At 37.4% G+C, this 60,948-nt stretch overlaps 6 protein-coding genes and 2 long non-coding RNA genes across 9 annotated transcripts; 4 read left to right on the forward strand and 4 right to left on the reverse strand.

Moving 5' to 3' along the window:
• Positions 1 to 1,648: 1,648 nt before the first annotated feature.
• LOC129752189 (uncharacterized) lies at positions 1,649 to 8,068 on the reverse strand. The gene has a single exon (XM_055747980.1). The coding sequence runs from the start codon at positions 8,066 to 8,068 to the stop codon at positions 1,649 to 1,651; it is 6,420 nt and encodes a 2,139-aa protein (XP_055603955.1).
• Positions 8,069 to 31,187: 23,119 nt separating this feature from the next.
• LOC129753954 (probable 3-hydroxyisobutyrate dehydrogenase, mitochondrial) lies at positions 31,188 to 36,358 on the forward strand. The gene is made up of 3 exons (XM_055749806.1): positions 31,188 to 31,542; positions 35,257 to 35,762; positions 35,834 to 36,358. The coding sequence occupies exons 1-3, from the start codon at positions 31,381 to 31,383 to the stop codon at positions 36,150 to 36,152; spliced, it is 987 nt and encodes a 328-aa protein (XP_055605781.1). The 5' UTR covers positions 31,188 to 31,380; the 3' UTR covers positions 36,153 to 36,358.
• On the reverse strand, positions 36,244 to 38,060 carry LOC129753953 (programmed cell death protein 2). The gene is made up of 6 exons (XM_055749805.1): positions 37,827 to 38,060; positions 37,676 to 37,773; positions 37,298 to 37,613; positions 37,044 to 37,235; positions 36,860 to 36,967; positions 36,244 to 36,532 (listed from the first exon to the last, which is right to left on the reverse strand). The coding sequence occupies exons 1-6, from the start codon at positions 38,004 to 38,006 to the stop codon at positions 36,347 to 36,349; spliced, it is 1,080 nt and encodes a 359-aa protein (XP_055605780.1). The 5' UTR covers positions 38,007 to 38,060; the 3' UTR covers positions 36,244 to 36,346.
• A 441-nt stretch (positions 38,061 to 38,501) lies between these two features.
• LOC129754455 (zinc finger protein 19-like) lies at positions 38,502 to 41,506 on the reverse strand. The gene is made up of 4 exons (XM_055750544.1): positions 41,133 to 41,506; positions 40,103 to 41,073; positions 39,834 to 40,041; positions 38,502 to 39,765 (listed from the first exon to the last, which is right to left on the reverse strand). Exons 1-4 carry the CDS (start codon positions 41,289 to 41,291, stop codon positions 39,253 to 39,255), a joined length of 1,851 nt encoding a protein of 616 aa, XP_055606519.1. The 5' UTR covers positions 41,292 to 41,506; the 3' UTR covers positions 38,502 to 39,252.
• A 533-nt stretch (positions 41,507 to 42,039) lies between these two features.
• LOC129751635 (uncharacterized) lies at positions 42,040 to 42,564 on the reverse strand. The gene is made up of 3 exons (XR_008738762.1): positions 42,430 to 42,564; positions 42,239 to 42,372; positions 42,040 to 42,140 (listed from the first exon to the last, which is right to left on the reverse strand). It is a non-coding gene; the product is annotated as an uncharacterized LOC129751635 (long non-coding RNA).
• Positions 42,565 to 43,260: 696 nt separating this feature from the next.
• On the forward strand, positions 43,261 to 52,217 carry LOC129755728 (uncharacterized). 2 transcript variants are annotated; one of them, XR_008739315.1, is made up of 5 exons: positions 43,261 to 43,418; positions 43,473 to 43,700; positions 43,771 to 43,911; positions 43,970 to 44,063; positions 52,094 to 52,217. It is a non-coding gene; the product is annotated as an uncharacterized LOC129755728 (long non-coding RNA). The 2 variants fall into 2 exon arrangements; XR_008739314.1 differs by lacking the exon at positions 52,094 to 52,217 and having other exon boundaries at positions 43,970 to 44,829.
• Positions 52,218 to 53,307: 1,090 nt separating this feature from the next.
• Positions 53,308 to 56,096, forward strand: LOC129754860 (zinc finger protein 816-like). The gene is made up of 6 exons (XM_055751098.1): positions 53,308 to 53,585; positions 53,988 to 55,000; positions 55,063 to 55,270; positions 55,327 to 55,496; positions 55,566 to 55,707; positions 55,771 to 56,096. The coding sequence occupies exons 1-6, from the start codon at positions 53,424 to 53,426 to the stop codon at positions 55,888 to 55,890; spliced, it is 1,815 nt and encodes a 604-aa protein (XP_055607073.1). The 5' UTR covers positions 53,308 to 53,423; the 3' UTR covers positions 55,891 to 56,096.
• Positions 56,097 to 57,324: 1,228 nt separating this feature from the next.
• LOC129757472 (gastrula zinc finger protein XlCGF26.1-like) lies at positions 57,325 to 59,571 on the forward strand. Its single transcript, XM_055754703.1, has 6 exons — positions 57,325 to 57,539; positions 57,614 to 58,521; positions 58,582 to 58,789; positions 58,862 to 59,031; positions 59,101 to 59,242; positions 59,308 to 59,571. Exons 1-6 carry the CDS (start codon positions 57,396 to 57,398, stop codon positions 59,398 to 59,400), a joined length of 1,665 nt encoding a protein of 554 aa, XP_055610678.1. The 5' UTR covers positions 57,325 to 57,395; the 3' UTR covers positions 59,401 to 59,571.
• The last annotated feature ends 1,377 nt before the right edge of the window (positions 59,572 to 60,948 follow it).

Genomic DNA, 60,948 nt, shown 5'->3' on the forward strand with positions numbered 1-60,948 from the left:
CCTTGGGCTTGGGCTTTGGGTCGCTTTGGTTTATTGTTTCTCCTCCGGCGAGACTTTGGTTTGAAACAGGCACCATATCCTTATTTATGCCCAATCTGTTTGCAAGTTTTGCACTCATGTGTTTGATATGGGCAAAACATGGAATAGTGCATTTCACCGCATCTCCAGCAAGGCGTGTTGGGCGTTTCAGATATCTGATTGCAGTTGGCTCGAAGATTTCCGGTAGCGGGTTTGCTTCACAGCGTGTACGGACGGCTTGTTTCCGGTGCTTCTGATCAACGCAGTGTCCCGTTTCAAATTCAGAAGTCTCTGGCATTCCTCAGCCAACGAACGCAGCATCATCGGCATTGTAAGATTGGAGCTTTCGATTTTTGAAAGTAAAGACGTTCGAATGTCGGCATCTTTGCTGGAACTAAGGCCACACACGAAGAGCAAACATTTGAACTGATCGACATCAATTTCGGACAGCTTGATTCCTCACATCTTTCGTTGACGATACCTGCATACGTGTAGAAGTCGTCGAACTGGTTTTTCTGGAGCTAGAGGCACTGGTATCGCAGATTGAAAAGTGATGTATGACGGCCAAAGATGGAATTAAGTGTGTTGACCGTCTCAGCAAACGTCACTTCTTTTGATTTCTTCGGAAGTATGTAGTTCACATATTTCTTAGGAGCTACAGTGATAAGGTTCCGGAGAAGCAGTCTAACTTTAGCAGGATCGTCCAGGTTTCGTGCGTCTTCTTCAAAAAGGTCCTCATATTTCGCAAACCATGCTTCAAATGTAACTCCGGCTTCCGGATCGTAGTTGAATTCGTGGATTCCGCTTGACAGGGATTCGATCACAAATTCGCTCTGGTTCTGCCGGCGTGGATCTTCCGGATTCTGATGACCGTTTTGTTGACTGGATCCTTCGCCTGTGGTTTGAGCTGGAACGTTTCGTTGCCCGGTGAATTCTTCGAGCATTCGGGTTTGGTTCTCGAGTATCCACAAAAGACAAGCTTCGAACTCGGGAGACATCTGTACTGCTTGAGTGGATTCTTGAATTCTCGTCGCCAAAAACTATTGTTGGGGAGGTCGAAGGGGTGAATGAAACACAAATTTTAATAGCTGATGCTTCAAACTAAAACATATAAAGAAAGTTAGTTTAATTCTAATTTTAAACCTGCAGTTTACCGTACATTATTGGTGTTCCAGTGTTTCTAAACTACGACCCTTTTCCAACTCACGATTGTAGGCAGACAGAAACTTTAAACTGTAGTTTTGGCTACTCAGTCGCTTTTAGTATCTTCTGTAGTACAATATTCGAAATTAGTAACATATTAATAAATTTTATATGATGATTGAGGTTACCGTTAGAACTGTGTGAATAACTGTTTTTTATAATATGGATGTCCGAAGTTCAATGCTTATATCTCTACCTTAAATAATAACTATAAATGAATTCAATTAAGCCAAACAGAATAAAGTGAAACTTACTACAGAGCACTCGCTCGTAATATAACTTTTATCGTAGAAATGGTAAGATTTAATTTCGGCACTACTTTCCTCTAAACACGTTTCTAACGAACTCGAATCTAATGTTGTTTATATGCATGTTATCAATTGTATGTCACTGTTCTAAGATGTCACAGGATCTCACTTCTCATCAACTACTGATCAGTCACAGTGGGCTCCACAACATCCTCCTCCCCGTGTAGATCCGTCGACATCTGCTCCTGACATAACTCCTTGCTACGAACATCCAGAAGTGCTACTTTAGTGGCTGGTCTGCGACAAACTCCGGTGGCAGTTCGAATAACGACCTGTCGGACTTGTCCATCAGCTGCTTTGACAACCTCCAAAATGCGTCCACGTTCCCATCCATTCCGACGACCTTCATTTATTACTATAACTACGTCACCTTCTTCTAGTGGTTTCACAGGATCAAACCATTTGGTACGTCGTGCAATGGAAGGCAAATACTCCTTAATCCATCTTGCCCAAAAAATATCAACCAATGTTTGCGCAAGACGCCAACTGTCGCGTAATATGTGTGTGTCAACTTGTGTCAAGCGGGCTGGTTGCGTAATTCCTTGTTCACTGTACATCAGAAAGTGGTTAGGAGTAAGAGCTTCTGCATCGAAATTATCCAGAGGAACGTACGTTAAGGGGCGCGAATTTACTATTGCTTCGGCTTCTAAACCTACCGTTTCCAATACCTCGTCACTTGGATGTTGCGTATGATCACCAACGGCCTGCATTGCCTCCTTGATCGACCGCACCATTCTCTCCCAGCAGCCTCCCATATGCGGCGTTAGTGGAGGGTTGAAATGCCATTGTGTATAGGCATTTGTGAAGCTAGTAGCACATTCTTCATTTATGTTTTGTATCTGCTGCCGTAGGATGTTGAACGCACCTTTAAAATTCGTCCCGTTGTCGGTATAGAAGGAAGATGGTGATCCACGACGCGCAATGAACCTCCGAATAGCTAGTATGCAAGAGCTAGCCGACAAACTGTGCACAATTTCTATATGGACTGCCCGAATTGTTAAACAGGTAAAAAGCGACACCCATCGCTTAACGAGGCTTCGACCTTGTTTAACCATGAGTGGTCCAAAGTAATCCACTCCAGTGTGAGTGAAAGGTTTAATGTAGGGCGTAGTCCGAACGGTTGGCAGAGGAGCCATTCTCGGAGGCCGTGGTCGAGCATTCCTGATTTGACATAACTTACAAGACTTTGCTACTCTTCGCACAGAGACACGTAAGTTTTGGATCCTGAAACGTTGATGAATTTCGTTGCAGACTGTTTCGTTGTTACGATGAAGAAATCGTTGGTGATAGTGGTAAATGAGAAGATCGGTGAAATGATGATTCTTCGGTAGGATGATGGGGTTTTTGGTTTCAATTAATGGATGGGAAGCCGCTCCAATTCGACTATCCATTCGTATTACACCGAGATCGTCCATAAACGGAGACAGTTGATACAAAACACTGGATTTGGATACCAAGCAGATTTCCGTATTTTTGAGATTTTTTTTCAGGAGACGATATTCTGCTGGGTACACTTCAGTCTGAACTTGAGTGATCAAAAAGATCTCCGCTCGCTGCATCTCTTCCGATGTGTAAGGACCAGTTTTAATTTCCTTTTTGAATCTTTGCGCCGCACGAAGAAAACAGGATGTTGCGCGAATCAATCTGTCCCATCGAGAAAAGCGTGTTATTTCGATGAGAGCACTGGGCAGTTCGTTATGGTGTAGAAACGCAGCTCTAAGTTCTTCTTCCGGTTGCGAGTTTGTTTTTCGGTCTGCTGGCCACAAGTTCTCCGACTGTTGAAGAAACTCGGGACCAGTGAACCAACGATTAGATGGGCAAAAGCTAGGTCCGTTTCCCCATTTGGTTGCGTCATCAGCAACATTTTGTTTAGAGGGTACATATCTCCACTCCGAAAGTGTTGTTTTTGTTAAAATTTCTCCCACGCGGTAGGCAACAAATTGGTGATAACGACGACTGTCGGATCGAAGCCATGAAAGAACCGTGAGGGAATCAGTCCACAAATATCTACGACCAATTGGAAGTTTCAGTGTTTCGGATACATTCTCAATCAGACGTGCTCCCATCAACGCTGCTTGTAGCTCTGAGCGGGGCATAGATATTGGTTTGAGGGGAGCTACCTTCGTCTTCGCCGAAACCAAAGCACAACTGGGAGTATTATTTTCCACTATACGCAAGTATGCTACACATGCGAATGCGGACTCGCTAGCATCAACAAGCACATGTAATTGAAGCCCATCGAGCGCCGAACTACTTAATCCAGGGAAAAAACAACGTGGTACGCTAACTTCCTTCAGCCTTGGCAGTAAATCTTTCCATCTGTTCCAGGATTCCGTCAACTCATCAGGAAGGACATCATCCCATTCAGCTCCAAATTTCCACAATTCTTGCATCAGTATTTTACCATGCACTATATAGTGTGCGACAAGGCCCAGAGGGTCAAATAAACTCATAACTAGGCTTAAAATTTGGCGCTTTGTTGGCACTTTACTGCCATTTAAAACTCGTTCAAACGCTGGTTGCATGAGAGTACTGAAAGTGAAGGTGTCGGAATGAGGTTTCCACATCATTCCTAGAATACGCTCAACTTGTTTGGATTCTTCTAGACCTGGTTCAAATTTCAGAGAAATGTCTTTTTGTACAGATGCGGCACCGATTTTATCCAGAACTTCAGTCGAGTTTGAGACGAAATTGCGAATCTCAAACCCTCCCAACGAATGCACATATCTTACTTCATTAATCCGAGCAACTGCTTCCTCTGGAGTATCCACGCAGTCTAGGTAGTCATCGACATAAGTTCGCTCAATTATTGCAGCAGAGGCTTGTGGGAATTGTGTAGCATGTTCCTGGGCGTTCAAATTTTTAATATATTGAGCTACACATGGTGAGCAAGACGCACCAAATGTAGCTACATCCATGACATAAATTTGAGGTTGCTGATCTGGCTGTTCACGGAAAAGGAAACGTTGCGCCTGCCTGTCTTCAGTTCTGATATTTACCTGATGAAACATCTCTTTAACGTCGCCGCAGATAGCAATGTTTTTTTCTCGAAATCGTAGTAAAATGGCGGTGAGAGAAGTTAGCATATCAGGTCCCTTATTCAACATATCGTTCAGCGAAACGCCATTAGACTTCGCAGCTGCGTCCCATACTAAACGAATCTTTTCCGGTTTTTTGGGGTTACGCACTACACCAAGCGGTAAATACCAAACCTGATCGGGGCGAGTTTCAGTCAGTTCTTGGTTGGTTATTTTATGGGCATATCCTTGGTCCAGATAGTTTTTAATTTGATCTTTTACAATTTTATATAACTGGGGATCCTTCTCCATTTTTTTATGCAAACTTATTTCTCTGCGTACTGCAGTAGCAAAGGAATTGGGAAAACTACGATATTGGTATTTCCACAATAAACCTGTTTCAAACCGGTTGCCTATGCGCCTCGTTGTTTCCTTCAGCGTTTTCAAAGCCCCATTTTCTACGCTATTATCCGATCGTTTTACAATCAGAGATTCTTCTATCCCGAAAAACTGACCAATCATTCCGTGCAGTTCTTGGTTCGATGTATGCTGGTCAATATGAACATGCAGACGCTCTACCTGGTCCGGGGTACTCAACTGTTTGCCATAAACGCTCCAGCCCAAACGAGTTTTTACAGCGACTAACTCGTTGTTACGACCTTCTCTGGTGGCCAAGGGTGCCAACAGTCGAACTTGATCAATTCCAACAATAATCCCAGGAGAAGCACTGGAATAGCTGCGCAAAGGAAGTCCTTTGAGATGAGAATACGATTTCTGTACGGTTTGATAATCGAACGATTGTTCCGGAAGTTTCAATTCTGGTACTGTCCTCACGTTGTCCATTTTAAACATTTTGTCTGATCCCTGGGCGGAAATCCACAAGGAAATTCGCTCCGACTTCTTTTCTTCGCGAGATATATCTCCAGTCCACGATAACCAAAGCGGATCTACTTTCCCGGTGACACCAAGTTTATCAGGAATCCAAGATTCAATCATGGTGGCTGACGATCCATCGTCCAGGAAGGCGTATGTTTCTATTTTCTCCTCACCATAGTGTATCTCAACCGGCAGATATCGGAAGAGAGCACACGAAGTTATAGAATGATGGTTGTGATATGCAGTTTCTCTTTGAACCTGGGTTTCTGGGGCATTAGGATTACTGGGGCTACTAGGGGTTCCTGGGTGCAGTAAACTATGGTGTCGTACTCTACAACCCTCAATGCCACACTCTCTGGTAGAACGACAAGGCCATCTTCTGTGGGGTATGAGACAAATTCTGCACATTCCCTTCTGCTTGACAACTGTAAACCTCCCATTCAGATCGAGAGCTTTAAATTGACTGCAGTTTGCCACCTCGTGATTAGGATTGGAACAATAAACGCAAAGCTTGTTTATTGCTGGTCTGGAGTCTGACACATCCTCGGATTCTCGATCTTCCACATGTACATTAATTCTTTGTTTCTCACGAACAGATTTTCCAGATTTTTCGGAGTTAAGAGCAGCTTTTTTCGGTAGAACCACGTCCGCTGTGACGACAACTAGTTCAGTCATAAAGGTGCTGAAGGTTTCTAGGTTGACCACCGTATTCTGTCGCTTGAAACGTGACCATTCTATTTGCAGCTGTGTTGGGAGTTTTTCAACGAGTTCTATCAGCAACGTTGAATCAAATAAATGTTCTCTCAATTGAGCAGTTGTCAAGTAATCTACCGCATTTTTCACCGCCAGGCCAAATGTTATAATCGATTGTAAGTTTTCATGTTTGGGTGGCGGTAAAGCGCGAAGTTGTTGTAGCATTGTGTACAGCAAAATCTCCGGTTGCCCAAAAAGCATTTTTAGAGTTTGTATAATTTCGGGAACTGCTGCTGGGAATTGTAGTTTACTCTTGACCGCGTCCAAGGCCTGACCTTTCAGGCAGCGTTGAAGTCTTGCTAAATTTTCCTCATGTGTAAATCCACATGAGTCGGAGCTGTTCTTGAAAGACCAATAAAATAAGGGCCAATCCTGCGGATGTCCCGAGAAATTGGGAAGCTCTCGTTGTATTACTTGACGTGCTGCCAGTTGTTTATTTGACGGACCGGTAAAATCTTCCCTTGTTATCACCGGTGAATGGGGAAGTGGACCTTGATTATTCAACCTTGTCTGTGTCGGAACTTTCTGTGGCTCAACAGGTAACGCCCAGTTATTTTGCAACGGTGGAGAAATTGTATATGGAGGGAGCGAACCTTGTACTTCTTGCCCCGTTGGCAGTAAACTTGAGGCAATTGTTGTAATTGGCACGGAAGATAAGGGGTCCACAACCCAAGTAACTTTGGGGGGATTGCGCATGGCAGCGGCATAAGGATTAGCCACTCCTTCGGATATTGTAATAGGACCCTGCATAAAGGTCATATCGGTACAGTTTGGGATTACCGAGTATGCCACAGATGATCCATAGCTTTGGCAGGTTGGATTGTCTCCTGATTCATACGATGACATAGGACCAATTGTTTGTTGCTGGAAGTTTGGCGGTGGAATACTTATATTATGTCCGAATGTTTCTTCCGAGATTGTAGAAAGTGGTCTTCTGTCACTTAGCGAGTTAGCAAAGCATCGCATTGCTGAACTGTCAGACGATATACAGAACGATGATGGTACTAAAAGTCGATCACTAAGGTCCTCTCGGCGATCCACAGCTGTCCTAGTGGGCGCTGCCCAAGGTGGTTTTTGGGAAAATGTTTCTGGTACGCTAACTCGCGGTACTAAACGTGATCCTGTTGGACTTACAACCGTTAACTGTGGTATTCGAATATCCGGAAGAACTACGGGATTTAGCAACGGCAGACCTTGTCCAGCATACGGCGTGGATGCAGATTTCGGAACTAAAGGCACATTCGGGGGACTACTAAGGGAGATCGAAGAGATTGCTCTAGCTACTGACACGGATGGCTCTGTGTTTGATAATTGCGGCGGAAACTCCCATGCAGCGACCCTTTCCGGTTGTGCACCTACCGGTTCCTTCGCCAACCAATTTTCTACAATATGCCTACTATTCCTGCTGCTAGCTTTGCTTCGTTCACTCCTGTTACCTTTCGAACCCTCTCGCTGGACATCGTATTTCTGTTTTAGAAATTCCTTTTCTATTTCCAATCGCTTCTTACGGAATTCCTGCCGGTCTTCCTCTTCTTTCTCTAGTGCTTTCAATTCTATATCCTTTTCCTCTTCTAGCATTTGTAGATTTTCTTGGATTCGTGACGATCGTCTACTGGATCTTGATACAGCCTTTGATGTTGTGGACAAAGCAGCTTCAACCGTATTTGCACGGCATGCTGCACATTCCCACGATACCTCAGTGGCCTCTACTGAAGATGAGACCCCCGCGCAATCATAATGAGCCCAATTTTCACATTTGCCGCAGCCTACCAGATTGGCAACATCGTCCGACCGACTACACATGAAGCAGTTATGTTCCAATGGGGTATCAGGAATAACAGCTCTCTTGGAGCGAGCTTCTTTCGACTGCATGATTTTGTTGTTTTGATCCATGGTATCCAAGCAATAATTTTGAAGTATGTTGGGGAGGTCGAAGGGGTGAATGAAACACAAATTTTAATAGCTGATGCTTCAAACTAAAACATATAAAGAAAGTTAGTTTAATTCTAATTTTAAACCTGCAGTTTACCGTACATTATTGGTGTTCCAGTGTTTCTAAACTACGACCCTTTTCCAACTCACGATTGTAGGCAGACAGAAACTTTAAACTGTAGTTTTGGCTACTCAGTCGCTTTTAGTATCTTCTGTAGTACAATATTCGAAATTAGTAACATATTAATAAATTTTATATGATGATTGAGGTTACCGTTAGAACTGTGTGAATAACTGTTTTTTATAATATGGATGTCCGAAGTTCAATGCTTATATCTCTACCTTAAATAATAACTATAAATGAATTCAATTAAGCCAAACAGAATAAAGTGAAACTTACTACAGAGCACTCGCTCGTAATATAACTTTTATCGTAGAAATGGTAAGATTTAATTTCGGCACTACTTTCCTCTAAACACGTTTCTAACGAACTCGAATCTAATGTTGTTTATATGCATGTTATCAATTGTATGTCACTGTTCTAAGATGTCACAGGATCTCACTTCTCATCAACTACTGATCAGTCACAGTGGGCTCCACAACAACTATTGTGTCTTGTAAATGAAAGACTGTACTGTTCAATAGCTTTAAAAAGAATGAATTTATTTCACATGACATTGTAGAAAGTGAAAACCATGGATTGCCTAGATTTCCACAAACTCATCTTGGATTGCTTGATCTCTAACACTAAGAGCAAGTTCACTGGTGTTGGGAAAAAGTGGTAGAAATTTTGACATTTTGAAAATTTTACCATGCAAAAATGTTTTCAAGATCTTGGGGCGTTGTATTTTTTTACAACACTGTTTCTATTTCAGCCGTATGTGATAGAAATATTGCTATTTTTGCATCACAGCATGCGAAAATACAACACGTGTTGTAAAAAAACTAGAAGTCCACAGATCTTGAGAATGTTTTTACATGGCAAAATTTTCAAAATGTGCCGTAAGTGTCAAAATTTCTACCACTTTTTCCCAACACCAGTGAATTTGCACTAAAGTATGACAAATATCTCATCCGAAGACTGCATTTCAATTCGACTTATGATAAAAAAAGTTATTAGACTTCAAAAATGGGGTAACTTTTTTCAGGGTGATATTCATCACTGTTAATGCTGCGTCAAAATGTTCAAAGCAGTTTCTTTCATTAAAGGGTGATACGGTCAAAATTTGGTCAAGGGAAAACGCGTGTAAATCGGTGAAATCGTTTATTTAAAAAATCAAATTAAATTTCTTTTTCAAGTTTAATTAGTAAAAAATTCAGAAAAAATATTCAGTTAGGCATCCGCTTTTCCAAATCCGAATTGCCGGGCCTTACGCTTAACCCCTGCCATCAGATTTTGTACAGCTACCTTGTCCACCTTCTTCGCTGCAGAAAGCCAGTTTGCCTTGAACTGCTGCTTGTCCTTAGCAGTTTTTCTGGTCTTCTTTAGGTTTCGCTTGACAATAGCCCAGTATTTCTCAATTGGGCGGAGCTCTGGCGTGTTGGGAGGGTTCTTGTCCTTGGGAACCACCTGCACGTTGTTGTTGCCATTACGGTAAAAGGCCATGGCCACGGTAATGACAAGATGCCAAATCCGGCCAAAACAGTACGGAACAACCGTGTTTCTTCAGGAAACGCAGCAGACGTTTATTCAAACACTCTTTCACGTAAATTTCTTGGTTGACAGTCCCGGAAGCTATTAAAATGCTGCTTTTCAAGCCACAGGTACAGATGGCTTGCCAAACCAGATATTTCGTCGCGAACTTTGACAGTTTCATGTGCTTGAAAATATCTGCTAACTTTCCCCTTCCTTTTGCCGTATGAAACTCCTGTCCCGGAAGCTGCTTGTAGTCGGCTTTGACGTAGGTTTCGTCGTCCATCACCACGCAGTCAAACTTCGTCAGCATCGTCGTGTACAGCCTTTGGGATCGCGCTTTGGCCGTCGTATTTTATTTATCATCGCGATTTGGAGTCACTACCTTCTTGTAAGTCGATAGTCTGGCTCGTTTTGTGGCTCGATGCACGGTTGTAGACGATACACCCAGCTTATTTGCGGCATCTCGGAGAGAGAGGTTAGGGTTTCGCTTGAAACTACCGGCAACTCTCTTTGTCGTCTCAGCGGCATCCGGTTTTCGATTTCCCCCCGATCCAGACTTCCTGGCTGTCGACAAACGTTCCCCAAACACTTTAATTACATTTGTAACGGTTGATTTGGCAACTTTTAGCGATTTTGCCAGCTTTGCGTGCGAGTAGCTTGGATTTTCGCGATGCGCGAGCAAAATTTCGATACGCTGCTCTTCTTCCTTGGACGGCATTTTGACAACTGAAGAGTGAATTCCAAAATCAAAATAGGAGCAACATTCTACACACACACACACACTTTCAAAATGAGTGGTGTTCAGGTTTTTTAAATGCAAAATTGAAAGAAATACGTCAAGTTAATATGGACGAAATTTGGACCGTATCACCCTTTATATTTTCCCGTCTCATGTCCAATCATTATTTCTTAGATGCGTTGTTCTATCGTTGTAATATTGCTGACATGTGAGGCCCATCTTGTCGCCAGAACGAATTTCATAGACTCCCATCGGGCCCAAGAAAAACCACCTTATGTTCCAGTGAGAGATGCGCTGGCTGTGACTTGAACTACATGTTCATACTTTTTCCTAAAAGCTATTGATCTTCGTTTATAATTCTTTTTATTTTCATATTTCGCCATCTATTTTCATTTGACTTCAAATAGTAAACCAGATACAAGCACACAATGGTTATCAAACAAAAGGAGTTTCGTTTCTTAAAGCCTAAATGTATGAGTCGTTTCAAATTAAAAAAAATAGAAAGAAACATCTGTTGAATTAATTATTATAAAACTTAGTACCCGAGCAGAATTTTATGGCAAAATTATAGCAAATTTTGCTATCACGCCCTGAGAGCCAAACTTGCTCTCATTTTGCTTGACATAAGGTGGTACACAGCAAAACTGAGAGCAAAAATTTTCATACTTGGTTAGCAAAGTGATACCTAATTTTGCTAAAATTGAGACCTTGACTACACCTCGTTTTCCAAGAGCTTGGAGAGCAAAATGATACTAACACAGGGCATCAAATATTTTTCTTCCACAGCAAAATTTGACATCAATATGCTTTCAAATCTTTCCCAAAACGAGGTATCGTTTACGACTTAAAATTATCAAAATATGGCGTGACTTTGTTAACCTTGTATGAACATTGTTGTTTTAATTTTTGCTGTGTTCCACGTCATGTCTAGAAAAAAAAGAACATATTTGAAACTAATGGCGTGATAGCAAAATTTTCTTTAATTTTGCATTTATAGTATGCTCAAGAAAACTAATAATCCACAGATTTAAAAAAAAAATTGATTACATAACTTGTTCAGTAGGGGCTAAACTAAATATTTTCAATTTTCAACAAGGTTTGCCTCCAAAAATCTTCCATCTGACTAAACGCCTGGAATTATATTTAGAAAGCAGTTTTCATCAAGAACCAAATTTGATAAACTTAAACGCCTTAGTACAGACTAAGTGTGAATGATATATACTGCCACTATTCGCAAAACTGTCCCATATGCATTTTCATCATTTATCAGTTTATCTATGAAAAAAAGTTCTAATACAGTTAGTTCTTCAATGTAGATTAAACACTTTCATAACTTTCATATATATGTTGAAGATATATAAAAAATACCAAGTCTTGTCAGTCCCGTGTGAAATATACCCGCAAAGCTGTCCCATATGTTATTTTCAAAAGCATGCTTTAAAATTGCTCCTCTAATTTACGTAAATTTTACAAATATTCATACAATGTGTGCGACAAAATAAGTATAATTGAAATTACTAAAGTTAGACTAGATAAAACTGTACAGTAAAGTCAAAAATAACACTTTCCTTTAAATTATTTTTGTAGCCTAAATGCTTTGCTGTTTCTCATTCAGCATTAATTCATCTTTTATTTATAGTCTTTTTTAAAACATCATTGACCGTTAAACTTTCGAAAAGATGAAGGTATAGTTTGTAAAATTCATGAAACGTTATTTATTTTATTTTAGACCTACTCAATTCTTATTCAAATTCCAAAACAAAAATACAATGGACGATATTTTACAACAATTATCGTAATATCTGTGAAGAAAGAAATAGAAAAGGTCAAGTTTTAACCGAGAAATCCACGCAAGTTTATAAAAACCTTTAAAGCGGTTTTTCTCGATTTGTTGTTTTTCTCGTTCTGTCCGCATGGGACAGCTTTGCCGGCAGCGGCAGTATAGATGTTACAAAAGAACAAACAAAAATTAAGTGCGTTGTCTACACAAAGGCGTTAAAAATCTGAATAACAAAATTTGTTCTTATGGTAGGTATACTTGGATGTACATATACTGTTTAACGGAATCCTATTTACCGGAAAACTATAGCAAGCGACAACTAAGTGTTTCAAAGTTCAAGTAACTGGTGAAATGCAACTTCTTTCGGCAATAACCCGTTTGAGCAGAAAAAATAAATGCAAATACTGAAAAAGTAGATACAAGTAAAATCGTATTATTCAAAATGGTTGATATGAACGTGATGAATATAAATCATCCTATTAGAGCTTTTGAGAAAGTTTAGTTCAGGTCAATATACGATAGATTGGAATAAGAATGACAAATAATTCGAATTAATTTAGAATTGTTTTTACACAGCATTGAGCTTTCATTTTAAAAACGATTCAATTTTGAATAAATCCTAAACCGCTTTCCCCTTCCCCAACTCCCCCCCTCAACATTCGATTCGGCTAATCGATTTAATTTTTAATCAACAAACTTCGAATAAAGAACAGTAACCGAAAAATCTAACGCCCATAACCAGACAACGAATTGTTCGTCATTGAGAAGAACACAATTTGTTGACTCATATACATAAATCATAAGCATTGCCTGCACAAAGGCGTTTCAAATGTGTCATTGAAAAAATGCAGAACATGATCTTAAGATTGAGAGCAATGAATGCATCAGTAGGACTTTTAAAAACTTGATGTACATAAAATTGTTGATTATGGTTCAAAATATTATGGTTTCTATGTGAATCTGCAGTTTTTAGTTGTACTGTCTCGACTCTGAAGCTCATTTGATACTGTGCTTATAGTTAGCCTGTTTAAATCGTTTGTAGGAAAAAGTGCTACCGTTGCGGGAAATCTCGTGAAACCGATCATAATCAGCCTACCGAAAATAATTTCAGCTAAGACCTAAGGACCTAATCTTTACCTGTATGATAGGTTTACCTCATGTCAAACTAAAGGCATGTTCATTTATCTTAAGTTAATTCTGAATGTTAGTAATAGTAAAAATATGAACAATTACCTGCAGAACAACCTTCTGACAAAGCATGAATGAGCGATTTTACCCCCAGGTCCAAAGGAACAGTCGATCTGAACAAATCTTGTAGATGCTGAGAAAATTGTCCTCTTCGCCCATTCGCCCGGAAGCTGCAACATGCTGCAGAAGATGATGTTGGTAAACGGGTAGTTTACTGGATGCGAAATTTGGACGAATCGTTCCGTGCAAAAAGAGTTGGCCTTTGCAATCGTACCGTCAGGCAAGACACATCGATAGCTGGACAGGGAACAGTACATTTCAATAGTTCAACTTGGCAATACGCGGAGGGATTATCTAAACCTCTTTATCGTCGGTCACCTTTACGCCTTGATTCATTACGATGGGCTCCTGTCGGGAATTTATTGTGGCTTCAAAGCTCTGATGAAAGTCAGCTGTGAGTATAATAAAAAATGTTCTCAACGTGTCCATCCCATTCCTGCAGCTTCTACAGCCACTGACGAAGAACTGTTTCGCACTGTTGCAAGGAGATCTAAAAATATATTCTAAATTAAATACAATGACAAGGCTAAACTGAAAAACTTACCACTTCTTGAGATCTTGCACATTCCGGATTTTCTCTAAATCGATAAGATTGGTATTTATTGCCGACGGAATAACGGAACTCGATTTCTCCATTAGTTGTTTACGCAGCATTTTGAATGTTTTGATTTTTGAACAGGGGTGCCAGGTGTACCAATTTTTCAGTATTTGTATTGATAATTTAGATGTTCTAGTGATTTTTTTCAACTGCATACACTGTTTTGCGATGAATATCAGTACTATATTTTATTTTTCCTTAAATGTAAGCTTTTACTGATCAATAGTTCCAGGCACACTGTAAACATTTCTCATCTTTTTCCACTTTGTATAGATTTTTTACTAAAACTTTCTGGCATCTCGGATTGTAACTAGCTCAACATGACAAAACGGCGAAATTACAATTTGAACGAAATTCTTGACCACTTAAACCCAAACCATTTTTCGAAGGACACTGCTGTTGCTTGGATTTATGATGTAAAACAATTAAAAAAAAACAAATGAATAAGGAAAATTTCGTTTATCAAATAAAATAAAAACCTCGTCTAATGCTGTGGTTGGGCACCTGGGTCAATATCCTTCCATTTTCTTTTCTAAAAATAAATCAAACTATGTTTTCTGAGACTACAAAAATAAAGTTTTTTAAGTCTATTTTCAAGTTTTTACTGTAGCATAGAAGCCTCTTACTGCTGTAGCATGCTCCACCTGTATGTCAAAAACCCGTCATTGTTTTGGATTATAATATTAACATCCATCCAATTTTTTGCCCAAAGTATTGTAAAAATTGTTTTTTCACATTTATGCCATTTTGAAATCTTGTCTTAAACGCAGTTGGGTTTTTGAGGGTTAAGACACGTTTGTTCTGAAGTTATGTAGGGATGAATCATCATTCATCATAGAGGATGAAAAACCCGTACAAAAGAAAAAAAACGTTCTGAAGTTAAGGATTTTGTTTTTTGGAATATGAAAATAAATACAATATCTATTCAGATTCTTGATAATTTATTGGTTAGAAAACGGTTGGCAAATCTCATATTTTTTTAAAACAAATATTTCAGTTTGGTTCCTATAGTTTTGCTATATAGGTTTAATTTTTTTTTACCAAAAATGCTGTATTTTGTTCCCTGCTTTGAATTTGATAAAATTGAGGCTACCTCACTGATGCTTGGTTTTGCTATCAGATTAAATTCTACATTACAGTCTTCATAATAATTTACTAAATTCTTCGATAAAAATCTACATAAGATTGTGTTAACAGCTTGCTGTTGATAGTTTTTTGTGGTTTCAGCATGCTATTCAATTAAAACTATTGACGCCTTAATAATGCCTAATGTTGCTTTCACAAAAAGTTAACAGCAAATATTGCTTTCATTTTGCTGTCGACAGCTCATTTTGGTCTCAGCATGCCATTAAATAAAAATTTCTGACGCCTTATTGATGCCTAATTTAGCTATCACACAACAGTCAACAGCAAATGCTGCTCTCATATTGCTGTTGATAGCTCATTTTGATCTCAGTTTGCTATCGTTTTGGGCATCAAAGTCTGCTCGGGTACTACATATCGAAAACGGTACTCTGTTCTCGTAGTTTCATTTCCTTTCTTTTTTATTGAAATTTAACCCATTACGGTCATTCTTCACACACCTTATATAATTCCTTTATTTTATCAATCTTTCATACTAGGTTTCTTTCTTATTTACTTCAATGTATTCTAACAAAGTTCCACATCGGATGAATAAAGGTTTTTAAAAGAAATTTATATTCAGTTTTCTTAAATACTCCAATTTTTATTTTCCCTTTAAGAGTAGGAATCGCCCATCTAGGATTGCACAATATCGTCAGTCCGCAAACACATCAACTGAACGAGCCTTTTCGCTCTCAATGATGAAATAGTTGGTGTATCTAGTCACTTCAGGTCATTCATGGCATTTATTCTAGAAAAGCGGTTTCCTACCATTTAGAATAGTCCTTAGGAACATTCATGGTGTTTTCCATTGAAAAGGACCAATCTCGTTATTGTTAATAATTGCAGCTTCAGCTTACTTGGCATAATGATACTTCATATACTCAGGTTATAATAAAGTTAAAGAAAACATACATATTTAAAACCGGAGAGCACATTCCAAACAATTGATAAAGCCATCAAGTGATTTGTTAAAAGTACAACACGACGACGACGGCGACGATGATGATGTTGATGGCCTGGAAAAGCTAAGTAATAACCATACAGACGTCAACTGTCCTGATTTGTAAAGTAAATCCATCATGACAACAGCCTGTTTGTTGACCTGCACACCGTATACTTTACTGGTACACGAATGGCTTCTTTTATATTGTGATTTATTATCACACACCTGATGAGGGATTGCAGGCATGCAGGAACCGAAACGTGGTCAAATAATCGCCGACATCCAAGACAAGGCGAGGCAAAGCGAGGGTGACATGTGATAACGAAGTGTTTTCGACGACAGTTCCCTCCTGTGAGACAAGATAATGCTGATGCTGATAGCTAGGTAAATTAATTTACGAAATATTAAAGCTCTTCGTCTATTTTAACTACAAAATCATAGGCGGAGGGACCTGTTGAATCGGTTAATTGTTTGAAAAGTGACATCTAGAGTGCAAGCAAGCAATTCCACTGCGGCGGCGAGCAAACATTTCCCAATCCCGATTTTCCCGTCTTTGGCAGCCACAAGCAGCGGCAGCAAAATTTGATGGAAGTTCTTCATCACCCAACACAATAATAGGTTGATATCTTCCTAAGTCTGCGCTGATGAACATTCCAAGTGACTTATACCTTACCTACTTGTTGTAGCGCAATTGCACAGCGATAAGATAAGACTGATTCCTCGAATAGCCTTATTTCTCCTATCAAGACGAGACATTGTTTTTTTTTATGTGACACGAAAGTAAACCTTTCATCAATCCAACCATCCACCATGATGGAACCTGGGCGCTTTATACGATGAGTGGCAGAAATATGATTTCAGGTGGATTTTTCTAGTTGTTTTCTAATGGCGCCAAAGCGGTTAATCTGAATTATTTTATACAACCCTTTCTCGATTTTTTTTTTATTTAATTTCTACATTGTAAAGTAAAATGTAAATGTAACAACAAATCGGATAAGTACCTAGAATTGGATATCCGAATCAAATTCAGGCTCAGATTTACGGAAACTACAATCAGAATGCTGAATTTTAAACAGAAATTTCTAAAATTTATTACTGGAAAATATCCATAACACAGGTCTACAAAATTTGTCATTGCGTGAGATGCCAAGCACTGATTGCAATTAGTTTTTTCTCTGGCAGCCTTAGTTTTTAAATTCCAAGGGTTGATTTTTTAAAATTCCAACCTAGTTACCCACGAGTTTCGCCCTAACTGCTGTTATTATGTTCGTTTATTAATTCAGAAGTCCACTAGTTTTGCCCGAGATTTGAACCTCAAGCAGGCGGTTGCACCCCGTAAAAGTTGTCAGTGTTGGGGGTAAGCATAAGGGTGAGTATAAGGGTATATACGGACGATAGTATTGGCGAAAAATTGGCCTCAGCCATAACCTCAAACTTTGATTTGCTGGCGGCCTCACCAGTGATGCTAGGTGCGTTACTAAAATCAGTATTTGTTTGATTTCAACTAATTATAATATTTCTGAATTGATTAAATTGATTATTTTTTAAATGTCAACAGCTAAACGTTTGAATTCATTATGATGCGTCCCAAAATCGATGAAGATAAGCCATATTTTTCTAATGAATTTTCAAGGTGAATTTAAAACATCTGAAATATGTTTTCATATACTGCATGATAGATTCAAAATTTGTTTCTATCTTCTAAACGAATGCCAAATCATTAACTGTTACAAAAAAAGTAATTTAATGAAAGCCCGTCTATGTTGACTTTGAAAATAATCTCTTGCATGCTCTGACTATTATAAACAAATCCACATAATTCGCTACATCGTTTTAGTGTGCGATACAGGCAGTTGTTATTCCGTTCAGACAAATGTTGCAATCAATTTCTACGCATTTAATTGCATTTCATTTTTTCTAGAAATCTACGGGAATATTGCCAATTCTCAGTACTTATGAAAAGGTTTTTCAATAACAATGCAATAACAATGCAATTAAAAAATATAATCATTTTCCAAATATCAATGCACTTGGCAACCCTGAACGCCAAAAAAAATCAAAACACCAACACCGTGTATCGTTTTTCACACAGGGCGAATTTGTCGATATGAGTGCCGGAAAAACGCGTTTATCGTGCGCCCTTCTCAAAAATCGATTCTGTTCTCCCATGGTTTGAGGTTATGGCTGAGGCCTCCTGCTAAGGTGGTGTTCCGGTGTTCGTGTAAAACTGTCAATATATCCTAATAACAACCATATATTTGCATCGTCCCGGGTAACGATTCTGTTTGATAAACGAGATAAACGAAAACGGCATAAGTAGGGTTTGCCCTACTAAATCGCAGATTTTCTTCCAATCGCAGCACTCCGAACATTTTCCACACACGCTCACATTCGTCACAAAGAAGTCAAAAGATAAAAAAAAACATTAGCCACCAGAAATAGAAATAAACTTTTAAAACACTTAAATGTCCCACTAATTGTTACTTACGTCAAGTATTTATGAAAACAATTCAAAATAGATTAATAGAAGAGGTTACGTTTTGGAAGAAAAAAATCGCTGAGCCAGATAACACTGGAAAGTACTTACAATCTTTTTTCTGCTATCTATTCTAGGAAATCTGAGACACTTAAATTTATTTGATGTCTGAAAATTCCATGAGAAAATTTCAGAAGACATTCATTTATTAAATTAACGTACCGAATAATTATTATGGAACAAACTCGTCAAATAATCTTTGGGCCCTGCCTGATAGTCGTTGATCAATTCAACTTTCCAGAAAACTCTTGATGGATTCCAGCTCTGCACATCGTCCAAGGAAAGCGATGTTGAAATTCTCTACTTCGCCGAAGGATACTGTTACTTTACTCATCTGAATCCATAGTTAAACGCGGGATAATACACTTATTCAAAACCAGATTTTGAAACATAAGCTCTTGATCATTGATTAATAATAACTCGAACAAGATTTACAGTGGAAAAGATTTAAAGCATGGATCACTACAAATCTGGACGCGTTGAAACGGGTCTATCTCGGAGCTATGTGAACGAAATAAAAATATTTTGTAATCAAAATGTAGGGTTTTTATTTCACTTTAAAGGAAAAATAATAAAAAAATTATTCCGATGTCGTTTTGATGAAATTTCGAACTTTTGTCGAGAACCACTCATCATAGTTTGGACACCCTATTCACTGCCCTCGCGGCCATTTTGTTCTACAATCTCTTCATCTCTGTTGCATCCCGAATCGTCCTACCATTCTTCTTCATCTTCTGCTTGACAATTACCCAAAATTTTTCGATAGGGCGGAATTGGGGGCGTTGGGTGGGTTGATGTTCTTTTCGACAAAATCCACCCGTTGGCCCGATACCACTGTAGTACCTCTTAGCTGTAGTGGCAGCATGCCAAATCTGGCGAAAACCTTACTGGTCCTTTGTGAGATCTAATGTACGAAAAAAAGTTTTTTAAGGCACTCCTCCTTGAACATTTCGGAGTCCATTGTCTTGTTTTTCACAAAAACCGGGGTTTTCGTCCGCAGCTGCAAATACCTTGCCAGATCAAACACTTTCTTGCAAACTTATCAACAAAAACGAATTCGAACTTGCCGGGGACATCACCCCGACCAGTGGATTTGTAAAATTTTTGGCCAGGAAGCCGCCCAAAATCAGATTTCACGATTTTCGAACCAGACCACATCGGGTTTTTGACGTGGGTGTCCAAAATTAATTTTCGCCTCGCGGCTTCCATTACGTGTAACTTTATTGGAACAGAACGAATAGTTATGAAATTTTCAGCACTGATAGAGGAAACATTTCCGAACAAAGTACTGTCAAAACATTCCAGATCCGACAAGTAGGAGCGCTATGGTATAATAAACAGTGCGTCCAGATTTCGGATGATCCATGCTTTAGAAACGTCCAGGTTCCAGAGCTTTGGTGAGAGCATCCACAAGTTGATTTGCTGTTCCTATTGCTACGATCTGCAACCTTCCGTGAGCCAAATGAACTCGTAGGAAATGGTGTTTACATCAATATGCTTTACACGCTTGTTTTCGGTGTTTGTGGCCATCGCAATGCAGCCACGATTGTCTTCAAAAATCTTGAACGGTTTTCCAGGGGAAACTTGCTGCAGTTTTTCTAGAATTCTTGGTAGCCACAGTCCTTCGGAAGCAGCTACGCTTAAGGCTGCATACTATGCCTCGAAGGATGACAATGCAATGGTTTGTTGCTTCCTACTGGCCCAAGACACCATGTTCCCGAATACTTTGAAGACATAACCGCTCACGGATTTACTATCTTCAGTATTTATCCGATGCCTAATCCGCATCAGCTTACCCGATCAGTGCTTCAGTCATTTCGTTTCGGTTGACTGGAGCTTGAGGTTCTTCGTGCCTTTCAAGTATTGGACCAGCGCTTGTCAGTGTGCTACGCCAGGTTGACTTTGGGAACGTCATAAGTATGCAACCGCAGAGGAAATATCGGGACGGACACACAGCATTGTGTACATGAGACTTCCAAGTGAGTGAACCGTAGCCGGGATTTTTAAGGGATTTGTTAAATATTATCAAAAATTTTGGTTTCGGCACTAAAGGTTCTCGGCACTGCTTTCCAAGAACACGTACATCACAAAATATCCAATTTACCTGGTTCCTCGGAAATATCTGAACACAGTGTTTCACGTTCACGAGGTGGTCCGTGGTCCCAGAGTCCAATTTGAAGGACACGACACCCGTCTCTAGTTCGGAAAAACTCCTTCCAGTCATGAGGGCTATCGCTTTACCTTCACTTGCAGGATTAGCTTCAGCTCGTCCGTCCGACGTAAGCTTAACACGACAATCTTTGGCAATATGTCCCTTTTTTGGCAGCGTCTGTACTTTCCCGTGAACTTAACGAATGCCGTCCCCTGTTTCGATCCTTGGAAAGCAGCTGTTTTTTCTTGGTTGGAATCTGCAACTCGATTCGTTTTCTTTATTCCTCTGCAAGAAGGCGCTCTCGAATAACGTCGAATTTCAGATTTTCTTCTCCAAGATTCTCCAAGGCGGTAAAACTAAGGGATCATACGATTCGGGAAGAGTGGCGAAGATCTGAGCAACAACGTCGTTCTCTTCGAGCTTCGCTTCGGCCAACTTCAGCTGACGAATAAGGTCTTCGAAGATCTTCAAATGGTCCTTCACTGACGATTCTTCAACCATTTTCAGCTTTCGCAATGAAGTTGCTTTCGAATGAAGGTCTGCGACAAAACGGATTTCTTGGCATAAACGTTATCCGGGCTTGCCCAAATTTCCTTGAACGTCTCCTCCGGTCATCGTGAATAAACGAAATCAGCAAATACGTCGCCATTCTGTCCATCTCCAGGAACTTAGCACGTTCAGCCGGAACCGCTGGGGGATCGTGCTTGACTACGTCCAAAAGATTCACCGATTTCAAATAAGGTTCCACTCTGAAGCGCCAACTGTCAAAGCCGGTGCCCGAGAACTGCAGCATCCCGTGGACTGGATCTTTGCCTGAGTCGCCCCTTACCTCTTGATAATTGATTAATAATAGCTCGAACAAGATTTACAGTGGAAAAGATTCATCAGCAGCTTGGTGGAGAGCTTAATGTAGACAGAGAAAATTTTCACGGTTGTTTATTTATTAGCAAAACTTCCGTTTTCATCGAGGTGACCAGTAACCTTCGATTGCCGATTATTCCAACGTAAGAGCAAGTTCACTGGTGTTGAGAAAAAGTGGAAGAAATTTTAACACTTACGGCACATTTTGAAAATTTTCCCATGCAAAAACAGATCTGTGGACTTCTAGTTTTTTTTTTCAACACGCGTTCTATATTCGCATGCTGTGATGTAAAAATAGCAATTTTTCTATCACATACGGCTGAAATAGAAACAGTGTTGTAAAAAAATCCATCGCCTCAAGATCTTGAAAACATTTTTGCATGGTAAAATTTTCAAAATGTCAAAATTTCTACAACTTTTTCCCAACACCAGTAAACTTGCTCTAAGCTAAGGCATCCAAAATGCTGTATGCAATTCAGTACTGACAACTGACAAGTGAACTTTTGACAATGTAACACAGTATCGAAAAGCGTTTTTCCCACGACCTACTTGATAAAATAATTTCAGAACATTGCACAGTGGTCCAGAACAGGAACTTTACCGTGACAAAATTAATTACAAAGATACTATAAGAAATAGAGAAATGGTGTTTTTAGCAGAAATGCTCACCAAACCATGCGCTTTAATAATCTTTGATTGTATATGAGGACGTTTCATTTTTCCATGATTTACACTTATAAACTTTTTTCAATGAACGGATAGAGCCAAATTGTCTTCTACAAAGTTTTAGCTAACGGTTTTTGAAGACACCACTTACATATGACGATTATGAGTATTTGAATGTAAAATAGTTGGGATGGGTCGAAATTAACAGTATTCTGGGTCTAACTTTTGTGAATTAATTGAAACGGCCCATGAACTTCTAGTTAGACATGCCAGGGAATCTGTCACTATAAATCGATAATCATACCATTTTCTTTCATTTGTATTTGAAAATTTAAGTCATTTTTGTGTGAGATTGAATAATTTTATGTTGTGTATTTCAACGAGTTATTGAGTAACAAAAATTCAGAACGAGCAAAACGAGCAGCAGAAAATTTCTTGAGTAACAGCTTAGATGATCAGTGTGTTTGTAAACATTGAACAATTTCGCTACAAGAAATTCATTTGAACGGTATAGATACTACTACAATTTTTCTGAAAGATCCTAAACAATTTAATTATTTCAAATGCGTAAAAAACGAAAAACCGACGACAGTTGCGGCGACGTTCGAGGCGATAAATCTCGGATGGCGCAAGTAATTAAATTGATTCAATTTACATAGCTGTTATCTTATCTCGCAAGTGGTGGTGGACTAGCCAGCATCCAATTTAATTGTACTGCAAGGCGGAGTATGAAACAGAGCAATCCGTTGAAGCTTTACGACCTTAAGCTATGGAACCACAAAGAGAAGAATGTTCCACGTGTTACTTTCATTTCAATTTTATTTAGGAGACTGTTTTGAGTAAATAGTCAATTAACAAACTATTCGTTAGCTTGTTGGTATTTTATCAACAAAAAAATTTCGTTCCAATCCACTAAGAATATTGTTTTTTTTTTCGATTGGCATTATCTTCTGTTAATCAAAATGTAATTCTTCCCTTTTTAAGAAAAGGCTTTTTAAAAAACATGAAAGTTTAGTTTATATCTAAAATCAAGCCTCATTGAAACCGTTCAAACTTCATTATATCAACTGAGTTCAATTTTTAAGTTTATCGAGATACCTTTAACCACCCTTCTTCCGAAAAAAGGTATTCCAGATATGTAGGTAAAGTACACCGGGGTAAGTGTGGACGATGACTATTAAAACAATAGGGGAGAGTGAGGATACTTGATCCCTGGGGATACTTGATTCCTAAGCTAGATCTCGAAACTGGAATGTCTTACAAAGATCAAATGTTCTAGAAAAATGTGCCAAAATGAGCAAAATAACAATGCTTGTAGTTTAAAATTTTTTAACAAAATAATTGTTTGAGTAATTGAACTTTGTTTGAAAAATTTCACAAAATGTAACTTGAAGATCTTTTTTCATCACTTTAAAATGTTCCTTACATGGGAAAATTATGAAAAAAATATTTGTTTCAATGTATCAATCGTTCGAGCGTAAAATGAGCTTCATAATGCCGTATTTTCAAAGTAATGGAAAACTATCAACTTTTTTCAGAAAAAGTTTTCTAAAATGTTGATTATGGGTACAATTGATCCCCTAGAATTGGGTACAATTGATCCCCCCTTCCAAACGGCATATTCTTCTTCTGAATGGATCGTTATGATTGCTGATTACGAAATTACTAATATTTATCCAAAAACTAATATTTATCAAACAATTGTCTGAAGAAAAGAGCAAAAATAATTAATTTTCTCTTAATTATAAAAAATAGCGCCTTTAAGTATGCAATGTTATTAGCGTTGAGACAAAGTTATAGAATTTTCTTCTTATGTCTGCTATAAATTGTGAAATGAGAACAAACATGACCAAAATAGTCAATCAACATTCTATCTTGGGGTTTTGTTTGATTTTTATACAAGGATTAGGGCTTCCTGAATAAAATATCAAGTCTCCTTCAATAGGGGATCAAGTCTCCCCTAACTTCAGAATAATCGCCATTTTTTTACTCCCACGAAAATGCTTCTAGTTCATCAACGGCTTCAAGTATCGTTCTAATTTTTGGAGCATAAAAACTTGAAGTTACAAGCTGTTAGAAAATGTCAAAGACGGCGAGTTGCTAAATTTTTCCAAAAAGATATGGTGAAAATAAGAAAAGGGGATCAAGTATCCCCACTCTCCCCTACTGTGCTCTATTTTTTCGAACTTTTGATGCAAAATGTTCAATTTACTTGTAAACTATTCAATAACTGTGAAAAAGATACGTTTGCGACAATAACGGATGTTTACAACGACTTTTTGCGAATTTTCTATTTTCACCTACGATGTCGAGGTGATGTGCATCTTTTTCAATTGTAAATTTCTCGTAAACTAGCTGGCTCTTGACGAAAAACTTTTACATTGAAACAATCCTTACATTGGAAACAACCAGTTAGAAAAAGAAAAGGTGATTAAAAATGAAGAAAAAAGAGATTATTCACAAAAAACTAAAATTTTGTCTCCAAAGGCTACCTGGGGAAAGTGTGGACGGCTTTATTCAGGTTTGATATTTACATATTTTTTCAATTTTCTCTCCTTCATCCTATACAATTTAGCTATATTTAGCTATATTTAGCATTCGGATCATAAAAAGTTGGGTTGCTCTGGATTAAGTATATATTTTCGATAAAATCGGATCTCGTGTGTTGCAACAGAAATTATTCACAATAATCATTGAAAGATTCATTACTAATAGCACCATGAACTGTTTTCAAAGTTTTGGACGGTTCGAGCAATAAAGTAACGTATTCAACCAAGAAAACATAAATTTGTTGAAAATCTCCTGAATAATCATAGGGAAAATCTACCGTCCACACCTACCCCATAAAGCGGGGTAAGTAAAGTCACCAGCAGTCCATAAAAATTTACGTGATAACTCTTTTCTCGCTTTGCTTCTCTCAAGCTCATCTCTTCAGCGTTTTGTAAAAACATGTTCTGCATCGCATTGAACGTAATTTTATCAAAATTGACCCACTGCTGATTTTTAATGATTTTTTCAAGTTGAACTACACGAAAAACCGTCCACACTTACCCCGGTGTACCTTACATTATTTAGCTTGGACAGATTGGATTATTGAATTGAGGTACGCATATTTTTTAACTCGTATAAAAAGGATTGTGAGATTATCCGTCACTCGAAATTCGAGTTCTGCTATACTCAAACCTCAGAGGCTATTTGTTTAAGGAGATTAATTAAAGTTTCAGAAAGAATAAGTTGTCCAAAAATTATGAAGCTACATTTTGCTGTTTCAGCCCACTGTTTAATCACGAGAGCTTTGCGCTTCTCGAAAACATTTTCAAAATGGTTGCATACCTGTCGGGCGTTTTCCAGTAGGTAGGTATGCTTCTTCGTTGGCTGGCAGTTAGGTGGAAGCTTCTCGTAATTATACTGAAAACCTGTGCTGTACAAGAGGAACGATGTTACGAATTTTTGTTTAATTTTAAGCTCTTAAAATGTTACAATAATTTTCAGTTCATTGCATATAGGATACGTAAGTTTAGATAATCTAAATTTGAACGCATTTAGTTAAGACGAAACATTTTATGGAAAGAATTACTTAGACGACATTTTCTTGTCATTTTTGTTATTTTTGTAATAATTGTCAATTTTGAAATTTTTGTAATTTTTGTGGCATAACGTTGATCTGTATAACCCTCAAAGTACTGTGCAAAATGATTCTGAACAGGTTCCATAACAAATTCTACAATAAGAATTTGAAAATTTCAAACCGATGTCAATAGAAGGCTCAGTTGAATCAGTTTGTGCACTAAAATTCTGAATTCATAAACTAATTTTAAGAATCTAATTTCCTTTTCAAATTTTTTAAATTGGAATTCATTATTTGTCATTTTTTGTTATTTTTGTTATTTTTGCCATTTTTGCCATTTTTGTCATTTTTGTAATTTATGTAATTTTTGTAATTTTTGTAGTTTTTGTAATTTTTGTAATTTTTGTAATTTTTGTAATTTTTGTAATTTTTGTAATTTTTGTAATTTTTGTAATTTTTGTAATTTTTGTAATTTTTGTAATTTTTGTAATTTTTGTAATTTTTGTAATTTTTGTAATTTTTGTAATTTTTGTAATTTTTGTAATTTTTGTAATTTTTGTAATTTTTGTAATTTTTGTAATTTTTGTAATTTTTGTAATTTTTGAATTTTTTTGTAATTTTTTAAATTTTTGTCATTTTTGTCATTTTTGTCATTTTTGTCATTTTTGCCTTTTTTGTCATTTTTTTAATTTTTGTCATTTTTGTCATTTATGTCATTTTTGTCATTTTTGTTATTTTTGTCATTATTGTCATTTTTGTCATTTTTGTCATTTTTGTCATTTTTGTCATTTTTGTCATTTTTGTCATTTTTGTCATTTTTGTCATTTTTGTCATTTTTGTCATTTTTGTCATTTTTGTCATTTTTGTCATTTTTGTCATTTTTGTCATTTTTGTCATTTTTGTCATTTTTGTCATTTTTGTCATTTTTGTCATTTTTGTCATTTTTGTCATTTTTGTCATTTTTGTCATTTTTGTCATTTTTGTCATTTTTGTCATTTTTGTCATTTTTGTCATTTTTGTCATTTTTGTCATTTTTGTCATTTTTGTCATTTTTGTCATTTTTGTCATTTTTGTAGTTTTTGTAATTTTTGGAATTTTTGCCATTTTTGTAATTTTTGTAATTTTTGTAATTTTTGTAATTTTTGTAATTTTTGTAATTTTTGTAATTTTTGTAATTTTTGTCATTTTTGTCATTTTTATCATTTTTGTAATTTTTATCATTTTTGTAATTTTATCATTTTTGTCATTTTTGTCATTTTGGCATTTTTGGCATTTTTGTCATTTTTATCACTTTTGTAATTTTTGTCATTTTTGTAAATTTTATCATTTTTGTCATTTTTGTCATTTTTATCATTTTTGTCATTTTTGTCATTTTTGTCATTTTTGTCATTTTTGTCATTTTTGTCATTTTTGTCATTTTTGTCATTTTTGTCATTTTTGTCATTTTAGTCATTTTTGTCATTTTTGTCATTTTTGTCATTTTTGTCATTTTTGTCATTTTTGTCATTTTTGTCATTTTTGTCATTTTTGTCATTTTTGTCATTTTTGTCATTTTTGTCATTTTTGTCATTTTTGTCATTTTTGTCATTTTTGTCATTTTTGTCATTTTTGTCATTTTTGTCATTTTTGTCATTTTTGTCATTTTTGTCATTTTTGTCATTTTTGTCATTTTTATCATTTTTGTCTTTTTGTCATTTTTGTCATTTTTGTCATTTTTGTCATTTTTGTCATTTTTATCATTTTTGTCATTTTTGTCATTTTTGTCATTTTTGTCATTTTTGTCATTTTTGTCATTTTTGTCATTTTTGTCATTTTTGTCATTTTTGTCATTTTTGTCATTTTTGTCATTTTTGTCATTTTAGTCATTTTTGTCATTTTTGTCATTTTTGTCATTTTTGTCATTTTTGTCATTTTTGTCATTTTTGTCATTTTTGTCATTTTTGTCATTTTTGTCATTTTTGTCATTTTTGTCATTTTTGTCATTTTTGTCATTTTTGTCATTTTTGTCATTTTTGTCATTTTTGTCATTTTTGTCATTTTTGTCATTTTTGTCATTTTTGTCATTTTTGTCATTTTTGTCATTTTTGTCATTTTTGTCATTTTTGTCATTTTTGTCATTTTTGTCATTTTTGTCATTTTTGTCATTTTTGTCATTTTTGTCATTTTTTGTCATTTTTGTCATTTTTGTCATTTTTGTCATTTTTGTCATTTTTGTCATTTTTGTCATTTTTGTCATTTTTGTCATTTTTGTCATTTTTGTCATTTTTGTCATTTTTGTCATTTTTGTCATTTTTGTCATTTTTGTCATTTTTGTCATTTTTGTCATTTTTGTCATTTTTGTCATTTTTGTCATTTTTGTCATTTTTGTCATTTTTGTCATTTTTGTCATTTTTGTCATTTTTGTCATTTTTGTCATTTTTGTCATTTTTGTCATTTTTGTCATTTTTGTCATTTTTGTCATTTTTGTCATTTTTGTCATTTTTGTCATTTTTGTCATTTTTGTCATTTTTGTCATTTTTTGTCATTTTTGTCATTTTTGTCATTTTTGTCATTTTTGTCATTTTTGTCATTTTTGTCATTTTTGTCATTTTTGTCATTTTTGTCATTTTTGTCATTTTTGTCATTTTTGTCATTTTTGTCATTTTTGTCATTTTTGTCATTTTTGTCATTTTTGTCATTTTTGTCATTTTTGTCATTTTTGTCATTTTTGTCATTTTTGTCATTTTTGTCATTTTTGTCATTTTTGTCATTTTTGTCATTTTTGTCATTTTTGTCATTTTTGTCATTTTTGTCATTTTTGTCATTTTTGTCATTTTTGTCATTTTTGTCATTTTTGTCATTTTTGTCATTTTTGTCATTTTTGTCATTTTTGTCATTTTTGTCATTTTTGTCATTTTTGTCATTTTTGTCATTTTTGTCATTTTTGTCATTTTTGTCATTTTTGTCATTTTTGTCATTTTTGTCATTTTTGTCATTTTTGTCATTTTTGTCATTTTTGTCATTTTTGTCATTTTTGTCATTTTTGTCATTTTTGTCATTTTTGTCATTTTTGTCATTTTTGTCATTTTTGTCATTTTTGTCATTTTTGTCATTTTTGTCATTTTTGTCATTTTTGTCATTTTTGTCATTTTTGTCATTTTTGTCATTTTTGTCATTTTTGTCATTTTTGTCATTTTTGTCATTTTTGTCATTTTTGTCATTTTTGTCATTTTTGTCATTTTTGTCATTTTTGTCATTTTTGTCATTTTTGTCATTTTTGTCATTTTTGTCATTTTTGTCATTTTTGTCATTTTTGTCATTTTTGTCATTTTTGTCATTTTTGTCATTTTTGTCATTTTTGTCATTTTTGTCATTTTTGTCATTTTTGTCATTTTTGTCATTTTTGTCATTTTTGTCATTTTTGTCATTTTTGTCATTTTTGTCATTTTTGTCATTTTTGTCATTTTTGTCATTTTTGTCATTTTTGTCATTTTTGTCATTTTTGTCATTTTTGTCATTTTTGTCATTTTTGTCATTTTTGTCATTTTTGTCATTTTTGTCATTTTTGTCATTTTTGTCATTTTTGTCATTTTTGTCATTTTTGTCATTTTTGTCATTTTTGTCATTTTTGTCATTTTTGTCATTTTTGTCATTTTTGTCATTTTTGTCATTTTTGTCATTTTTGTCATTTTTGTCATTTTTGTCATTTTTGTCATTTTTGTCATTTTTGTCATTTTTGTCATTTTTGTCATTTTTGTCATTTTTGTCATTTTTGTCATTTTTGTCATTTTTGTAAATTTTATCATTTTTGTCATTTAAGTCATTTTGGCATTTTTGTCATTTTTGTCATTTTTGTCATTTTTGTCATTTTTGTCATTTTTGTCATTTTTGTCATTTTTGTCATTTTTGTCGTTTTTGTCATTTTTTGTCATTTTTTGTCATTTTTTGTCATTTTTTGTCATTTTTGTCATTTTTGTCATTTTTGTCATTTTTGTCATTTTTGTCATTTTTGTCATTTTTGTCATTTTTGTCATTTTTGTCATTTTTGTCATTTTTGTCATTTTTGTCATTTTTGTCATTTTTGTCATTTTTGTCATTTTTGTCATTTTTGTCATTTTTGTCATTTTTGTCATTTTTGTCATTTTTGTCATTTTTGTCATTTTTGTCATTTTTGTCATTTTTGTCATTTTTGTCATTTTTGTCATTTTTGTCATTTTTGTCATTTTTGTCATTTTTGTCATTTTTGTCATTTTTGTCATTTTTGTCATTTTTGTCATTTTTGTCATTTTTGTCATTTTTGTCATTTTTGTCATTTTTGTCATTTTTGTCATTTTTGTCATTTTTGTCATTTTTGTCATTTTTGTCATTTTTGTCATTTTTGTCATTTTTGTCATTTTTGTCATTTTTGTCATTTTTGTCATTTTTGTCATTTTTGTCATTTTTGTCATTTTTGTCATTTTTGTCATTTTTGTCATTTTTGTCATTTTTGTCATTTTTGTCATTTTTGTCATTTTTGTCATTTTTGTCATTTTTGTCATTTTTGTCATTTTTGTCATTTTTGTCATTTTTGTCATTTTTGTCATTTTTGTCATTTTTGTCATTTTTGTCATTTTTGTCATTTTTGTCATTTTTGTCATTTTTGTCATTTTTGTCATTTTTGTCATTTTTGTCATTTTTGTCATTTTTGTCATTTTTGTCATTTTTGTCATTTTTGTCATTTTTGTCATTTTTGTCATTTTTGTCATTTTTGTCATTTTTGTCATTCTTGTCATTTTTGTCATTTTTGTCATTTTTGTCATTTTTGTCATTTTTGTCATTTTTGTCATTTTTGTCATTTTTGTCATTTTTGTCATTTTTGTCATTTTCGTCATTTTATCATTTTTTTTTTTTTAAATGTTTGTAAATTTTGGCATTTTCCATATTTTTAGCATTTTCGTCATTTTTGACATTTCAGTTATTTGTTTCATATATTTTTATGTCATTCATTTTCATTTTTTTTTTTTCATTTTTGTCAATTTTGTTTTTTTTTTACATTTTTGTTATTTTTGTCAAAACCTGGTTTTATTTCTCCGCAGAATGAAGTTTTCACTGACTGACATTAGATTAAAAAGAAAACATTCAAAAATCAACAACTAAAGTGAACATACGCTACCCTAGAACAACTGCGAAACTCCCGATCGATCATGTATAGGTGTGAGCTCCCCTCGACGGCCAAGCAACTGGTTGGTTGATATTGCGTTCCCCATTAGGATCGGCCCACACCAACAATCAGTCTGCAAACATCGTCCGGCAAGCGTGGCAGCAGCGTGGCGTGGTGCGATTTTTTGGAACAAACAAACAACACAGTTAGGCCAATTTTTTGGGAGGACCCACATAAAAGTATTAGTAGTATCAAACGTTCTTCTTTTTCTTGAACCGCCAGTCAGTCAGTGATAAATAAAAATGGCCTTCCGAGTGATGTCGTTCTCCGCCAGCCTCAAGCAGGTTGCCCAGATTTCCGAGCTGTTGCTGGCCCGATCCTACAGTACCGGTGGCCCCAAAAACATTGGATTCATCGGCCTCGGAAACATGGGCGGTCCCATGGCCAGCAACCTGATGGCTAAGGTAGGTGTTGGGGCTTTTTTTCGGGGGGTGACAAGCAAGATGTTGCGTAACTGGATAACCGCTCCAGAAATATGATATCAGGTTTGGTTGATTCGTATTGAGTTGTGGCCAACGAACCTTAATTGAGTTGAACTAGGCTCACGATCGGTCGCTTGCCAAACGATCGTTGCTTCTTGATATCGTTTCTTTCGTTCAATATCTTTACTTTTCCTTCCTAAAACCTAGTTCAAGGACTTTAGAAAAATTCAATTTTGTTTAGTTACCAGTCAATCGAAATGATCATTCCTCATTCACTTTCATGACTTTTTTTCCACTCTGGGGGCATGGCACCACATGTCGGTTCTAAGTAAGTCGGACCAACACATCAACAAACCACTCGTCGTGCGGCCAGATTGTTAATCATCATTATCATACACAGGGATTCATTGATTACGTAAAAGCGTGAGCTCTTTCACAGCAATAATATTTTGGCGAGTTCAACCCATATGTTACCGGGCGCGGTGCCGAACGGTTTTTATGGTGTACAAATAAATAAGTAAACATGTTGGTTGATAGTCAAACAGTTTGATAAGAGGTTGATCTCGGCCAGAAGGAAGGCGCGCACACGAATACTCACGTGTAATTGGCGCACGTTAATGCCTAGCTAATGTATGGTGGTGTGGTTGGTTTATCGCACTTTTCCAACCCAAACCAAGCTAAGTCAGTGTACAGACGCTTTTTCATTTTCGCCAAATGAAAACTGCGTCTCTTCTCTAGCCATAAACGAGCCGGCCGCGATCGACCTTGAACTTGGGCGCTTCGGTTGATGTATCGTGGACGTGGATTGAGAATAGGGAGATAAGATTCTTTTAGCTCAAATTATTATCGCTCGCTTCGGACAGGATCAGCGTTTGGGGCAGCGCTAATTTAATGATAAATTATCGTTTGGCTAATTCACCAAACAGGCGTATGTTTTTGGTAACACAATTTATACATGCAGGACCCACAACTTGTCATCCATTTTTTCTGGTATTTGCTAATGGATCAATTTAAAAATATAATAAAATATTTTTTCTTCAGTTGGCTCCATAGATTCACCCCTTATTTCTCGAACTAACGCCTTACTCGAAAGTCTGAACATTTTTCCTCTTCTTCCCCTCCGCTACTGGAGTGATAAAACCCCCACAGTTGACTACAGTCTGTCCCAAAAATTTAAAGCAGGTGAATCCTTAAAGCAGTTGTTCTCCCCCACTTCCATCACCTGGTTTCGCGAGAATATTCTTCCCTTTTCCATTTCTACGCCGACAGATCGAAACCATCAGGCGTTATCTGGCTACCAAGATACTGGAAGCACTCCACTTTCTCAACCTGTTACCCAGCTACTATGAAACTGAAAGGATTTCCTGTTTTGATCTCCATCGACTTGGTCTTTCCGACATTGACTTTGAGACCTGCTGCCTTGGAACTTTCGGTGAGGTCGTCGAGTTTGCTCTGCATATCCGGTTGTGTTTGGGCGAGCAAAACAATATCGTCAGCCAGGTCAAGGTCGTTTAGCTGCTCCATTGTCGAAGGATTCCACGGCAATCCTCGGTTTGGTCTACAGTCAATCGATCCAGTCAGAATTTCATCCATTACGATTAGAAAAAGTAGCGGTGATAAGATACATCCTTGTCTCACTCCAGCAGTTACCGGGATTGGATCGAACAAGACACCGTGGTGTAAGACCTTGCACGAAAATGCCTCGCACTGTGCTTCGTTAAGATGGATTAGTTTCTCTGGGACTCCTCGTTTTCGTGGTTCAGTCGGTCGAATGCTTTTTCGAAATCAATGAACACCAGCAGAAGACAGTCCTGGAATTCGTTGATTTGTTCCGGTATGATTCGTAGCCTTGTGATGTGGTCCACACATGATCGTCCGGATCGGAATCAAGCTTGTTGCCGTCGGAGGGTAGCGTCAATTTTCTCCTGGATCCTGTTCAGGATCACTTTGCAGAGTACTTTAAGAGTTGTACAGATCAACGTTATGCCTTGCCAGTTACTGTACTCTGTCAGGTCTCCTTTCTTCGGGACCTTTACGAGGATACCCTGCATCCAGTCGGCCGGGAATGCTGCAGTATTCCAAATGTCAGCGAAAAGACGGTGCAACATTTGTGCTGAAAAGGCAGGGTCGGCTTTCATCATTTCAGCAGGGATGCAATCGATCTCAGGTGCTCTATTGGATTTCATGTCGTCCGAGTTGACGCCATTAATGCGACTTATTGTTGGTGCTTTGAGCTGCGGGTTCTGTTGGCCATCGCTATTCGTGACTCGGAAGAGTTGTCGAAGTTCTCAGTCCATCGTTTGAGCTGATCTGTTCGATCAGTCAATGACTGACCTGCTCGGTCTTTTAGCGGCATTCTAGCATTAGTCCTTGTACCACTAAGGCGGCGAGAAATGTCATAAAGTAATCGGATATCTCTATTGGCCGCGGCTCTTTCTCCCTCTTCGGCTAGGGAGTTTGTCCAGGCTCTCTTGTCTCGTCTACAGGCTCGTTCAACTGCCTTTTCCAGCTCCGCATATCGTAAGCGGGCGGCTGCTTTGGTTGACCTGGTACATGCCTGCTCAATTCCAACTTTCGCCTTTCTCCGATCATCGGCCTTCCTCAAAGTTTCCATTCGACATCCATTCACTTCATCTTCCACAAACTGAGCCATGGTAAAAAATAAAAGCATTCTTGATTCCACACCACTGTTCTTCGACTGTTCCGTATGTCGGCAATTCCGAGTCTCGGGACTCTAGCTGTTCAACGTATGCTCTTTTCAACTCTGGATTCTCCAACCGGCGGACGTCGTATCGACACCCGACTTTCTCCTCGCGCCGTTGGACACGCGCAACTCTCAGCCGTATCTCACCAAGGACGAGGTGATGGTCCGATGCAATGTCTTGCGCTCCTTTCTCCATTTTCGGCTGATGCGGATGTGATCAATTCAATTTTCTATTCGGCCATCTAAGTGATCTTATGTGCTGGTCGATGAGGGAAGAACGATCCACCGATCACCATGTTGTTGTTGCCACAAAATTCTACAAACAGCTCTCCGTTTTCGCTCATCTGTCCTAGACCATGGCGCCCCATGATGCGCTCATGGTCCGGATTGTCGGAGCCTATCTTTGCGTTGAAGTCGCCCAAATGGATTTGAATGTCACCCTTTGGAATTTTCCGTGTTTTCATGCTAAAAGTCGTTGCCAAGGTTCCAATTCGGTTATTTCTTGTCCTATCGGGAGTAGTAGGTTGTTAGCCTAAGGTCCCTATCACGCGATGGGGCTGCCATCTTGGACTTAGCTAGCGGGAGCCGCATTTCATAAATTCAGCCGTTCGCTGCGAGACAGACGCTGTTTGGGCCGCCCTTAACCTGGAGAACAGACGCTCGGTTGTTGTTGCACGCCGCCCCTGACCTGGGGAACAGACGCGTGCGGCCACCTTCTCAGTCTGCATGCGACCAAAGCATCCACCGGAGTTGGGTACTCGATCTCTGCTTAGGTTACTCGCATCCCAGCCGGCACCACGGGGAGGTTGAGATTGAGAGGTTCTTCTCTAATCTTGTCCGGCAGTTATTCAGTGTCACTTCGAATTTTCCGTTGGTCCACAACTGTCGTATTAACACGTCCTCGTACATTACGCTGGGTTCATTTACTACGATCGCCTTATGACGTCGATACGTGAATACTCACTTTTTTCCCTTGTATTTCCATCTTGCAGGGTCACAAGCTGCACGTGTTCGACATCTCGGCCGACGCGAAGGATGCGCTCAAGGCCAAGGGAGCCACCACCTACGACAACGTGTCGGAGCTGGCCAAGGCTTCGGACTTCGTCGTCACCATGCTGCCCAACAACGACATCGTGGCCAACACGTACGAAAGCATCCTGGCCGGTGGTATCAATACCAGCACCTTCTTTGTCGACTCCAGCACCATCGATCCGAATGTGGCCAAGGCCGTCCAGAAAAAGGTCAAGGCTGCTGGGGCTACCTTTGTGGATGCTCCGGTATCGGGAGGTGTTCCCGGGGCCAAGAATGCCACGCTGACGTTTATGGTCGGTGGAACCCAGGAGGAGTATGAACGCGTGAAGGGTATTCTCGAGGGAATGGGCAAGAAAATCACCCACTGCGGAGGATACGGAATGGGTCAGGCGGCTAAGGTTTGCAACAACATGATGCTGGGAATTTCGATGTGCGGTCTGGCCGAGTGCATGAATTTGGCTATCAGGTAAATGATCTACCAAGGTGATGAAAGTTGCTTTTCAAATGAATAATCGTTGATTTTCTAAACTTCAACAGACTGGGGCTCGATGCCAAGGTCTTCGCCGACATCATCAACGCCTCCACCGGTCGCAGCTGGGCTTCGGAAATCAACAATCCCGTCCCTGGAGTGATCCCCACTGCTCCGGCTGCCAATTCCTATGCTGGTGGGTTTGCAACCGGTCTCATTACCAAGGATCTGGGCATCGCTTCTGCTGTGGCCACCACCTCCAATACTCCGATCCCGTTGGGTGCTCTGACTCATCAGATTTACCGCACTTTGATGGCCAAGGGATTGGCTAACAAGGACTTCTCGGTGGTTTACGATTTCATCAAGAACGAGGAACAGAAAGCCTAAATAACCTATACAACATCGAACGCCATACAAACTATCCTACAAAACTTGACTATAAGGATCGTTTCTTTCATAATGAAGTGTCTTCCAGAGATTGCATTTAATATCAACCAGTGCTCGGTATTGTGATCGAGCATAGCAGGGATTGTTTTTATTATAAATCATAATAAGAAAAACGTAACAAATAAAGTACCAATTCAACTACTCGAGCTTGCTGGCTTTTCGACAGCTGTTGGTTCCGTTTGGATGACATCTTGTTTGTAAACGAATTCTTTCGCATACGATCGATCGGGGGTATCGCAGCTCTCGACGCAAGTGTAAATAGCCAGAACTCCCCAATCGATATTCTCGTTGTTCAAGCTTATCAGCAACTGTGGCATGATCTGGTCATAAAAGGTGGTATGGGAATGAACGGTAACATTTTAATTTACGAGAATTCTCTTGAATATTCAGTTTTCAAGCGATCAGTCTAGTATTTTTTGAATATTGAAAAAAAAAATCATACAGCTTATAACGAGATTACTCTGAGGAGGATGCAAAATTAAGAAAGGAAATAAACTCAAGAGATAAAATCAAGACAAATCAAGCGATTCTTCAAGGGAAGCCAGCAATTGCTTTTAGACGTAATTTGTAATCGAAATAGTAGGGCATGCCTCTATTATCATTGTCATCCCCACCCAAGAATATCTAATTTACACAATTGGACTTACCTGGAATTCAAAGACTCGTTGCCGTCCACACAACTCGCAAACAGGAATCTCCTTAGGAACAATGTTGGAAATCCACAAAGGTTTACTTTTCCGGTCGTATCGTAATACCTTAAAGTAATAAAATTCGTTACTTATACAATTAGGTACGTTCTTCGAACAAAGAAAAAACTTCGCTAAGACGAACCTGTTCCGGGTATGAGGAAATGATTTTCTTGAACTTATCAAACTGCTTATCTTCGATCTGTTCCGAGTACTTATCAAGTTCGCTTTCCGATAATTCACTCAGCTCCCCAGTTTTCCCTTCCTTCATAAGCTTTTCGTACTCTTCCATCTGTTTCTTTTCGTTTTCAGCCTCGGACAACTTCTCTTCAGGTTCCTGCGAAAATAAAATATGTTACTTGAAGCTAACTTCCTGCAAAAAAACAACATCAAACTAACAATTTCCTCCGCTTCCGTGATGATTTCCTGTTGAGGAAATAGAATGTCGGCACTGCTAGTGCCCTCAACCTTGCCGCAGCCAGCTTTATGACCATTTTTCCAATCGATTCGCTGATGAACCACGCCGCAGTAGTTAACCTTGCGACACTGGGAACATTGCTGAGGTCCTCGGCATCCACAAACGACACACAACGGAGGGTGACCGGAAACTGACAACGGTTTTGCCGGCGCCGCCGGAGGTTGGTCCTCGTTCGGTGGATTGAAGTCGTAGTAATCGTTACGGCGAGGCAACTGGCTACGGAACACTTTGATGTTCCTTAAATGAAATTTAGGGGATGGGTATGCTTTTCAAATAGCAAAATTTGGTGTACCACTTACTTGTTCACATTTGGTTGATAACAGCTTGCCTTCAAGCAAACGAACACAAAAATGGTCCTGTGAAAACAGCTATCTTTATCTTCTAGAGGGGCGTAGACCTGAAATAAAAATAACATTAACTGGGATTAACCCACAACTGTATTCCACCCACCTGACACAGGAATATACAAGGCTCGCCACACTCATCGCAAAGAAGCTCCTTGGGGCCGGGGAGATTTTTCAGTTCCAGCCAAGCCGGGCGGCCACCCACTTTGCTGCGGAAAAATGGGCTTGTCAATAGCCATTCCTGCTCACACGGTTCCAGGAAACCCAAATCCACCGGCGAAAGCATTGCAACTATTTCAACGATTTCAAACCGATCGCCGACGATACGCAAGTGAGAGCAGCCGAGATTTTAGTAAACAAAACGCACGTGCTCGAAAACACGCGCAAAGCAAAAGCAAAACAAACCGGCATGTCAACAAGCGAGATTCTAATCGCAGTACTCACTCATACGCATGGAACCTGATTGGCGGATTATAACCTTAAAATTGTGATTGTACTAAATTTAGGTCTGTTCAACGAAAAAACTTGATAAGCGTAAACCATCCAACCGTTTCATTATCCACAGGGTGCAAATGAAAAACAAGATATAATAATTATGCAATTATTGCAAAATACATGGAATTTCATCACCTCATCAAAATAAAACGATCCTATTTTGTAAATATTTCTTTGGTATACCCATCCCTCAAAACTCTAATCATTGAAATTTTCATTTTTGCCTTTTGGATGTCGTCTACCGAAGATACCTCTTTTCTAAGCTAAACTGCCTGTCCATTAGTTCAGATTAACTTGTGTTGCAGACCTTGATTAGGAAATTAGTGTTACAATAATCATGGCTATTTCGGATAAATAACTTTCGGAGCCTTTTCATTGGGTTGAGTAGTTCCATGTTAGGTTAGCATATTCGGAAAGCTTCAAATATGGTATGTTCAACTTGTGAATCAAGCTCTACGAGATGAGACGAAGGTCCATTTCTGGTAGTAAGTATTAAGAAAATATCAAAGTGATACTTATACCGTATTCGTTTTCACACTTGGGCAAAAACGGGCATAAATCTAGTTTGCCCTCACTTATGGTTGGTGTGCGTGATATCGATAGTGCCAAATGTAAACACCAAGCTGTGGAAATCGTAGAAATCCATCACCAGCTGATATTTGTTTTCACTTCCATACAATTTGTTGGCATTGGAAAGCACGACCTTTCAAAATTCACGATAGTATTAGTGAGGGCAAGTAACACTGAATATTTTCAGAGTGTGCCACCGTCGCCATTATGGTGCCCTACCAGTGGACCATTCATCGTGAAAACGAGCACGAAGACAGCATAAACTGCACTACCGGTAGTGCATCGATGCAAAACTGAACGAAAAACGAAAACGGTCCAATAATGATGAGGGTCTTATAGAAAGGTTAACAGCCTTAAAAGCATTCCAAAGCTGCCCCTATCGTGAAAAGTCTGTGAAAAACGAAATGACATTGAAAAGTTTGTATCAGTCTGAAAGTCCAGCTGTAGTACGGTTCATTGTTCCTATCCTAATAGCTAGACATTCCTGGATCTATCTTCATTTCACCCGACATTCCGCCGATCATAATCGAAGGATCGCCCGAATTTTGCGGTTGACTACTTCCCCCACTATTACCACTTCCTCCCCCATTGCAGACGGCCAAGTGTTGCAACTTGAGCGCTCGCGATGGAAACGCAATATCGCACTTGCGACACTGCTCCAGTCGCTTCCGGGCCCCTCGCATCTGCCCCAGCAACACCCCCGGAATAGGTTTGACCCGATCGTTCGTCTTAAGCCCGTGCTTGGTCGCCATGTGCCGGTTGTATTGCACATGATTCCGGAGATCCTTACCGCAGCAGAGGTAATCAGCTCGGTACGATATGCACAAATGCCCGTCAAGTTCCGGTTGTGTTTTGTGCAGGGTGAGACAAATACTGCACTCCAGAGGTTTTGGGTTAGAATGGCGCTGGTGATGTACGTCCAGTTTTTCCTGACTGTCGAAGGTAACGACACAGATTTCGCACACAAAGTTGGTCTGTATCTGAAAGAGAAATGATTAAAGGTTGTTTAAGAGTTTTCTGCTCAAATGTGTTTTTAGAAGCCTTTTACGTGATGAACTCGTTCAACATGATCCCGTAGGGCAATTTTCTGATCGAACGTTTTGTCGCAGTGTTCGCAGGGATGCCGTATAGCCATGTGCACCCGAATGTGGTGATTGCGTAACGCGTTGGTAGTGTTGAAACGTGCCGGACACTGTTCACAGGCATACTTTCGCTCATTTTCGTGTCCCTCCATGTGTCGTTTCAATCGACTGGTACTAGAAAGATGTCAAGAAATTTTAAGTGATTCTCTATAAAGTTAGGTTTATTCTAACTTACGTCCTAAATGCTACACCACAAACTTCGCAATGTTTGGTTTTGTTGTCCTGGGTATGAATGTTCATGTGAGATTTGAGTGAAAGTTTCGTGTTCGCTGAATAGTCACAATACTCGCACGAGTATTTTCGGCTGTCCTCATGGCGTTCCATGTGAGCTTTCAGCGAGTAGGCGTTCTTAAGCGCCACTCCACAGACCTCACAAACGACGTGATTTTCCGGGTGTATCAACGAATGGCTTTTCATTTCATCATAGGTTTTAAAAGTTTCTCCACATTCGACGCATGGATAAACTCGATTCTCACGCTTCTGATGGACCGCTTTGTGCCGGTCAACAGCTATGCGGTACTTGGTTTTAAATTTACACTTATCGCAAGACCATGGCACTTTGAGAAACGAACCCTCCGGATGAATTCTGGGACGACCGCGTCCTTTCTTTTCTCCTTTTCTCCCTTGAGGTGATTTTGATTCGGAAGTTGAGCTGTATTTTCTATCTTTGCGCGATCTGCGTAACCGTTTAGCCGGTTCCGATACGTAAATGACCTCAGGTTTTACATCTTCATCAGAATCATCGCCGGAATCATAATCAGGATCATTGTTGCAGTCATCTGGCGCGTCCTCGTTGGTGTTAGAAACCGAATCGTCCTCACTTTTCGTTTCGTAAAATACTTCTTCCTTGATCGGAACCAACTCCAAAACGCTGGAAGCAAATTCGAACTGATTGAATTCATCCAGCAAATCATCGAGGGTCACCTCATCGCGATTGCACAAAGCCAGTTCCCGAAACAGGCCATCAAGTTCCAGCTTCCGGTCTTGAAACAACAGCTGCATGGGCTCGGTATTAGAAGATTTGAGATCTACCAAGGCTTCCATAAACTTTAGACTCAACAGCAGCTTGCATCGGAAACCAGAAATCCGCTCCAGCTCCTCCAGACACCCGGTACAAACGCATTTCGGGAGCTGAATGTTTTTCGACTGAAAAAGAAGGAAACAGTCAAACTAATTTCCAAAACAAATTTCGTTCATTAACTCACGTCCGGCACCGGGAAGGTGAATTCATCCAGAAATTGGCCCACGGTGAGCGCTGCGGAATTGGTCAAAGATGCCTCCAACGGAATCATGAACACCTTCGATTCCGGCTTCAGGCATACCCGGCAAACGTCCGGGAACTTGGTCAGGTTGAACGTCGTCATGACGGAACCGATAGAAACAGGAAAATTCAGTCACAATTTCCACTTTTTTGTTGAACTGAAAATCGGTCGATCATTTTTTTTTCCTGCACTGCGCTGTTTATCAACAAAATTTGTTAATGGGTGGTTTCTTTCGAAAGGTCGTATAAGCCAAAGTTATCTGTAGATTTCGTGTTTGTTTTCTCTAAATTTTCTTAAGCTTTTGTTTCAATAGTTGAAAAAAAATTTGTTTTCGTAATTCAATTGAAAATTTGTTAAAACATTGATGAAAAGAAATGAAAATGACATTCTTTTATCATTGATTAAAACGACCTATTCAAAGCTTACACCACACGCTGGGCCATATTGAACCATGAATGCTTGAAAAATAACCATAATGGAAGTTTTGTGGATCAAGTCGTTTTATGAGTTTTCAGCGAAAACTCATAAAATGAGATTCCACCGAGAACTTGGATTATGGTTATTTTTTAACCGTTTGTTAAAACTGGAAAACGGTTATAAATTAACCGTTTTCCTACAAAATTAAAAAGGGTTCGTTCTATTGCAGCTAAAATGGAAGATTTCCGAATGTTATATTAAAAACCGAAGGACTAATGGAGTTATACCGTTTTAATTAACGTGAATAGTATTTAATTATTATAAATTATAATTTTTGTTTTCTTCAATTCATAGTGCCAAGTTGCGTGCCTGAATGAAATTGAAACTTTTATGTAATCGTTCCAGAGTCCAGAAGGCTCGATAACATGCTGGATCTGTTTAGTATAGAGCTCGGTTACAGTTCCTTGAAGCCCGAGCCATTGGAGCACCATACTCATGAAACTATTTCTATCACAATTCCATGCATAGATCAATCTGAAACCAAACGAAAAATAAACTGTTTGCTTCACATGCATTATGTTACTCAGGTATCAGATTCTAAAATCTTCTTCCAATCTGTGCTAAAATCTTACCCGTATGTGCGTGCATCTTTCCTGTAAATTTTGATGAACAATCTTCCGGATAAACATATCATTTGTAGGACTGCGCAAGCGAATGTGTTCTTTACACGTCACGGTACGTTCGTTTATAGTTTTGAACATTTCTTCTGGAATTTTCAAAGAACTTTTTAAAATTTCGTTTTAAAATCAAATAAAGTTTTTACCTGATCAGCCGTCCGGAAGGTTATTGAAATCAAAAAGTGACAAATCGCTGATTGCGGATATTGCTTCAGAAAGATCATACGTGACATTGTTCTCGTAGATCAGCTCATCCAGTAAATAGTTTCTCAGGAAGCAGCTTCCTCCGAAAAGTTGAGCCGTATTCGATAGTTTCCCCATTCGCCCAGAACCGTTCATAGGATTGTAATCATCCATACTGAAAATACGAATCGTAAATATTGCGAATGAAAGAAGCACAACAAGATAAAAAAAACAACAATTTACCTGCTCATGGTGATCGGGTTGAAAATTTTATTGGCACCGAAAAATTATTGAGCTAGAGGAAAAACAATGGCGGAACGCTAACCTAAAACAAACTTATCTTTTCTGTTGATGCTGGAATTTTCAACCATTATTTTGGTTTTCAAAAAGAACTTAAAAAATGCTTAAAATTCAATAGTTCATTCTGGTTAAAAATCAACAATTATCGAAGTTTTCGAGAGAAAGCCAAAAAACGGTTGAAAAATACTCGAAAATGGTTATAAAAAAATGAGCGTGGCACACTGAACCAAATCTGGAAATAAAATCTACTGGGTCATTTCAATAATTTTTAAAGTTAATCGCTCAAATACAAAGTAATGATTTATCCTGTACAAGTTATTGGAATTTTCAATAGATTCTGCAAGTGTATTTTGTTGATGAAAAACAAACTAAAAATTATAGGAAAATCTAATGAATACCATAAGCTTTATAATCCTAATCAAATGTATCAGAAAATCCATTAATTTTCAAATGTTTATTTTTATATAGAATTTATATTCTGCATTCATGTGTGCATTTTTGTGTAGTGTGTCTTGAATGACTGAGAGTTCAGCGCATCAGCTTAAAAAAGTAAAACTAATAATTCCGCAAAACTCCGTGAATTTGGCCGGAAAAACCTTAACAGCAGTGAAAGATTTTCACACCGAGGCCGTCAACGAAGAGAGTGATAAAGGTAAGTGAAAAAACAGATTTAGAGAAATTTCATTTATTTCTAACTCCCGTTCAGTTCGACAGATTCCACCATCCGACCGGACAAAAACCGGAGCAGTTCTAGCGGAAACAAGCTGAACACTCCGCTGGAACAACCAGCACCACATCATCAAGAGTCGCAGTCGCAGCAGTAAACTTGGCTGAAGAAAAACATTTGTGTTTTGGTTTTGTTCAAGTGAACAGAACACGACTTCCTGGATCGCACCAAAAGTAATCTACGATGGCTCCTAAATATTCTTCCGAGGTAATCTCTTGGCAGTAAAACAGGTAAAAGTTCGCAATTTTCCTTACATATTTTATTTTTTCTTTAAAAGGAGCACCACAGACGACGAAATCAGGGAATCTGACAGAAGAAAAAGCTATTCCTCTTCGGAAGACCCGAACGTTAAGAATTGCGGGAAAAGGTGCGGATGCAATAGGATTGTTCATTCACCCGAAGTTAACATTTGTTGGCGGTAAAGTTGTAAATTTGTATTATTCAATCATATTTTTAGTTTGTTTTTGTTTTTCAAGATTGCACTTCGCTGTATCAGCAGAATAATATCATTCAAGAGTCCCCAGAATAGGCTCCATAGGTTACGAAGACTACCGCGTAGTCCACCTTCTGGTACTAAATTTGTAAATTTTATAAACTTTTAAGCTATTAATCCCAAGTAACAATTTTAGTTTTATACTAATCTGCAAGCTCGCTATGAAACTTCGTTATAAAATTACATTAAGTTATATAAACCGCAATAAAACATCTATAAAGCCCTTATCAGTGTAAAAAGGCCCACCTACAGGAGGTTCTGAAGAACGCATTACAAGTATCTTATACAACCTTTGGAGGGTTTCGTTATGAGCTGTCAAATTTTAGTTTGAGGGAATAGTTTTTGGCGTGAATGTTTATTTTCCGAACAGGTTTTAAAATGGAATTGATTTAGAATAAATATTCTGACATAATGACAAACAAAATAACATCGTTATTTGTGGTCGAAAATCAAGAAACATATATGATCGATCGGTTTATTTGGCAACATAAAGTTATTATTTATTATTTCTTACTGGAAAAAATATTGCGCTGCAAAATTAATCGATTGATTTTTCGAAAAACAGTCAAAAACAGCGCGCCCCTTTATGATATTGCGAAATAAAAGAGCCGAAAATATTTCTTTACTTTTTGATCAATACGTTTGTACAAATGTTCTTCCAATGTTCCATAGGAAAATGGCGATTTATCCTAAAGCCAGTTCGTCTCAAAGAAACCATTTACAAATCCAGTTAATCTTGAATGACGTCACGTTAGGATTAATTTGCCTTGATTTTATTCCATCACGAACCAATTGATATTTTAACATAAATTGTTTTCGAAATTTTCAGCTAGCAGAATGTAAACAAAATAATCCTTTCTATTTCATTTATTAATAAAAGTATAAATTCGAACTTCATTCATTTATTTATCTCAGTTATCTGGGTCACTAACACAATATTTCACTTTTTAAAAATTGATGGTCAACATGGCAGAGTTTAGTCGTTGCTTTTTGAGGGTCTATCATCCCGGAATTGTTTGACACCGTTACGGCAGTGTTCCGGTAATGACAATTCCATTATTCCGACAGCCGACACGGTATTGTACAGGCTGTTCTAGCTGTGTAGCTCGAAGAATGTTTTCTCCGATGGTGGCATACAGTGAACATCCGGAAATTAGCTGGGGGTATGGTTTGACTGGACAATAATCGCCGAATCGTGCAGGTCAGGGTACACAGGTTACTTTTCGTCATGATTTCGCCGGCCCTCATACCTACGAAGGTTGAAAAATATGATATTACAGCGATTAAACATCAAACTACGAAAATTTACCTCATTTAATATTGCAAGGAATGAGAAAAAACAAATTTGTTTTCTGCCATCTGAAATTGGTATGATTTTTGACAGTTCGATGCGCTCTGGCATGTTATTCCGGCATAGGCTTTTTATAAGACCAAATTGCTTTGACGTTTCCAAACGAAAAAACATTTTGACATTTCGATCGGATTTGGACTGTCATTCTTTGTTGGTTTTCTAGAGAGGTTTTATAATTGCTTTGTAGTGCTCTACTAAACCAAAAAAATTAAAGGTTATAAAACATTCTTTGTTGTTGTTTTCTTCAAGGTTGGTTTTCTAGAGAGTTTAATAATTGCTTTTTAGCGCTCTTCTAAACCAAAAAAATTAATGGTTATAAAACCAACACAAAATTTGACAGGAGTTCTATAAAAAGATTTTATAGTGGTTTTTAAGCTATCTTAAAGGGCAATCATATAGAGTTCCTTGTAAATTACGTTATAAAGCGAACAATACTTTATAAATCCCTTATACAACAACTATTTTTTTTATAAAACCATTCAGAGTTTAAAATGTTGCTTGGGAATGTTTAATTTTTTTCAAGGTAAGCTCCCAAACGTAGCGTTGCTTGATCAACTTGCCAGAAGCACCTTCATTGATACAACAAGGTGGTGGCAGAAAAACTCTAAAATAAGTTCGAACACTTGCTCGGTGATAAATGCTGCAGGGGTATGTAAAAACTTTTACTATGTAGTTATAACCAAAACAGTTCTCTATCTTAATCCTAAATTTGAATTTGTTTCTAAATTTTGTTCTTATATCTCTCTAATGTTTCGTATTTGATTTGAATACAATAGAGGAATTTCAGAGATCAGAATTAAATATAAAGAATCGTGATTTCAAAGTAGTCTATGATTCCTTTGAATTCAGCCACAGTATTTGAAAAACTCCAAATACTAGTATCACAGACTAATACTACACTGCAAAAAATCGACATTTAACATGTATGTTTTTCCACACATACGTATCAGAAATTCTTCTACACATTGATTTCATTACAATAAAATAATAATCATTATCTTTACACATACTTTTTATATATGAATAATATATTGGGCAGACTATTCTAAAATAAGCGTGTGAAATAACCAAAATTTCATCGAACTCAGTTTTCGATGATATTTTTCGTTTATTTTCAAAATGGCGCGAGTGCTAAATCAAAACAATTTCCACGGATCGGAAAAAGAAAATAACTTAATTTATCGAACTAAAAAGACCCTCGGAGGAAAAGGGTAGCAAGCTAATTGTTGCCAGCAGATACTTCTCTCTACGACGGAAGATCCTGCCGTTTTTCTTGTTTGGTTTACGATTCATTTTAAGAGAATTAAATCTGATGACCAAAAACTTGCAATCCTTGCGGACGATGGCATATTTTGAAACCGGTACAATTACTGTAATATTAACATTGTTTCAAGCTAACAATCAATATTCGTCTCAATTTTTTAGGTAAAATCCAGCTGATTAGAGCAAACAGCGGTGTCTGGGTTACAGAGTTTTTAGTTCTTCATCGGAAGTTCCGGAACGTCATTTCAAGGGTAAAGTTAGCAGCTTGTTTTCCTAAGGCGAGAAAAGTCTCAATGAACTCTTAGAGAAACAGAACGCTGGAATAAGTGTTTTTTTTTATGTAAATCCATATTGTTGCTGCATCTTCAAAAGATGGTTTTATATTTATTTAAATTTTATTAGTTTTTTTTTGTAAAAATGTGAGCATGATTCAAACTGTGATTTAAACATAAATGAAGTGATGCATTATTAATAAAAGTATTGTCGCAGTATTTAGAATAAATCACGGTATTTTTACAATTAAAAAGAGAAATTGGAAAGAATAAACAAAAAAGGTTATTTAAATTAATATGCCTTAAAAATGGCCATTAATTGCCAAGATTAATAATGAACATTTGTTACACATTTGTTATTTATGTGTCTCCGCAAATAACTTTCTATGTTTTTAGCTATGTGTGGGACACCCCGAATAGAAAAACATTATGAAAACACCATGAATTTCATTTTCACTCTACCGTGGTTTTTATGGTTAACACCATGAACATCACGGTACATGGAACCATGATTTCACTGTCAAACTCATTGTTTTCTACCATGGTATTCATGGTTTTGGCCAAAATTACCATGAAAAAAGGGGGTTGTTAAGCAACTTAACAATGAAAAAATCAACTTTTTCCCATACATTTGGAAACACAAAACGATAAAGTGTATGGTTAATACAGCTTCCAATTTTCTCAACCACACTGTGAAATTCACTGTTATCCCTTGAATTTAAATCGTTCAAAGATTATGAATATCAACGTTGATTCATGGTTTATCAAGAATGTCGGGACCGTGAAATTTTATGGTTTTATTTGATGTATTCATTTGTTTTTTTTTGTTTACATTTCCTCTTAAAATAAAAAATAAGCTTGTTTCATTCGTTTGCTTTTTTTATTTAGAGTTTTGGATTGTTTTACAAAAACACGTCACTTTTCCAGATGCTAAATTTTCTACATGCACTACAACACAACACCGGTGGCTTTTACGCCTCTCCTGCACACCATTCCCTGGGACACGGATAATTTTTTGCCATCTTCGGATACTAGACGGCCACCAATCCGTTCGATTCGGGTTTCTCTTGGAAGTCCTGTCCATCAGCCATTTTGTTCTGCCGCTGGGGAACTTCACTCTTTTGGCCAGCATCTAAAATAAAAGAAATTTCTATAAGTTCAGTTATCTAATTGTAAAGTTGTAAAATAAAAGCTCTTACCTGCATTATCGTAGGTAAATTGTCATCCTTATCCGATCCGGCGAGAATTGTAGCGGAAATATCAAAATTTGCTGGTTCCGAACGCCGAACCACGAACAAATTCAAAGATAAAATGGCGTTTGTGTGAACGAGAAAAATTTTCTCTACACGAAAAATTATAAATGTGTAAAAGAAGCAAATTTTTACCAATGCGGTATTGGTTTGGATCTGCATTTTACCATGGATCACACTGTAACAGTAATAATCACAAAAATATTACTGTGATACCGTCCCGAATACGAAAATATTGTATCATAACAGTTCCTGTAGTAGTTATAAAACGTTTACAAACAGTGTAAAAAAACGTTTAGAAAATGATATCTGAAACCATAAAAAACATTGCACTTATCTTGAATTCCAAAACGACGGTCTGTTGAATATGGCGTTAAGTTATGTTACTGTTTAAAACTGTTAAAACCTTTATATGGAGGAACTGTACAACAAGCAGTTTAAATAACGTACAGAAACCGCTCTTGGAAAACGTATTCAGACAACCAAACTGTTTATTTTACAGTTTTTCGAAGAGTAATCTTTTATCTAAACGGTAAAAGTGAAAGTTATCAAACGATTCAATATAACGTTTTTTCCGACGATATCCAGAACCGTACGTCAATGGCGGTCTCACACACACATAGATGGGATTGTTTTGGAAATTTTCGGATCTTTGATATAAATTCAATTTTTTCATATTATCTTTATTGAACTTGGTTTACTTACAAACGAGGAGAATTAAAAACCGATTGAGATCTCATAGTTTGATGATTCTTGCAGGAAGATCATACCCGGCCATGGGCATAGCATATGAATCCTCGTAGCTCCAGCGCTACGGAATGCTGGAAAACCATCGGCACCCGGGTGATGAATAAGCGAGGAAGCTGAAATTATTTATGATCATTAATCTTTTTAACACATTCAGAATTTATTATGCTACTATACTTACGGTAATTTTTTCCGGTAGCTTCCTCAGAACGGAAAAATCGAAGCCGCGAAATAATCTGCCCCAGTAGAATCTTGAGTTCGGAGGGGCGAAAAATTGTTGTTGGATTTTTCGTTTCTCTTCAGTTGTGGCCAGTGGTGCCGACTAGAGCGATTTTTCAAAATTGTACCGATATGAAATTAAAATGTGAAAGTAAAAAAAGATTCATAGCTTTGTTGTTTCTAATACCGTACTTGTTTATGCCGAGTGTTGCACTGGGGCACCACTAGGTTGCTGTCAAACTGTTTGATTATTCGGACAGTGTTGCACTGGTTTTGACCTGGTGTTGCTATCAGACGGTAGTGCCCCGAAAATTTTGTCAGTGTAGCGAGAGAGCGTGTAAGTGAGTGAGATAGCAATACACTGGCGTCAATTTGTGTTTGTTTTTATCGAGTACTGATGAACACTGAAGGAGGGGAGAAAACCAAAACGGTATAAGTCGTCTTTTTGCATGCATACTACACAGCAAATTTGTAATTGCTTGTTGTTTCTATTTAACATGCATTATTTTTAACACAGAGAATTTTTAATGACAAATGAACAAAAAATGTAATGAAGTCCATAGATTCGTAAGGAAACTTTCATAATCATCTTGCATAATGAGCGTTGTCAAAAGCATCTTGTAAGGCCGATGACATAGTGAGAGCGAATTGGCGAACGCGATCAATGCGAATTCAAGCGTTGGAACAAATTGACATCCCCTTCGTCGCATTTAATGTCAGGTTTAAGTGATTCACTTACCTATCCCTCAAATGTGGTTCGCTGCTTTAATACGCATCCGCTGATTCGCATCGCATCGCTTGCACTATGCCATCGGCCCAAATCAAGAGCTGAATTTCGTTTAGCATAATGATAGTAAAAAATTTTTTTTCATAATTGTGTACTAATTTTGTACAAAACCAGCTGGCATCTTTGACCGGGCGTTTCGTTGATTTTGACGTGCGAGTGTGACAAGTATGACAGAAGGGATGAACAGTTTGTTTAACGGTTCGAGTTCAGTTATACGATTTAAGAAAAATTGAAGAAAATCGTTCATATCATTCGATCACCTTTTCAGATACCATCGCACGATTTCACATGAACGTTTATATTTCGTTGTTATCGTTGGCGAAGTAAAGTTTAGAAGAAAAGCTACGTCTACAGATACAATCACTATTTCTGAAACCGTAGATGTATTGTTGAGACTGTTTGAGATACGGTTTTTTAGTATGCGGGGTGCTTCTGACATATTTAGCAACTATGAAATATTTTGGAAAAACGGTATAGTTCACGGTGACTTTGAATATTATGGTGATTTCATCATTAGAACTGGTAGATAGATATTTAGATTTTACGATAAAGTTTATTGTTCAATTGAATATCATTGTTCTGTTATATTATTACCATGGTCTTGGCTATTCGGGACATAACTTTCAATTGCGGGACAAATTGCAAAAATCTATATAGGCTGACACATAGCCCTAATGTGTCGATTTTTATGAGTGTAGTATTTCACTAGCTACTTGCTAGCACCCTCAGTGGGTTTTTTTTATTTATTAATTGATTTATTCATTGATACTAGTATTTGGGTTTTGCAAACACTGTGGCTGAATACCAAGGAATCATAGACTACTTCGAAATCGTAGTTTTATTTCTCTGTGGTTTAATTCAGCTAAGAGGTTTTTCAAACCTGCTGTTTGAATATAAATAAACAATCAGAATTGAGGTGGAATCTAGTACCGTTTGTAATTTTGAGTCCAAATCTAAAATTGACGGTTCTGAACTATGATAAATTCACTGTAATCTGTAATTAAGATAAGAAAACTGCACGCAGCGAAAAGATTTTTTATTTCAAAGGAAAGTGCCGCAAAAACAAAGGATTTTTTCCTTTGATTTTGGGATAAATAAAAATTCCTTTGGTTCAAATGAATTTTTCTTTGTTTCAAAAAATTTTTCTTTTGAAAAATCTTTGAATCAAAATTCTAATCCTTTGAAACAAAAAACAGTTTCATTCGATACAAAGTCGTTTTCGTTTGCTTCAATGTAACAAAGATTTAGATTTAAAAGCATTTATTCATTGAACTCTTTCTCATTAATTCCAATTGGAAGAAATATTTTCAGTTGTTCCGAAGTTCCTATTAGGAATTTTAAATAATAAAAAGAAAAAAAAATTTTTTTATTTCTTTTTTATTCACGAACTTAAGAAAAACACTTGTTCACTATGCAAATAATTGAATGATCCGATCCTAAATTTCGGTGACACCAGTCTGGCGTAGAGGCATTTCTTCGTGAGCTGACTTCCGGAAGCAAGTCTCGTTGCTGGCTTTCCTCGCCATCCGACTGGTAGTTGCCGCTGAAGATCGGGCCGAAGATAAACTAACCGCTGAATTTAGGGTGGAATCAGCAGTGGTCCTGTAACAATGCAAGCGCTTATAGAAATTCTTAAATATTCCCTTTTTTATTAACGGAAACACTTACCATTTTTCATCCTGAATTCTCCTTAGCTAACTCTGATTAACTGGTTTAGATGTTTAACACAACCGGCCAAACTCAATTCTATTTTTATATTTTATTCTTCTTGCTCAATCCAAAATAACTCTAAGTTCGAAGTTTTTATTTAAAGAAATTATTCCTTTCCTTCGAAAGCATTTTTCTTTGGTTAAAAGAAAATTTACTTTGTTTCAAAAGAAATATGCAATTGAACAAATGTCTTTTAAATCAAAGAATTTCTTTAAAATCAAAGCCCAAAATTATTCGATTCAAAAAATTTATTCTTTCTTTCAAAAATTATTCATTTGAATCAAAACCATAATTCATTGATTCAAAGAAAACAGGAGTTTGATTCCAAAAAAAGAATTTTTTGATTCAAAGTTAGTTTTGTTTTGTATCAAAATCCAAGTTTTCTCTGCGTGTGAGAATGGTTCTGTAATCTTATTGGGATAAAAGTTATTTCCCATAAATTTATCATTCAATATGTATTTTTATAATTTTCATGTCGTTATTTTTATTTCTTTTTATTACTATCCAGGTCCACTGTGATCGTTCTGCTATGTAGCTTTTCTCTGCTTTTCGAAATTTTTCACATCAATCTGAAGCATCAAAATCAACGGCAGCTGCAGCTCCGCATCAAATACGCGTCAGGTTTTCCGCAGTCATCATATCTGATGGTAAAATGTGTAGATTTATCTTGTTTTGTTGTAACATAGTTCTTTATAGGTAAAATTGTAAAATCTAAAGTTTTTGTGATTAATAAAATATTATAATGTTTCAAAGCCAGATGTTTCATTTTTCATAACAAATCAATTTAAAATCGAAAGAAAAATTAAATACATTCATTTCATTGCCTAGAATAATCATTTTTATCAAATTACGACTAAATTACTTTCACTGGAAATTCCTATAAAATTTATCGTAACGCAAAACTATAGTGCGCAAAATTTTGCGCTCACTATAAAAAGTATTGGATTTTCTAGTAGTGCAAAAATACTAGAATTCCCAATACTGTTTATAGCCCGATTTTGCTCAGTGCACGCTTATACACACGCTCCTTTTTTCATACTCAAAATTAAGTTTGACCGAGGTTCTAAACCAGAGGTGCCAAGTGTCTTGATTTTTCAGGACTTGTCCTGATTTTCAAGATTTTGATTTTTTAAAAACGCCGCTTGAATTGTCCTCAATGGAGCAAGTTGAAACATAGTTGAAACCGATCCAGCTCGGCAGCAGGATTCGTTTCGACCTGGTAGAAATCGGTCGAAGTCAAGTGGAAAGGTCATGCCAGGTAAATGTTAGACGTTGTGTAGTAAGGACAAATGTATGCATGGCCATTTTCAAAAGCTCTCCGAAAGCTTACAAATCTAAACTTTTCTATAGAGGGCATGGTGTCGCTATAGTGTTTGCTTAATAACTTCCATCCATTTCTACTTGTTTCGACCAGACTTCATGGAACAGACTTATTATGTATTTGACAGCATCCATTTACTATCGGTGCTGTAAGTTTGGTACACTCAAAGAAATTAATGTAAATTATAGGAAATCATTATACTGTCCAGCTTCTTTCTCACCTCACCGAAGTTAAAATTTAAGGTCTTGAATAAATATCATCATCATCTCGTTTTCCACCGTTTCACATTTTTTCATAAATTTAAATCTTGTTAAAAGCAATTAAAATAAAAACTATGAAGTTTCTTTCGTTCTGAATTTTTAATAAAATAAAAGAAAAACCCATTGTATTTTTTTCTTTTTCCCACTGTTCAGTGATTTGTGTTTATTTTTTAAAAGCCCGCGACATCGCGACAGGAAATTTTTGCAAGTTTTTCGAATTCCCAAAGAGTTTTAACGTTTACCGCGGGGAAATCGCCATGTCCTATCGGTTTGCATTCAACCTGGACCAGTATCCCAAGGTGTGCCGGTTATGCCTGAAAGAGCCGGGACCGACGGGAATTTCGCTGGAAGTTTACGATGCCGAAATTGGAACCAGTATCGGCGAATACATTGCACGGCACTTGCTGGAACTACCGAAGGTGATTAGTCTTTTTCCCCTCAAATTTGATTTGATTAATTTATTTTTTTTATATGTTTTTTTTGTTAATTTATTCCATTAAAAAAATATTGATTTTTGCTTTTTTCGCATGTACTATAAATTTCTCACACATTAATAAAACATTAAATTTATTTATTTATTATTATTATTATTATATTATTATTATTATTATATTTATCGATCGGGTGATGAAATTAAATCTATTTGAAAGGATTTTAGCGTTTTATTTGGGAAAATGATTGTACGCAGCTAAATAGGAAATTGATTTTATTTTCTGAAACTTAGAATGCGTTTTTCTCAAAACAAAGGTCTTGGCGTGTAGGCCCTTTTCAAAATTCGATACCGATTTATTTATTATTTGTTTTGTTCAAATTTATTACAGAACACTGACCACCTGGTCCCGCAGGAAATCTGCGTCGGGTGTATGTCGGAATTGAGATCGTTTGCTCGATTTCGAAAAAAGACCATCGTTATCCAACAGCTGGTCGAGGCATTGGTATACGTGAAGCGTGGTAATAACGAGCCCTTGGAGGAACTATTCCAAAATCGATTCAAACTCACCAAAATGCTGCACAGTATGGAAATCTGCGATAACGATAAGGTGGCCGCCGAACACATGATACAGGAATTTCCGCGATACCTTATCGCGAGCATACGGGACGATAAATCACGTTCACGAAATCAACCACATACGAAGAAAGTCGATCATGCAAGTATTCCTGTTCAACAGGTACCTCAGACCGAAATTATTTATGTTAAAATAGAAGACAGTTCGCCTTTTGATGACTCAACAACTGTTGAAACTTCAGAAATGAACGATTTTTCTGATCGAAATGTAGAAGAACCTCCAGAGCCGGCTCCAGACGACTGCGACCCGCTCCATAACAAACATAAGCCGCGATCCTTCGCGTGCGATCAATGCCCTAGGGTGCTAGGCTCTGCATCAACTTTACGGATGCACAAGGAACTGCATTCCGGCCCGCCCAAATATCCCTGCGAAAATTGTGACAAGCAGTTTTATTCAGATAGCAGTAGGAAAAATCACATTATTCTAAAACACAGTAACAGAGAGAAACGTTCAATCAGAAATGCTGAGTATATGGTCACCGCTACCGGCCCCATGAACCAGTTGATGGCTCAAAAGCAGCAATCAACGATAGGACAAGAAGGAGAAGGGAACCCTTATCTGTTCACTTGCGAATTCTGTGGCCGGCGCTTTAAAACGAAACCTGCTCTCAATAGCCACCTGAAGACACACGAAGGCGAACCCATATTTACATGCCAGTACTGCGACTATAAGGCAATTAAATATCAATATGTTAGGAATCACGTAAAAAGCCAGCACAAAAAAAGTAATGCGTTTGAATGTGACATATGTCAGCTTGTTTTCACGCGGTAAGCTAACAGCATCTTAAGGAAATTTAGCGTTTTGCTATTTTTTTTATTGAAAATTACAGAAAATCTGGTATGATGGATCACAGGAATACTCATACAAAAGAAAAAAACTTTAAATGCTCGATGTGCGAGAAAGTGTTTTACGCCGAAAGATATTTGAAAAGACACGTTACAGTTGTGCACGAGAGAAAACTACTATTTTGTACATATTGCCCAAAGGACTTTCGTAACACATGGAATCTCTTAGATCATATCGAGGTGGATCACGGGGTAAGCATGAGGCAAAATTAGCCAACGTTGACTTCTGAAAACAAACTTTTTTACAGATTCAAAAGCGCTTCATATGCGATATTTGTTTGAACGTATCATCAACGCAGTCTGCCCTGGACGAGCACAAGAAGCGTCATGAAACCCCTAATCATCTGGAATGCGGTCGCTGTTTGCTTCTGAACAGCACTCAGGAAGCTTTGGGCAACCATCTCTGCATTAGCTACAGGTTAGAGATAAAACAAATAATTTTGGAACTTTATCGGTTTTTGAATGATCTTGAAAATCTATCCAACAGAGACGATTACTTTTGCTGTGGTAGAGATCAGCGTCATCATACGCATTTTAACAAGCACATGTTTCTGGTCCACGGTCTGCGCACAAATGTCAGAGTCAAACCGGTACCCGGCGAACTGATTGGTGTAACGCGATCAAAAAGGGTATGCTTTCGGGTTGACTGGGATCAAATTGAAAAGCCTAATTTTGGACTTTTGTGTTTCTAGAAGCGCGTTGAAAGCTGCACGTTTTGTGGGGAGATGTTCGATACCAGAACGTTGAAGAAGAAACACATGGCCGTTTGCCGAGAAGCTGTCAACGAAGGGGTTATAAATAAGGAAAGCTGAGAAGAAGGATAATTTGAACTGTTTACTATTGAAATATGAGTTCTGAGTTGACTCCATCAATTGTAACTTTTTGCCAACACCAAACCTAACTTTTGCTAGTGAAGCCTCGATAGTGTCTACGTTTAAATGAATTAATTATTGTTTTACTGGTTGTTCTGAAAGGTTATTACCGTTTTATTTTTTTTAAATGCTAAAGTACTTGAATTTCAATAAAAAAAAATTTTTTTTTGATAAAAAAATGCAATGTTTTACGGCGTGTTCGTAAACTGATTTGTTTGGGTGATGCATCGATTTGTTTGGTAGATGTCAAATCACTTTCCAATGCTTTTGCATACAGTTTGTTTAATTAACGAACGCCAGCATCGATAGAAAAAATCACTTCGATAGAACAAATCAATTTACGAACACGCCGTTAGTTGTCCACAAATTTATGCAACGAAATGACTGTTTTCCAAGGGCTGGGAATGGAAAAGGTTTGAGGTTCCAATGAAAAATCTATGCTATCTACTAAGGGTAAAGTTTGCAAAACTTAAACATTCTTGGATGATTTACAGCTCTAAAAACGGCTTGTAAGACGGTAAGCCGGCTTCTCTTTGCTGAGCCGTATCACATCAAGTAGCCAACATTTCACGGTCGTGGCCATGATAGAAAACGATCGGCATAAAATCGAAAGCAACCAGCGATGCCAAATGCGTTTGCTTTTCAGTATTTTTAGTGATTGTATATACAATATAAATCACGGGTTTTTACGCGGTAATACGAAAATAAAAAAAGGTAAAATTTACCGAGAAGCGAGGTTTCTTCAATAAAAATATAATAAAAACAAAATTTATACAAAATTAGATATTTATTTGAGATAACATAGACTTTTTGATTAGGCATTTCTCCGCCAGCTCGTGACAATTCGGATTTGCTCTATATGGGCCAATCTGAAACAAAAGCAAAGTACCTATTATGACGAGAACCAGCACAACTAAAAATGGGATCTAAGAAAACACTTTACCATTCTTTTCCGGTCTTCACATATTGGGCACGAAGCAAAACTTTTTCCTGATTTATAAAACAGCTTAACCTCAATAAACGGGTTCGGCAAACAGTTATTTTTTTTTAAATAAATTGTACCGTTTTGTTTATAGCTCAGTCCATGTCAATTTCACTTCGCTACGAGGTAAGTTTTACCTTTTTTGGATTTACCTTTTTTCTAGGTGAATTGTATTTTTTTATCCAGGTTTCAGGTAACTGTGAGGCTGTGAGGTGAGTTTCACCTTGAAAAGGTAGAAATATACCTTTTCGGCTTCCACCAGCGTTTACTTTCGGTAAATTTTACCTTTTTATTATTTTCCGTGTGATGTTAAATTCCCGCGGAAATAAAGGCTATAGTGAACTTTCTAGAATTAGAGTGTAGCTTCCATTGTTTTCAAATTTGAAATTTGAAACGCGGAAATGAATCTTTTCCGCAATTTCCCATTAGTTCTTATTTCATATTTATTAGATAAGTAGTAAAAATGACCGTGTTTGCATTAGCGTCTTATCCAGAGGTGTGTCGAATTTGCCTGCATTCCATCCCTGTGGGATCGGAGATACCACTGAAGAAATGTGATCCGGCGTTGAACGATACTTTGGATCGGGTGACGTACCCCATTCCAAAGGTGAAAATTTTAAGATTAAATTTTCCTTCGTCTAAAAATTCAATAAATAGCCTATTACAACTATCTTCTTCCAGAACATTGAACATCTTTTTCCCCAACAAGTTTGCGAAAATTGCCACCAGTCTTTGAAGTCTTTCATTGCTTTTCGGTCAAATATGATTCTTCTCCATAAGTTGATGGACGCATTGAAGGAGGTGAAACAGGCTAACCCCAGTCCGATCATAAATCTGTTCCAGAACCGACCGGAAATAGTTCCGTTGCTTCAAGCCTTGGACCTGTGCAACTCAGAAAAAACCTCCGTTGACGATTTACTGAATGAGTTCCCCAACTATAAACTGGCTCAACTACCAGATAAATGTGAACCACAACGAGAAGAAATCGAAGATAAAATTTTGGGCGATGATGAATTTCAAACTCCATCCTTCGAACCACATTTAACGATAGAATTGTTTGAGACTACTGAATCGATTGTAAAATCAGATCCGAAAAACGGAAAGTTAAATAAACCTGCGAAAGCGCTGGTAGAAATGTTACAAGGTTTGCCGGAAATAAGCTTCGAACACAAGCCTGTGATCAAAGCAAAACGTAAAAAGACGATCAATATCTTTGGATGTTCCAAGTGTGATTTCAAAACTGTATATAAACAAAATATTGAAGCGCACAAAAGAAGCCATTTGAGGAGGGAAAGCAAACAGTACGTCTGTCAAGAGCCCGGTTGTATGAAGGTGTTTGCTGAGTCACTGGGCTACCAGACCCATAGGGCGAACCATTATCTGTTCACGTGCGAAAACTGTGGTGGGCGATATAAAACAAAAACTGCTCTCAATAGTCACCTGCAGACACACGAAAGTAACCCCGTATTTACCTGCCCGTACTGCAACTATAAGGCAATTAAAAGGGAATATGTCATGAATCACGTAAAAAGCCAACACCAGAGAAGTAATGCATTTAAATGTGACATATGTGAGCTGGTTTTCACGCGGTAAACTGGCAGCATCTCGAGAAAATTTATTGTTTTACTAATTTTCATTGAAAATTACAGAAAATCTGGTATGATGGATCACAGGAATACTCATACAAAAGAAAAAATCTTTAATTGCTCGATATGCGAGAAAGTGTTCTACGCTGCAAAATATTTGAAAAAACACGTTAAAGTTGTGCACGAAAAAAAGCGAATATTGTGTGAATATTGCCCAAAAGACTTTCGTACCAAATGCTGTCTATTAGATCATATCGAGAAGGACCATGGGGCATGTACCATACCAAATATTAGCCAACGTTGAACTTTAATCATCAAATAAATAAAATTTACTTTTTAACAGATTCAAAAGCGCTTCATATGCGATATTTGTTTGAAAGTATCATCAACGCAGTCTGCCCTGGACGAGCACACAAAGCGTCATGAAAACCCTAATCATCTGGAATGCGGTCGTTGCTTGCTTCTGAACAGCACCCAGGAAGCTTTGGGCAACCATCTCTGCATTAGCTACAGGTTAGAGATAAAACAAATAATTTTGGAACCTTATCGGTTTTTGAATGATCTTGAAAATCTATCCAACAGAGACGATTACGTTTGCTGTGGTAGAGATCAGCGTCATCATACGCAGTTTAACAAGCACATGTTCCTGGTCCACGGTTTGCGTACAAATGTCAGAGTCAAACCGGTACCCGGCGAACTGATTGGTGTAACGCGATCCAAAAGGGTACGTTTCCGGTTTGAATGCGATCAAATGTGAAACTATTTTATTTCGCCTCTTTGTTTTTCTAGAAGCGCATCGAAAGCTGTTCGCTTTGTGGGGAGATGTTCGACACCAGAACGTTGAAGAAGAAACACATGGAAATCTGCCGAGAATCTGTCTGAAGAAGAAGTTAAATAAGGAAAGTCGATACAAAGGATAAATTGGACTGTTTACTATTGAAATAGGAGTTCTTCGAAATCTACCGAAGGGTAAGTATGTAGGTACGTTTGTTTTTCCGTTTTGAGTTAACTCCATAGATTGTTACTTTTTGCAAACATCAAATCTAACTGTTGCCAGTGAAGCCTCGATACTGTCTACGTTCAAACGAAATATTGTTCTACTGGTTGTTCTGAAGTATTAAAACCGTTTTTATTTTTTTTTTTTTTTTTTTTTTTTTTTTTTTTTTTTTTTTTTTTTTTTTTTTTTTTTTTTTTTTTTTGAGAGCTGGCAACGCTGCCGACAAAAGATGTCGCGTGTTTTCACAACGGTCTTTTAACTCGCTTAAATAGTGGTTGAAACGGTGACAAGGAGTATAGTTTTAGCGTCAAAGCAGTGGTTGCCTTCAGTTTTATCTTGGAACGGTGAAGTTTTCCGAAAACCGCGCCGGATAAGTAGTTTTTGTGCCTAGGCCTTCGGGCCATTGTTTCTTTCCCAAAACATCAAACACAATTGTCTTTAGTGAATCACATATCACTTGATTCAACTCACCGAGTAGTGGACAGTGAGCTCTCACTGCCCAGATCACCATGGCCTCCACTAGCGGAGGACCACACGGTTTCCCACCACTATTAAATACGAAACAAAGAGCCAACGATAATTCTCGCTATGTTGTGGTCTCTCATGCAAATGGAACTTTGGCAAACGTGAATATTTTCCTTATCGATAAGTCGATTCGAGCTTGCTCAGCAGTGGAAAACATAATGAAAAATCACAACACCGGAACATACACTGTGAAAGTAACGTCCGAAACACAAGCTACTAAACTCAAAGAACAACTAAAATCGTTAGGGGATGGAACGCCAGTTATAGTCTCAGATGACTTACGAAGGAATCAGTGTAAAGTCATTATCTCGTGTCGTGATCTGATTGGTATAACAGAAACTGAAATCGTAAGCGAAATGGCTAAACAAAGTGTAATAAGTGCCCGACACCTCAAACGTAGAGAAGGTTCTAATTTAGTAGAAACCGGAACGGTGGTTCTGACATTCAACAAGTGTTTCCCACCTGAAAAGGTTCAAGTTGCATGTTATCAATTGCCCACTCGAACCTACTACCCACCCCCTATGTTGTGTTATAAATGCGGAACTTTCGGACATTTAAGCGACAAGTGTAAAAATGAGCAAATTTGTCTGAAGTGTTCTAACAAAACCCACGGCAAAGATGTGCCATGTCCGAATCCTCAAAAATGTAAGAACTGTTCGGCTGACCATAGTGCCTTTAGTCGAGCATGCCCGGTACGCAAACATGAAGAACTCATAGTGAAAACAAAATACGACATGGACATATCGTACCCGGCTGCCCGAAGAATGGTCGAAGAACGATCTGGAGCAAGGAGCTTCAGCAGCGTAGTTGTGGCCGGAATATCCGGTAGTGAAAACAGTGGAGTAAACGAAGAAAGACTACAGTGGATAAGTGACATAAAAAAGAAAGAAGAAATGATAAAAGAAAAA

Source organism: Uranotaenia lowii, chromosome 3 (genome assembly GCF_029784155.1).
Source record: "Uranotaenia lowii strain MFRU-FL chromosome 3, ASM2978415v1, whole genome shotgun sequence".
Classification (NCBI taxonomy): Eukaryota; Metazoa; Arthropoda; class Insecta; order Diptera; family Culicidae; genus Uranotaenia; species Uranotaenia lowii.

What these genes read in the sequence shown, in the direction of transcription:
- LOC129752189 (XM_055747980.1), bottom strand. Translation starts at nt 8,068, where the DNA reads ATGGATCAAAACAACAAAATCATGCAGTCGAAAGAAGCTCGCTCCAAG.
- LOC129753954 (XM_055749806.1), top strand. Translation starts at nt 31,381, where the DNA reads ATGGCCTTCCGAGTGATGTCGTTCTCCGCCAGCCTCAAGCAGGTTGCC. An exon ending in CCAGCAACCTGATGGCTAAG is followed by an intron (nt 31,543 to 35,256) that starts GTAGGTGTTGGG and finishes TCCATCTTGCAG; the next exon opens with GGTCACAAGCTGCACGTGTT. An exon ending in TGCATGAATTTGGCTATCAG is followed by an intron (nt 35,763 to 35,833) that starts GTAAATGATCTA and finishes AAACTTCAACAG; the next exon opens with ACTGGGGCTCGATGCCAAGG.
- LOC129753953 (XM_055749805.1), bottom strand. Translation starts at nt 38,006, where the DNA reads ATGCTTTCGCCGGTGGATTTGGGTTTCCTGGAACCGTGTGAGCAGGAA. An exon ending in CTTGTATATTCCTGTGTCAG is followed by an intron (nt 37,774 to 37,826) that starts GTGGGTGGAATA and finishes TTTTTATTTCAG; the next exon opens with GTCTACGCCCCTCTAGAAGA. An exon ending in TTTCCTCATACCCGGAACAG is followed by an intron (nt 36,968 to 37,043) that starts GTTCGTCTTAGC and finishes TATTACTTTAAG; the next exon opens with GTATTACGATACGACCGGAA.
- LOC129754455 (XM_055750544.1), bottom strand. Translation starts at nt 41,291, where the DNA reads ATGACGACGTTCAACCTGACCAAGTTCCCGGACGTTTGCCGGGTATGC. An exon ending in TCACCTTCCCGGTGCCGGAC is followed by an intron (nt 41,074 to 41,132) that starts GTGAGTTAATGA and finishes CTTCTTTTTCAG; the next exon opens with TCGAAAAACATTCAGCTCCC. An exon ending in TGTGGTGTAGCATTTAGGAC is followed by an intron (nt 40,042 to 40,102) that starts GTAAGTTAGAAT and finishes ACATCTTTCTAG; the next exon opens with TACCAGTCGATTGAAACGAC.
- LOC129754860 (XM_055751098.1), top strand. Translation starts at nt 53,424, where the DNA reads ATGTCCTATCGGTTTGCATTCAACCTGGACCAGTATCCCAAGGTGTGC. An exon ending in TGTCAGCTTGTTTTCACGCG is followed by an intron (nt 55,001 to 55,062) that starts GTAAGCTAACAG and finishes TGAAAATTACAG; the next exon opens with AAAATCTGGTATGATGGATC. An exon ending in ATATCGAGGTGGATCACGGG is followed by an intron (nt 55,271 to 55,326) that starts GTAAGCATGAGG and finishes ACTTTTTTACAG; the next exon opens with ATTCAAAAGCGCTTCATATG.
- LOC129757472 (XM_055754703.1), top strand. Translation starts at nt 57,396, where the DNA reads ATGACCGTGTTTGCATTAGCGTCTTATCCAGAGGTGTGTCGAATTTGC. An exon ending in TGACGTACCCCATTCCAAAG is followed by an intron (nt 57,540 to 57,613) that starts GTGAAAATTTTA and finishes ATCTTCTTCCAG; the next exon opens with AACATTGAACATCTTTTTCC. An exon ending in TGTGAGCTGGTTTTCACGCG is followed by an intron (nt 58,522 to 58,581) that starts GTAAACTGGCAG and finishes TGAAAATTACAG; the next exon opens with AAAATCTGGTATGATGGATC.